This window comes from Euprymna scolopes, chromosome 10 (genome assembly GCF_053919585.1).
Source record: "Euprymna scolopes isolate OS-2025 chromosome 10, ASM5391958v1, whole genome shotgun sequence".
Classification (NCBI taxonomy): Eukaryota; Metazoa; Mollusca; class Cephalopoda; order Sepiida; family Sepiolidae; genus Euprymna; species Euprymna scolopes.
In genome coordinates this window covers 67,546,799-67,616,979 of record NC_136491.1, presented here as the reverse complement: position 1 = coordinate 67,616,979, position 70,181 = coordinate 67,546,799, and the positions used below count along the sequence as shown (strand labels likewise).

At 31.7% G+C, this 70,181-nt stretch overlaps 1 protein-coding gene across 3 annotated transcripts; it reads right to left on the bottom strand.

Annotated features, from left to right (window-relative positions):
- Window positions 1-11,692: 11,692 nt before the first annotated feature.
- LOC145286045 (phosphatidylinositol polyphosphate 5-phosphatase type IV-like) lies at window positions 11,693-67,876 on the bottom strand. 3 transcript variants are annotated; one of them, XM_080134677.1, is made up of 12 exons: window positions 67,300-67,876; window positions 62,757-63,753; window positions 60,740-60,863; window positions 56,513-56,613; window positions 54,117-54,241; window positions 50,609-50,728; window positions 42,839-42,934; window positions 41,634-41,789; window positions 41,371-41,477; window positions 40,236-40,372; window positions 23,788-23,834; window positions 11,693-11,789 (listed from the first exon to the last, which is right to left on the bottom strand). In XM_080134677.1, exons 2-12 carry the CDS (start codon window positions 63,629-63,631, stop codon window positions 11,713-11,715), a joined length of 1,965 nt encoding a protein of 654 aa, XP_079990803.1. In that variant the 5' UTR covers window positions 63,632-63,753; window positions 67,300-67,876; the 3' UTR covers window positions 11,693-11,712. The 3 variants fall into 3 exon arrangements, with proteins under 3 accessions (XP_079990803.1, XP_079990802.1, XP_079990801.1); XM_080134676.1 differs by having other exon boundaries at window positions 67,304-67,431; XM_080134675.1 differs by having other exon boundaries at window positions 67,206-67,349.
- Between the last annotated feature and the right edge of the window lie 2,305 nt (window positions 67,877-70,181).

Sequence of the window (70,181 nt, the reverse complement as noted above, 5' to 3'; positions counted from 1 at the left end):
CATTTATTTCATCTGTAATAAAATAGATTTAGCGATAACCGTAAAATTTTCATCATTACAAAAAGATATTGTGTCCAATTGTTGGCAAGCAAAATGGTGACAGAACTCTCCACATTTAATTGAAAAGAGTGGCTCAAAAGATTAAATGTATACTCCCTTGAGCAGCAGAGGATATGACAAGGAGGAGACTTGATTCTGGTGTATAGCGTCATTAATAGAAATTGAAATCTGATTTTTAAGTTTTTTACTCCAGTGCCAAGTTATGGTCTCTGCGGTTTAATATAAAGTGTTCTCTGTCAGTGATTTTGCTTCATAAAACAACCTACCAGAGGATGCCTACAATGTTGAAGTTCAAAGTAGCCTTGGACAAACATTCAGATTAAATGTGAATGTAAATAATTTCTACTTGTCTCTTTACAAGGCTTGTTGCACATTATTTTTTTGTTGCACATTATTTTTGTTGCATACTATTTTTGTTACATACTATTTTTGTTGCACATTATTTTTTTGTTGCGCATTATTTTTGTTACATACTATTTTTGTTGCACATTATTTTTGTTACATACTATTTTTGTTACATACTATTTTTGTTGCATACTATTTTTGTTGCACATAATTTTTGTTACATACTATTTTTGTTACATACTATTTTTGTTGCATACTATTTTTGTTGCATACTATTTTTGTTGCATATTATTTTTGTTACATATTATTTTTGTTGCATATTATTTTTGTTACATACTATTTTTGTTGCATACTATTTTTGTTGCATACTATTTTTGTTGCATGCTATTTTTGTTACATGCTATTTTTGTTACATACTATTTTTGTTGCATATTATTTTTGTTGCTTATTATTTTTGTTGCATACTATTTTTGTTGCACATTATTTTTGTTACATACTATTTTTGTTGCATACTATTTTTGTTACATACTATTTTTGTTGCATACTATTTTTGTTGCTTATTATTTTTTGTTGCACATTATTTTTGTTACAAACTATTTTTGTTACATACTAATTTTGTTGCACATTATTTTTTGTTGCACATTATTTTTGTTACATACTATTTTTGTTGCATACTATTTTTGTTGCTTATTATTTTTGTTACATACTATTTTTGTTACATACTATTTTTGTTGCACATTAGTTTTTGTTGCACATTATTTTTGTTGCATGCTATTTTTGTTGCATGCTATTTTTGTTGCATACTATTTTTGTTGCATACTATTTTTGTTGCATGCTATTTTTGTTGCATACTATTTTTGTTACATACTATTTTTGTTGCATACTATTTTTGGTGCATACTATTTTTGTTGCATGCTATTTTTGTTGCATGCTATTTTTGTTGCATGCTATTTTTGGTGCATACTATTTTTGTTACATACTATTTTTGTTGCATACTATTTTTGGTGCATACTATTTTTGTTGCATACTATTTTTGGTGCATACTATTTTTGTTACATACTATTTTTGTTGCATACTATTTTTGGTGCATACTATTTTTGTTACATACTATTTTTGTTGCATACTATTTTTGGTGCATATTATTTTTGTTGCACATTATTTTTGTTACATACTATTTTTGTTGCACATTATTTTTGTTACATACTATTTTTGTTACATACTATTTTTGTTGCACATTATTTTTTGTTGCACATTATTTTTTTGTTGCACATTATTTTTTGTTGCACATTATTTTTTGTTGCACATTATTTTTTGTTGCACATTATTTTTGTTACATACTATTTTTGTTACATACTATTTTTGTTGCATACTATTTTTGGTGCATATTATTTTTGTTGCACATTATTTTTGTTACATACTATTTTTGTTACATACTATTTTTGTTGCACATTATTTTTTGTTGCACATTATTTTTTTGTTGCACATTATTTTTTGTTGCACATTATTTTTTGTTGCACATTATTTTTTGTTGCACATTATTTGTGTTGTACATTATTTTTTGTTGCACACTATTTTTGTTGCACATTATTTTTGTTGCACACTATTTTTTGTTGCACATTATTTTTGTTGCACATTATTTTTGTTGCACATTATTTTTTGTTGCACATTATTTTTTGTTGCACATTATTTTTGTTGCACATTATTTTGTTTGCACATTATTTTTGTTGCACACTATTTTTGTTGCACATTATTTTTGTTGCACATTATTTTTTGCTGCGCACTATTTTTTGTTGCACACTATTTTTTGTTGCACATTATTTTTTGTTGCATACTATTTTTGATGCACACTATTTTTTTGTTGCACATTATTTTTGTTGCACATTATTTTTTGTTGCACATTATTTTTGTTGCACATTATTTTTTGTTGCACATTATTTTTTGTTGCACATTATTTTTGTTGCACATTATTTTTGTTGCACATTATTTTTTGTTGCACACTATTTTTTGTTGCACGTTATTTTTGTTGCACATTATTTTTTGTTGCACATTATTTTTTGTTGCACATTATTTTTGTTGCACATTATTTTTGTTGCACACTATTTTTTGTTGCACATTATTTTTTGTTGCACATTATTTTTGTTGCACATTATTTTTTGTTGCACATTTTGTTGCACGTTATTTTTTGTTGCACATTATTTTTTGTTGCACATTATTTTTTGTTGCACATTTTTTGTTGCACATTATTTTTGTTGCACATTATTTTTTGTTGCACATTATTTTTTGTTGCACACTATTTTTTGTTGCACGTTATTTTTGTTGCACATTATTTTTTGTTGCACATTATTTTTTGTTGCACATTATTTTTGTTGCACATTATTTTTGTTGCACACTATTTTGTGTTGCACATTATTTTTTGTTGCACACTATTTTTTGTTGCACATTATTTTTGTTGCGTCATTTGATTTGTATCACAAGATTTTCAAGTTTTCATGAAAGAAAAGACAAACATTTTGTGCTAAAAGATTCTTTTTTATTTCACGAATCAACTTTAAACAACATAAATCAATAAACTCGATTTTCGATGACCAGTAGTTTAAAAATCACTTTTTATTTCTTACAAAATAAAAGTAAAAATAATATTTTTAAAAAAGTAAAACAGACTAGAAAACAACAGTGAAGAAAATTGACATCGTGAATTAAAAGCATAAAAATCATACATTTTTTCTATTTAGATTTGTTTTTTGTTCTTAAGAATTCAAGAGAAATTCTTGTTCTTTTATGGCTATTTCCTCCATAACACTGTTACTACTCTTCCTCACGACATGCACAAAAGAAATAGTTATTTTGTGTTAGAAAATCCCAACACTCAAAGTTAATAAGTCATAATAATTTAAGATAGGAAAAAGACTGAAAATATCAAATTGAAATGAATAGAATTTAAATAACTTATTTATAGCTGTGTAATAAAACGTCAAAATTAAAATGCAAAAAATAAAGGTAAACTTTTCATGAATAAAATTCAATCTAATTAATAATACATCTAATTTTTTTTATAAATATACACAATTTTGTATTTTTCAAATAGTTTGAATGTTTTAAAGCTAAACATTTATTCTGGCTTGTTAAAATAAACAATAGATTATATATTTTTTTATTTTATCTGCACCTGTCTCTAACATTTCTGTCTTTTAAAATGTGCGTTCATCCTGCACATCTAGTAGAGGAAGACACAGAATTCACATTATTGGGAAAAGAATAATTCACAAGATATGAGATGTGAGGAAATAATTTAACAAATTATTTTTCTGTGATTATCAAATTAGAAAATAATATTGGAACTAAAACTGTTAAGAAGAGAAAGAAATAAAATATAAAAATAAATATTAGTTTTAAATTTTCTACAATCTGAAAGTATTTTTTCTATATCAATTTGTCCATATGAAAAATAAAAGATAAGATCATGTGTTTTCTCAATTATATTTTAATGAAAATCGCTCTAGACAAAGCATAAAGCCACCTTACATATATATATATATATATATATATATATATATATATATATATATATATATATATACCACTTCAAGTTCAAAAACTATCCAAGGCAAAAGAACTTGGTGAATTTCCTTCTCCCTAAATCTATCAATTAATCAGTACATTATAAAAGTAATTAGTAATACTTTGGTCCAATCAAATTATTTAATAACTGAACAATACAAAAATAATTAGGTTCAATAATCATCATAATTTAGTTCCATTCATATGAAATCGTTTTGGTATTTTTAGTTAAATCAAATTATTATAGTAGCTTTTAGTTATTACTAAAAGCTACTATAATAATTTGATTTAACTAAAAATACCAAAACGATTTCATAATAATTCCAATCAAATGATATTGATTAAAAGATACCATAATTTGGTCCAATTAATAATAATGAAAAGATACCATAATAATTTAGTTCAATTAATAATAACCACAAAAATACCAATAATTTTGTTCAATTAATAATTACTAAAATATATTACAATCATTAAATTCAATTAATAATAACTAAAAGATAATATAATATCTTGGTTCAATTAATAATAACTAAAACATACTATAATGATTTGGTTCAATTAATAATAACTAACACAAGCTGCGCATGCATGGCCCCCTCTTGTGCTGCATGTAAGATCATGCCACAAAATAGTGAAGAAATGATGAATGGGAGAAGTGTGAAGGGCCAACGTTGCCTTCGCATTTTCACGTTTCAGAAAAATCTAATGGATGGGGCAAAAATTATGGGGTAAAATGTGTCATTTTTTGCAATTTTGGGGCATTTGTGACCCCTTTTGAGCTTTTGGTAACGCCGAATCCTGGTGAAAATGGACAAACAATGCAGTTTCTCGCCTTAAGACATGTGTATTTGAATTCAGCACCATGAAAAATTACTATATAGACATAGATATCAAGTTCTTAAGTAATATGAAAAAAGAGCTCAAAAAAGACAAGAAAGTTCCAAAGGGATGCGAACCAGAATTTTGCCAGGGTTACCCATACTGAATTTATATAAGGAACAATGGCCTCCACATTTTGGCCAAGTTTCAGGAAAATCTAATGGATGGATCAAACGCTATGGGGAAAAAAGTGTCAATTTGGCCATTTTTAGGCATATTTGACCTCTTTTGAGCTCCTGGAGATGCCAAATCCCAGTGTAAACGAATAACGGTGCAGTTTCAGGTCTTAACACATGTATATTTGAGTTAACCATCATGAAAAACTACTAGTCAGACATATCAAGTTTTTGTTGAGAAATATGAAAAAAGAGCCACAAAAAGAGGCGTTTTTAGCACTGAAAGTTCCCGGGGACGCAAACCAGAATTTTGCCAGAGTCACCCATACTAGATTTATATTAAGAACAATGGGCTCCACAATTTGGCCAAGTTTTAAAAAAATCTAATGGATGGATCAAAAGTTATGGGGCAAAATGTCATTTTTGGCCTCTTTTGAGTCCCTGGAGGTGCAACAGGAATTTTTGTAAAAAGATCTTTTTTTACTGTGCACATCTACTTAATGAAATACAATTTGTGGCAAAATTTCAGGAAAAACTAATGGACGGTTATCTGGCAATAGTCCGGGCTAACAGACACACGGACGCCACGGAAAACATATGTCCCTTTCCAATAAATCGGGGGACCAATATATTACAATCATTAAATTCAATTAATAATAACCAAAAGATGCCATTATAATTTAGTTAAATTAATAATAACTAAAAAATACCATAATAATTTAGTTCAATTAATAATAACCAAAAAATACCATAATTATAATAACTAAAATATATTACAGTCATTAAATTTAATTAATAAGATACTATGATAATTTGGTTCAATTAATAACCCAGATTCCATAATAATTAAATTCAATTAATAATAATCAAAGATACCATAATCATTTACTTCAATTAACCAAAAGTTGAGTTTTTTCTTACTTTGACATTGATATTTAAAGCATATATCTTCTAGCTAAAAAGAATTTCAACTTAAAATTAAATTATTTTTTTGATATAGTCACTCATAGATATGCGAGTAACTACATAATGGTTATATAATTTGCATATTCTTTTAAAAAATGCATGTTAATTAATTACTTATTATTTGTTTTCTTATTAGACGATTGGTTTCATTTAACTATTATGCTGAATTCTATTTATGCATAGTTTCTATATTCTGCATAATTGTCTAGAATTTAAGATGAAAATGTTCTAGCACACACACACATACATACATACACACACACATACATACATATACACACAATCACAGTCTCCTTCCCCCTCTTTGCTAAAATCTTTGAGAATTTAATTAATCAAGCATTAATCCACCACCACACGAAAGCTAATCTTCTCTCTAGCAAACAGTATAGATTTAGCTAATGTTGCTCTATTGCAGATATTTTAACAGTCATCTCTGAACATATATACCATGCACTGGATAAGGCGGGTGAAGCCAGAGCTGTAGCCCTTCATATATCCAAGGCTTTTAATAAAGTCTAGCACAAAAGGCTGCTAATGAAAATTAAATTGTACGTTATAACTGGACGAATACTAAATATAATTAGATCCCTCTTAGACAATAGGACCATCCAGGTTGTTATTGATGGACTTAAATCTAAACAGCATAACATTAATGCAGGAGTGCCTCAGGGGTCAATCCTTGACCACTACTATTCTTGATATTCATTAACGACCTCTCTGATAATATTATGTCCAAGATGGGTATATTTGCTGATGATACAATGCTCTATAACAGGCCTGAGAGAAGAATGGATGTACACAAATCTAAGACAATGGCAGAATCGTTAGAAAATGACCTCCAGGCCATAGTGGAATGGAACAGTAAATGGATGGTAACATTTAATGCTAGGAAGACTAAGCTGCTCTCCTTTAACAATTACAAGATATCTCTCCAACCACCGACATCCATGACAAATAGCACCCTACCTGAGAATTCTTCCTTCAAACATCTCGGCTTAACATTCACAAGAACTATGGACTGGAACAAATACATTGAGGACATTACAAAGGCTGCTGCAAAGAAGATGAGTTCCCTCTATCATGTTAGAAGTCTACTCACACCTGATAGTATCCTGTACATCTACAAAGCTACCATTCACCAATGCATGGGGTATTGTTGTCACAGCTGGTGCATCTATCACTAGTCTCGCCCTCTTGGATAGGGTGCAAAAAAAGAGTTTTCAATCTAATCTTTGTCCAACTTTGTCAACCATCACCACAATGTTGTATCTCTGTTCATGTTTTACAAATATTTTAATGAAATGTGCTCTGACGAACTTGTTGCCCTTGTGCCCCCTTGACATACACATCCCTGACAAACCTGCTTAGCAAAAAAATTACACCCCTTCACTGTTGAGGTCTCTAAATGCCAGAGAGCTTCCTAATCTAACATTTTCTTCCCTTAAACAGCTAGACTTTGGAATTTTCTTCCTGCTACCTGTTATTCCACAACTGTGTGGAAATGGATAGGTTATTCCACAACTGTGTGGAAATGAGTAAACAACAAAACTATTTCTCTCTCCCTTCATTCTGTTTCAATAATATAAGAATATTTTTGTGCTTTTTTATAATTCTTTCCTTTTTATCAGATATTATTAAAATTAAGCTTCTCTTTGCTTAAAAATTTTAATTTGCATACTTGATTATTTTTTCCTTTCCTATTAATATCGGTTATTATTAAGATTAAGCTTTTGCTCATAAAAATAAAATTTGTATACATTATTACTGAAGCTAGTCAGACTTATGTTAACTTTTATTATCTAGATAACTAGCAACGTTACTCAGTTGCATCTGTATACATAATTAGTTCACTCTCAGGCATTAGAGTTTTTACACAGTAATGAAATTATGTAGAAATCTCCTTTTCTGCTTATTTCGTAAAAACAAATGGAAAAAAACTGAGACATGTGCATGTGAGTATTATGTTTTCCAACAGTTCATTTCTTGTGTAAGTAAAAAAAAAAATACTCGAGCTGAGATTGAAACCAAAACCTAAAGACAGGGAGTCAATTTGACTATAGTCATTAGGCCAGCTTGCCATGATCTTTAAAAAATGTTTTCAAATCTACTTATTCTTAACATAAGGAAGCTGTCATGTGAACGATTTGCACATGCACAGTAGTGAAATAGTTGACAAACAGAAAAAAATCTGATGACCTCCAAGTACCAATTTTGACTCCTTAGCAGCCCTTTTTTCTGGATGAAAACCAATTCAAAATTTTTTCACATGTTTGAATACCCTGTATACCAAATTTCAAGTCTGTAGATAAAAATGTTTTGAGTATATAGATTGAGAGTTGTCCTCACACACATTCTCACTTTTATAGATAATAGATTAAAGGGAATGATTGGGCACATATTAGTTAAAAGAGCTAGACTTAAAGGTTTCTGGTGGAGATTCAAATTCAAGACTTTTATAAGGCGAGGTGGAAAAAGCAGTAGTTAGATTACTGGAAAGAAAACATACTGAAAAAAAAAATCCAACTCATAAGTCCAGGGGTAAAATGAGTGTTAAAAATTTTTTTTAGATTAAACATGAATTTTGACTATGGATTTTTATTGGACAAAGTATGTTTGGATTATTTGGATTACCATTCTTATCTTATTCATTATATCATAGTGTTTTGGTGAATGTAACCTTTAATCTACATCAAGTGTAACTTTTCAAATTAACACATCTACCCTGAAGAATTAAAGACAGTTCAATTTGAAATTTTATATAGGTTCCCATGTTAAAAAAATTTTGCATGAAGGAGGTTAAGAGTTACATTAGACAAAACATTATGAATATAACAAACAATCCAAATTATCAATCCTTATCTAAAAAAATTTGAAACATAATGGACAAAGTGAATTCAGATGAGGCACACATCAAAACAAACAATTTATTTCAAGAACAAGGTCAATCTAAAGAGTAACAAATAAAAATGTCTAATTAATATGTAATAATAATTGATATGTAATAATAATTAATATGTAATAATAATTAATTAGTAACAAATAATAATAAATAAGTTGTAAAAATTAATCATTATTAATAAAAACAAAAAACTATTTAAAAAAAATATTAAATTTATCCATTTTAGTTTTAGTCAATATAAAAATAATTATTTAAAAAAATGAAAAATAAAGAAATTCTGTCTTCATCACAGACTTGTTTGTATTTGTTGTTTTTTTTTGCGTAGATATTTTTTGTTACAAAATAAAAACAGAACATTAAATAGCTAGAAAGAATTCATCATGTTTTGGTTCTTCAATTTAAGTGATGAAACTTTACACAACAACCAAAAAAGTATGTAAAGAAAATATCTGATATTACTTTAACAGTGAAAGCAAAGAAATTTCTTCTCTGAAAATATTGTAAACACTAAACAAAAAAGTAATGTTGAATAATCATAACATTATTTTTTTTCTTATTTTTGTCTTCGCAAAACTATTTCAAATGATACAACACAAAAAAATTTAGTGATTTTACCATTTGTCTTCGCAAAACTATTTCAAATGATACAACACAAAAAAATTTAGTGATTTTACCATTTGTTTTCGCAAAACTATTTCAAATGATACAACACAAAAAAATTTAGTGATTTTACCATTTGTCTTAGCAAAACTATTTCAAATGATACAACACAAAAAAATTTAGTGATTTTACCATTTGTCTTAGCAAAACTATTTCAAATGATACAACACAAAAAAATTTAGTGATTTTACCATTTGTCTTAGCAAAACTATTTCAAATGATACAACACAAAAAAATTTAGTGATTTTACCATTTGTCTTAGCAAAACTATTTCAAATGATACAACACAAAAAAATTTAGTGATTTTACCATTTGTCTTAGCAAAACTATTTCAAATGATACAACACAAAAAAATTTAGTGATTTTACCATTTGTCTTAGCAAAACTATTTCAAATGATACAACACAAAAAAATTTAGTGATTTTACCATTTGTCTTCGCAAAACTATTTCAAATGATACAACACAAAAAAATTTAGTGATTTTACCATTTGTCTTAGCAAAACTATTTCAAATGATACAACACAAAAAAATTTAGTGATTTTACCATTTGTCTTAGCAAAACTATTTCAAATGATACAACACAAAAAAATTTAGTGATTTTACCATTTGTCTTAGCAAAACTATTTCAAATGATACAACACAAAAAAATTTAGTGATTTTACCATTTGTCTTAGCAAAACTATTTCAAATGATACAACACAAAAAAATTTAGTGATTAAAAAGCAGCCAAGATTATCAAAACCAGGATGGAATTCGTGGGAAAAAAACCTGGAAGTGATAATTCTCTTAGTTATCTAAAAAGGGAGGAGATAAGATAAATTTTAATTTATATACATAAGTAACCTTTTCTGTCTGTGTGAAGAAACAGTCGCTACTAAAGTTCTGTTAATTTTTGGTCTACTGATTTAAAACTTGATAGATTTGGATCTGTGGAACAAATTCGATTTGATTTTTAGCTGATCAGATTAGCTGCTAAAAGGGCAAAATTGAAAAAAATTGGAACATGGCAGCTATAAATCAACTAAACATATAAGTTCAATACGTGCACAAATATATATTTATATCTTTAACAACATTATTTTTTTAAGTTTTTGTATATGTATGGATTTAGGTCAGACGATAACAAATAAGGCTGGAAGCCTATGTTTTGGTTTTGATTGTAGCTGATGATTCTTTAGTCATATATATATATATTTTAAACTTGTAATCACTACTATATATTGGGTACAATATAATAATCAATAGAGAATTGGTTCTATAACAATAAATCTGAAATCTGCATAAATCAAAATATCACATTGAAGTGTATTTTATGCCCAGGCAATGCCGGGCGGTCTACTAGTATATATATATACTAGCATGGGTACCCAGCGTTGCCTGGGTTGACATGAAGTTCCATTTGAAACACATCTGTATACTAATTATTTTCATCATGGGCAACGTGGATACCCTCACAACAAAAATAAAAGAATGGATGAAAACATGTAAATGTAATCGCCCAAAAAAGAAGAAGTATGTGATACCCTCTCCACTAGATATTTTGTCAGAAGGGCTACAAAGAGAAGAAGCTATTCTCCGGATATTGAGCACAGGAAAGACCCCCCCCCCCCAAAAAAAAATAGTTAAAAATATATCATTACAAATTTTGTATCAATAAAAATAGCAGCGAATGCCCGTGCGATTGCAAAAATAAAAGATCTACCAAAAATTAATTCCAAAAACAAATGAAATTTTTCGTTATTTTATATTTCTAATGTAATCCCCCTCCCCCTCCAAATGAATTTGTCATATTTTGGGGTTCGTTCTGTTTATAAACATATATAAAATAACTTCTCCACCTTGCTTTATAATTATATTAATCCAAAATAAAATATCGATTGTGTTAAATATAAAAATTGATTAGCTTTTTTCAGACTAATGTTTGCCATAACTGATTGATGAAACAGATTTATTTATGTCTCCTGTATTAAAAAAAAAAGGCTACTTTAAGTTACAAAATAACAGCTGAACACTTGACTATTTCATATATCAGTTTAGACATGAAAATAAATGAGCTTTTTAAGAGTAAAAATAAATAAAAATTTACAGGGACAAGTTAGTTTTACTATTTTTGGTGGAAAGATGTTTTTGAATTTCAAGGCGAAATGTATTTGTGGTAGCAGGCAACCAACTTTTTTTTTTTTAATTTAGCTTTAAAAGTGATGATTTTGTTTTTGGAGTTGTTTTTATTGGATATTACACATAGAACTGGATTTCTGATTGGCTGGCAGGTGCCACTGAACTTGTGCACGTCTCTTGTTGGCTAAAAGAAAAAGAAAATGAATGAAATTCAAATGGCAGAACCATTGGGAGGGGTGATTTTAGTTACAGTAATGAATAAATTCAGAGCTTTTTGTTGTTGATAAATAAAATAGAAAAATAATATTTCATCAAATGCACAGCAAACATGCGTAAAACTTCTGATAATATTTTTTGACCTAACACAATAATGGACACATATTGTCAATGCTCTCTGCAATTCATGCGAATGTATAAATAGCTTCGGCTTTCTTTTTCGTTTTTTCATACATACAAGGTGTTCAGAACAAATTCAACTCTTTTTGAAAAGAAAAGAAAATATGTAGATATTTAGATATTGGGTTGAAGAATAAGTTCATAACATTTTATATTTTCTTTTTTTAATGTCTTTTTGCTTTTCAACAAAATGTATATTTATTCGATAGATTTTTTCTTGCCGTACAAAACTGTGCTAATCATCTTTTTGGCTAATTTCAATTTTTATTACATTTTAGGCTTAGAAATGGAATATCCAAGAATGACTTGCCTCACAAAGGAAGACCTTCTAAAGTCAAAGGAAAGCATCTCAAAATACTTTTGAAGGATACAATCACCAAACAAGTTGTAAATTGGCTAAAAAAATCAACTGCAATCACAAAATAATTCTCAATCATCTTCATTCAAAAGCAAAACACAAAAAAGAAATATAAAAACACTACAAACTTATTCCCCAACCCAATATATTCTCAGAATTCAAAGTCCATTTCTTAAGGGATATTTTGCAAAATAAAGTTCACTTAAAGAAGCTTTCACTACGGTCTGTAGAGGGGATCTGAACTTGGAGCATGCAGCACTCATACTTTTAGATATGCTTGTACGGTTTGATCCTGACAATCAGCTTGTTCTTGGTGCTGCAGACGGTATGGTTGGCAGACGGGTTAGGGTTGGTGTCTTTCTCTGATCCACATGTAATAGTACATGGGGTTGCAATCAAACAAGTTGAGGAACTTGTGAAGTCATCGAAGTTCAAATTTGTTCTGAACATCCTGGTTATTGATTATTGATTTAAAAATCAATGCTTATTAGAACATTGTCTAAAAACTCAACCTTTTTATTTCATTCTTGTAACTACTTACATTATTCTCTTCTGGTCACATTGTTCATCACTAATAGATAAATATTTTCCATATAATCTCATCATTTATTATAATTATAGTTATACTCACCAACCATAAAAACACTTTGGATATTTCAAGATTTCAAGGTAGTTCTATTAAAATAGTCATATTTTAAAAACCAAAACACTTAAAAGTTCTCAAAATACCACCATTTTATTCAGAAATGAATATCATTTCACATGCTTTAATAAATAATAATCTAAATGATGATAAAAATGTTAACACTGTGATACTATAAAGTGGCCCTGGGGTGGATTTGAGCCACTAAGTGCTGAGAGGGGGGGGATTGACAAAGGAAGAGGAAATAGCTTAGAATAAACAAAGAAATCGGAAATATCCTACAATCAACAATAGATAGGAAATAGCAAACAATAACAATAGAAACCTACTGATAAAACAGGGAAGGGCAGCTTCCGGAAGCCAGGGTGGGGTGGGCGACCTGAGAGACCAAGACAGAGGAGACAGGCAGTTGAGATCTAGATGCGCTAGACGATGGATGGGAGTTGATAACGACTACAGTTGAACAGTTATAGAGTTGACGGTGAAATAGAGTCGTGGACAATTTTAGAGTTGACTGTGAAACAGAGATAGACAAATGTAACATGAATAGGACGGGGAGAAGACACACACACACACAAAAGTCCAACAGTCAATTTATATGTGAACATTGGCGTTTGTGTTTTTCCTTTCTTTGTTCATATTTGTATTTTGTGAACCGCGTGTGTTCTCATCGACAGTCGCCAACGGGAAAAGGACGATCCGGCTATAAGAGGAATAGTCGAACGAAAAATCCACGGTACACGACGTTGGGAGTCGGTGATCTGTCGTGGGGCACACATTGGGGTTACAAACACTATGAAACGGCCATTTTGTGTCAGTTTTTTTTATTCCCCGTGTTGCTTAGAAGCTCAGTACCAATCCCTGAAGAAATTCCTCATGAAATTTAGACAACAATTAGAAAAAAACATCAGTCTGACTTATTGTCAGAATATGAAATAAACTAGTCCATTCGTTACTTGTTGTCATAAAAATAAAACTTCAACATGACATATTTTGAACATTTTTTTTCTAAACATTTTTTATAACACAAGTACTAAGTACATTAATGTTTTTATCATTTTTATATGTTAAAAGTTTTATGTTGATTTTTCTTTTGGTACCGTCGGTTTTTACGTAGCCTCTCCCCTATAATATCAAACATTTTTCAGCAAAAGTAAACAATTTCACTTGAATTGATAGTTCAAGCTAGCAGTCGGCTATTAACCTTTTTTTTTTTTTTTTACATAGGGGTCACCACTTATCAAGACCGAAAGGCCACTCAAGGATAAGGGTTAAAGAGTGTAGAGTAGTTAAAAGGACAATATAGTAATCGATAGTAATGGAAGTTTGGTAAATTTGTTAACTTATATGGAACGGCTCATCAGAAACTTGTTCACGTTGGACTTGAAGACAACCATATTATAGACAGCTGGAAAGCAAGAAAACGGAAGACTATTCCACAGGTGTGCAGTTCTAAGAAAGAAGCTTTGATCATGGAATCTACGATTAGGTTTAGGCACAGATAAAGAGTGGGGGGAATTAGTGATAGTGTTTTCAGCTAGACGAGTGTTTCTTGTGAAAGTTTGGCAAGGGTGGGACCATAGATTGAAGCTCAGTCGAACACTTTCCATGAAAATAACGATAAAGCAGAGACAAACTCGCAACATCTCTTCTGTGAGATAGAGGTTGCAGCGAAGAGAAAAGGACATCTCCCACGAGGCCATGAAGTCTATTTTGAACCCTATCAAGGCAGGACAAGTCTTTTCTAGCAGCTCCTGCCCAGATGTGGCAACAGTATTCCATCCTTGGACGTACCTGTCTCTTATATAGATAGAGAATTGTATCAGCAGTGAGATATCTACTGGATCGATAGAAAGATCCCACCATTTTTCCAGCGGCCTTGGCAACAGATTTGATGTACTTATTCCATTTAAGATCAGGAGTAATGGTCAAGCCCAGAAGCCTGTCAAAACTTGAGGCCTCTCCAAGACAAGAGCCATTCATTTTAATTGATGCCAGATGTGGATCAGAATGTTGATGATGTAAAGAGAGAAGCTTGGTTTTAAATGCATTAAAAGTAACCAGCCACTCCTTTTCCCATTGTACCACATGATCAAGATCAGAGGAGAGAAAATCAGAGAGAACTTGGTCATTTACTGTCTTAAATGTGCTACCATAGATGGTAGTGTCATCAGCATAAATGTCTACAAATGATGTAAGGATGTGATTTGGAAGATCATTAATGTAGATCAGGAAAATGGTTGGGCCCAGGAGTTTTGTGACTAACGTTTATTTTGAGAAAAAAGCTTTTCTGTTTAAAATTAATGTAGTTTGTGATTCTTTAAAAAAAACAAAAACACTTCCTTCAAGTAAAATTGGTTTTCAAATATACTTAACTCTCAAACTTTAATTGTAGTAATAAATGACATAGTTACCAATTAAAAAACAAATAAATGGGATTCTATTCTTTTAGGTGATTATGTGTGAATATCCTAAAAAAAAAAACTTAAAAAAAAAAAAGAAAAAAAAAAACGACAACAAAAATAATGTAAAATTTAGAGTAGAGGGGGGGACCATTTTTGCATATAAATTTAATGTATAATGATCCCCATTTCCTGGTTATTATTGTCTTTTAGAGAAGTAGTACTCCAAATTCTCTTGATATTTTTTCAATTTGAGAAGTTAATGTATATATAAAAAATTATGCTACCACTAAATCTAGGTCAGAGTGACAAGCCCACCTCCTAAAAGTGCATCCCTTGAATTTGTTGTATCATTAATCTCGAATCTGAGTTACAAGTTCCACTTTGAAAAGTATTCCTTTAATCCTACCACTAACCCTAAGTCCAAATAGCACCCCTTTGAAAATAAAAACCCTTCCATAACTCTACCACTAAGTCCAAGTGGCTCATTTTGAGGAGCTTGTTCCTTCCAAAATAGAAGTCTGTGGACTGGAACAATGTCTGATTTATCAAGTTTTTCCTTATTTAAAAAAAAATTGCTTTATATAGTTTTATTAAGAAGTTTGATGACTATATATATATATATATATATGAAAAATAAATCTTGATCATGAAAATCAATGAAATAATTGCAAAAGTCCAAGCCAATTGGCCATTTTATATTTGTTTAGAGACCATATGTAAAGGTTAAACCAATGTCGGCTGAAATTTGGGGTCCTTATTCTCTTCTTGGTTCAAACCGTCTTAAAAACAACACATTATCATCTAAAAGAGAAAAAGGGCCCCCACCCCCTAAAAAAACGCACACCATTTGTCTCTCATAGAAAAATAAATTAACTGCTCTAAAACACTAGAATGGCTTGGTTTGTTTGTTTGTTTGTTCTGTTTTACGGCATATCAACCACTTTGGGGTCATTTAATGCCGAAAGGTTCGTTATGTTGTGTTAAATATTGGTTTGTTCTTAAGGTTTTTTTTTGGGGGGGGGGGTCTTTCCTTATATTTTTGAGTATATTTTAGTTTCTTTCAGAAAATTGATAATTTTTGGGGGATCATTCTTGTTTAATATTGTTTTCAGATTTTTTTCTTGGTAATACTTTGTTCGGATTTGTTCAAGGTCAATGCAGTTTGTCAGTATATGGTGTATTGTGTAGGGTTCTTGACACGTTATACAGTTTGGTGTCTCCTCCCCTTTTAGTAGATGTGAGTGAGTGATGTGAATGTGACCTATTCGCAGTCTGGTCATTACTACCTCTTCCTTTCTGGTTAACTTTTTGGTGTCTCTCGTTCCAATATTTGGTGTCATTTGGAATAATTTGTTTTTTGTACATGAGCTCCAGTTTTCTTGCTATTTTCTCTTCAAATATGTGTTTATTTTAGTCTTTAGGTCTGTATAGGGGATTTTTCCACTTATGTGGTTTTGTTGCAGAGTTTCCTTTGCTGCCTTATCTGCTTGTTCATTCATGTAGATGCCGATATGGCTTGGTATCCAGCAAAAGATAATGTTTTTTTTCATGGTTATGGCATCTATTTTGTTTAGCAATTTTGTAATAAGTGGGTTTGTCATTTTTTTTTCTTTTAGAGATATGAGTATTGAAAGTGAGTCAGTAAATATGATATATTTTTGATGGTCATCGTTGGTTATTATATTTAGTGCCAAATCTTTTGATTCGTCAGTGTAAATTTATGTATATTCTTTGTATGTATTCTGGATGGTAAGTAGTTCTTCATGGAAGGTTGATGAGTGGGTTTTCGTTTTGGGATATTTATTTAATTTTAATATTATGTGTGGTTGTTTGATCATCCAGGGTGGAGTTTTTGATTTGTTATATTTATGTATTTTTGTAGTGTCCATTTGGGCTTCTGTGAGAAGGTTTTTTATCCGGAGGCTGTAGGGCTTGATGATATTTTCTTTCTTGTTGAAGAGATGTGTGTATTGTGGGTGGAGGGTACATTGGTATGCAGGATTTGTTGGACATGATACCAGCTTTAGGTAATATTGTAGCGCTAACTTCTGTCGTCTTAGAATCAGTGGAGGCTCATGGGCCTCTATACAGCGGCTTTCTACTGGAGAGGTTCTAAATGCTCCCAAGGCCAATCTTAATCCTTGATGATGGATTGTATTTAGTTCTTTTATGTAGGACTTCCTTGCTGCTCCATAGATGAAGCATCCATAGTCCATTTTAGATCTGATTAGAGTTTGGTATAGTTTCAATAATGTGACTTTGTCTGCACCCCAATCGGTGTGTGCTAGGACTTTGATCAATTGCATTGTCTTTTGGCATTTTGCTTTTAAATATTTTATATGTGGTATGAAGTTTAATTTTTTATCGAATATAATACCTAAATATTTATGTTGGTCGGTGAGTGGGATGTTCTTGTTATCCAGTTTCAGGTTGGGGTCGTGGTGGAATTTTCGTAATTTGCAAAAGTGGATGCATTTAGTTTTTTCCTCTGAGAATGTAAATCCATTTTCTATGGCCCATTTGTTTATTTTATTCAGACAAAGTTGTAGTTTGCGTTCGGCTGTTTGTATGTATTTAGGTTGGTAGTATATAAGTAGGTCGTCCACGTATAGGGCGTTTTCAATTCCTGGGTCTATGTTTTTTATGATATTGTTTATTTTAATGTTGAAGAGGTTGACAGACAGGATACTGCCTTGGGGGACACCCATTTCTTGATCTTTTTGGACTGAATAAGTGTTGTCCATCCGTACTTGGAAGTTTCTATTTGTTAAGAAATTTCTGATAATTTCTGGCATTCTACCCCTAAGTCCTAGTTCATACAGGTCTTTTTGGATTCCGTATTTCCAAGCGGTGTCATACGCCTTTTGCATGTCAAAAAAAATTGCTATTAGATGTTCTTTTTTTGCAAATGCTTCTCTTATGCGTGTTTCCAGTTTTATTAAGTGATCGGTGGGGCTTCTATTTTTCCTGAAACCCGACTGGCTTTCTGTAATTAGATTTTTGCTTTCCAAGTACCAATTTAACCTTTCGTTAATCATTCTTTCAAAAGTTTTGCACAAACAACTAGTTAGTGCAATGGGTCGGTAGTTTGTTGGGTTTGTATGATCTTTTTTTGGTTTGGGTATTGGGATTACTGTTGCCTGCTTCCAGTTTTTTGGAATGTTGTTTGTTATCCATATCTCATTGTAAATTTGTAATAAGTAGTCCAGTGATGGTTTTGGTAGTTTTTTGAGGAATTGATAATGGATCTCGTCGGGGCCGACTGCTGTATCGGGAGATTTGTTTATTGCCTCCTCTAGTTCTGCACTATTGAATAATTGATTGTAGTTTTCTTCATTTTTTGATTTGAAGTTTATTTTTATTTTTTCTTCATTTTTCTTTATAGCTTGGAATTTTTTATTTTGGTTTTTTGATGAGGAGTTCATTGAGAATTGTTCTGCTAATTTATTTGCGATATTTTGTTTGTCGGTAATCTTCGTGTTGTCGCATATAAGGTGTTTAATAGGGTTCTTTGTATTTTTTCCTGCTATTTTTCTGACCATCTCCCATACTTTTTTGGGTTTTGTGTTTTGATTAATTTTTGTTACATAGTCTTTCCACGTGTTCCGTTTTGATTCTTTGATAGTTTTCCGTGCTTTGGCTTTGCTGTTTTTATAGGTGTCCAAATTTTCTTTCGTTGGACTGTTTTTGAATTTCCTTAGGTTTGCACGTCTGGCTCTTATAGCTTCTTTGCATTCTTTATTGTACCAGGGTTTGTTATATTTTGTAGTAGTGGAACTTTTTGGTACGTTCTCCTCGGCTATTGTGAGTAGGGTGTTGCTGAAATATGTGATGTGTTCTAAGTTAGGATTCGCTTCAGGTATTAATCTGTGTTGACATGTATTTTGGAATTTTTCCCAATTTGCCTTTTGTAAATTCCAGCGGGGTGTTTTGTCTTCTAGCTTGGGATTCTCGTTTTCTATTATGATTGGGAAGTGGTCACTTCCGCATGTATCCTTATGTGTTCTCCAGCTATAATCCATGTATATAGTTGGGTCACATAGTGTTATATCGATTGCTGATAGGATTCCCGTTGGTGGGTGCATATATGTATTCTCTTTGTTGTTGAGTAGGCATAGATCATTTTGGTTAATTATTTTTTCTATGGTTTGGCCTCTTTTGTTGTTTTTTTTACTGCCCCACCATATATTGTGACTATTGAAGTCTCCCAAGAGTAGAAAAGGTTTAGGTAGTTGTTTGATTATATTGTTTAATTCTGTTTCGTTTATTGTTTCGTTTGGTGGTATATAGAGTGAACACAGGGTTACTGTTTTGTGTAGTGTTGCAGTTATTGCAACAGCTTGCATATTTGTTTTTAAGTTCACTGTGCTGTGTGGAATGTTTTCGTTTATCAGTATTGATGATCCACCGGTGGCTTTGCATGATAATTTGTTTATGTGGTTGTATATTGAGTAGTGTTTTATGTTGATTTTGTCATTTTCTTTTAAGTGTGTTTCCTGTAGGCAAATTATTGCAGGACATAAGGATTTGATAAGTATTTGTATTTCTTCGATATTAATTTTTAATCCTCTTATGTTCCACTGTAGGATTTTGTTAGTCATGGTTTATATTTTCTTTCTTTTGTTTTGGGTTGTTGGATTCCTCAATCTCCATGACTTCATGGCTTTCGAGGGTTTTTTCTTTTTTTTGTTTGGATCTGGACGTTGATCTGGGTCTTGCTTGGGATGTTGCTGTTTTGGGTTCTTGCTCATTTTTTCCCTCTTGATTGTTTGTGTTTGGTTTCTTTTTTTTTTCCAGGGTGTTTTCGGTTTCCATTTTTCCTAGAATTTGGAATCTATTTTGAATGTCTACTGTTTGGTTTTCTTCTTTTCTGGTTCCTTTGCGGAGGGTACTAGGCGAGTGTTCTTTTGATTTTGGGATGTTTTCGGTTTGTGTGGGTTTTTTGTTAGAGGATTGTGTTTGGTTTTTTGGATCTGGTGAGATTTTACTCTCAATTGTTTGATAGTTATTTCCAAGTACAGCTGGAGTTGATGGCAGTTGCCGTAAGGTGGCCCTCAATGTCTCAACTAGTTCACAAAGTGATTTTATGAGGGTAGAGATTTCCTTTAGTTCAGTGTTTTCTATTGTTTTTAATTGATTTTTGGTTGCACCTGCGTATGATCTAGTTGGTTCTGTTGTGGTGGTCGTTTCAATAATTTTCCTGGCTTCAGGAAAACTTATGTTTTTGGTATATTTGAGTTCATTTATTTTTTTTTCTTTGATCCAGTTTTGGCAGAGCGATGAGTATGCTGGATGGTTCTCTCCACAGTTTGGGCATTTTATATTTCCTTGGCATTCTGTTTCCTGGTGTTCGTTACTGCTACACTTTGGACATACTGCTTTCCTGGTGCAGTATTCTTTGAAGTGGCCAAATTTTTGGCAGTTTAGGCAGCGAAGTGGTCTGGGGATATATGTTTCTACTTTAATATTAATATATCCAATCTTGAGTTCAGTTGGTGGAGTAGGAGTATTAAAAGTTAATATGTATGTGTTGGTATTAATTGTTTGTTCGTTTCTTTTTATTGTAATTCTTTTAGTATCTATGACATTTTGATTTTTTAGGTTTGTTTTTATTTCATCTAGAGAGCAGGTATTTAGTTCTGGACATCTGATGACTCCCTTTGAGGTGTTAAGGGTTTTGTGAGGGTAGGCATTGATGTTTATATCATGGAACTTTGTCCATGTTAAAATTTCTTCGGCACTACTTTTAGTAGTTACTTGTATAAGTAAGGTTCCATTTTTTAATTTTTTTATTTGTTTTGTGTTCAGATTTTTGTTGATAATTCTTTCGATTTTGAATGGGGACATTTTTGTTATTTGTGTGTTATCTTGCGATTCCAAGATTATATACTCTGGAAAGTGTGTGTTTTCATCTTCATCGCTTTCTGGATGGGGCCTTTTAATTTTTTTGGAAGCCATAGAATATTTTTTGTTTTTTCATCATCCTTGCTCCCCACCCTCCTCGGAGCCCTAAATTGGGAGATGGTTGGGGGGAAACCCATTCGCCCAAGCATCTCAGGGATACAATGATGATATACTCAAACAGTGAGTATAGCTGCTTATGACGATTTTTTTCCTTTCCTTGGACCCAGCAAGGTGTAGAAAGAGGTAGTTGTCAATAGCATCAGTTTTCACCATCTGATTGGCCCTTGCCATCGCCTTCTAATGATAGTATGTGTGTTTTTTTTTTTTTATATGAGTATGTGTTTGTGTTTCTCTTTATGGGGGTTTACTATTATTAGGGACTGTCATGACTAGCCGGTTGGTCGGGTCGAGCCTGCCCGACCGCCCGTCTAGCCGAAGTAAGGGCCAAAGTGGAGTGTTGCTAAATCACGGCCATTTGGTTCCAAGGTCGTGAGTTGCTCAGCCACCAGGATCCCGTTCTAAGGCATTACGGGTCGCCACCTACGGCCAACAGGTGGCCCCATTGAGGGACTTTTACTCTCTGCAGGGGGGCAGTCGGTGTATTCTGATACTCCACCAACAGGGTCTGGGAGGGGGGGGGAGATAAAAAAAGGGGGGAGGGAGGGGGGCTGTTGTTTTTGTTTTTGGTTTTGCAGAACAAAATTAAGTTTTACAAAAAAAGATCAGAAAACAAAAAACATCAATGTGGGTGCATTTCGTCTCAGGAAGCCAAAAGACAGCCTGATCTGGTAGCACCAGCTAGAATGGCTTGGAAATAGTGGATTATTTTACATAAAATTAATATGTGAAACTAATATTTAATCTTAAAATAATTGTTTTAGTTTTTCTTTCTTTCTGCCAAGTTTTCAATGTTCACATATAATTACCCCTAGCCCTACCACTAACTTGAAGTTTGAGTAGCAAGCCTCTTCCTACAAAGACCTTAAAAACACACATAATTGTTGAAAAAAAAAGCAAAAAAACTCACAGGATTTGTTTTCTATAAAAAAATAAATATGGTTATCTGCCTTAAAAGATTAGAATAGACCAAAAATCTAAGATTATTCTACATAAAATTTTTACATTTTTTTTTTGTTTATTTCTGCCAAGTTTTTCAGTGTGTTCATTATGTAATTGTCTAAAAAGTGAGAATCACATATTTTGGAGAGGCAGATGGGGGCGTTTTAGCAGGTGTTACTTTTCAATAATACCAAAGAAAGATATTCATTTTTAACAGTCATAATATTAGATTTCAATTTCTTATAAATAAAATGCATTACAATTCAACTTTACGTTTTCCAACTTCTTTTCATGGATACATTGCATTTTTAAAGAATTGCAGCATATTTATGTGCATTTACTGTGGATTATTTGGAAACCATTAATTTCTGGAGATTTTCGGATTCCTTGCACAAAATTACATTTATATAGCAAATTTCATTGCTTTATCTTGCATTTTAACAAAGATATAACATTTTTACTAAAAAGTAGTGTAAAAAAATGGGATAAAAGTTTTAAAGAGGAAAAAATATGCAAACATGCAAGGCACAAAAATAATCATAACTTGCGTGCCTGTGGAACTCTGTTCCGTTTTCCTGCTTTCCAACTGGCTACAATATGGCCGTCTTCAAGTCCAACGTGAACAAATTCTTATTGAACCATCCCCTTAAGTAATCCAATTCACCAAATTTCCACTACTAATGATTACGATGATATTGTCCCATTGACTACTGTGCACTCATTAACACTTATCCTCAAGTGACCCCCAGACTTTGATGTGGTGAATCCTTTGTAAAAAAAATGCCATAAAATTTAAGAGCAAAATTTGGTCACACTATGAACTTACTGATTTACCTTTACATATATATGTATAAGTGATAAGTGTCACAATACATCCGAATAAAGGGAACAGTATGAGATAAAATTTGATAAAAATATATATTTATAATTTATTCTTCTACAAACTTTCTTGGACATCAAATAAATTGATTAAATTATTTTAAATTTCACAATCATTGCAGAGATGGTAAATAGTAACAAAATGTACAACAGTGTCATGCTAAAAGATCTGAACTACGAAAAGCCATCACCCAATATGATAGAGTGTGACATGGTTGGGTTTCACAGAATTAACTGAACAAAGAGCAGTTGATTGTGATGACCAGTATTGCGGATATGGTAACCTTGTCCAATGAGGTGAAAAACGGATGTAATGATCACCTTGCATGAAGGATGACTGACCCATGCATGATGATGACTAGGTGGTTAACCATTCATCTCAAACATACACTCGGCCAATCAGCAACAAGATGGTATGATTTGTAATAAAGAGATTTGGGCTGAAATTGGATGGAGTTGGCATTAACCAAATGTTAACCAACAATAACAGATCAAGTAAAAATGTGAACGAATTTATAGGCTTGAATAAAATACTTACCTTCAATATAAACTTCTTTATTGAATCGACCGGCATCCATTGTTAATCTGTAATGAAAAACAATTTGTAAAGAGAGATTATTACAATGAATCAAGGAAAATATAATAGTTTTTACGTGAAAATAAACATTATAATAATTTAATCAATACAACGTTGAGCCTGGTCAGTACTAAAATGGATGACCATTTGGGAATTCCAGGTGCTATATGTGCCCTCTGCTTATCTCAGCATTGTTTCCAGTTGTCCTGGACTTCTCCTTGCCACTGGACTTAAGCAGTGTGGATTCAGAAGAGATGTGGTTGGAGATTGTGTAACCCTTGCCTCATAATTACATGCACAGCTACTCTTACAGAGGGTATCCATTGTTTTTCGAGACTGAACGGAGGCTTCCTTTCTTTTTTCCTTTCCTATGCTTGATGAATACTCGGTGGATGGTGGCGATCAGTCTGGCTTTGGTGTTGGTGATGTTCCCAACATGTGACCAAATGAAGTAGTCCAACGGTTCCAGGTTGGGGGAGGAGGGGGGCAGTGAGAGAAGGGTACAAAGTGGTAACACTCCTTCTGAAGCCAAGCCTGTGTCTTTTTGAACTTGTGAGCCAGTGCAGAGTCCTGCTGCCACACCCATTGTCTGCCAGCGGCCACCTGATTGCACCAGGGAATCACCACACTCTTCAGCACATCCAGGTACACTTTGGTGTTGACTTTCAAGCTGACTTCGAAGATGTAAGGTGGCATAATGTGGCCCTCACTTGAAACCATACCAAAAACCTGTGGCCAGAAATTGGGTTGAGCTTTGCCCTTAAGCATTGAACTGTCTGGATTTGCATCTTGAGGGTGCTGGAAATGGTCTTGTTGTCATAACTTGGATTGGTAGAAACCATGAGTTGTACAGTAGCACATCTCTGCCCTCACCTGTTGAACATTGTGCCACTTTTAGACATGATAGAAGGCTTCTATTGCTTTTGGGATTTGTGCACAACTAGCCAACTAGTAGATGGTCTGCAACAAAAAAGAAAACTGGTTTTCCTCAAATGGAAATGGAATCATATCATCTTTTCTAGAGCAACAATTTCATCGTTCGATCCTATTCTTAATGCATAGAAAATGAATTTATATATTAATACAATAGCATCTATGTTATTTTGTGTGTCACTCTTACAGCTTTTTTTCTGAGTGACTGGCATTTAATTGTTATGATGTTCCATATCGGGTCATAAATAATTTTACCAAGAATTCTTCACAAGTTTTGGTTTCGACTATAGCTGGAGGAACTCAAATTATATCTTTTTTCTTCATAAGTTTTGGTTTCAGTTTCGATTAACACTGATGTATCCAAGTCATATGGTTATATTTTTAAAATTACAACTTTATAATATGTAAGAATCGATAAAGAATTGACTCTATAATAATATATATGAAGTCTATATAAATTAAAATGTCATATTTAAGCGTATTTGATGCCAGGCATCTCTGCTAGCTTAGATAAATACTTTTGTAGTTTAAACAAAAAAGCTACAATAATATCAGGGCATCTTCATTTACGCTGAACATCCACAGAACGCAAACATCACTATATTATATATAAAAGAGTCCTCTATGGAATTTCCACAGGTCCCGCTAATGCCTATTATTATAATTTAACATATACATTACTTAAACCATAGAAAATAAATACCTATTATTATAATAATTTAATGTATACATTACTTAGCACATAGAAAATAAATACCTATTGTTATAGTAATTTAATCAATACATTTTACTTAATACATAGAAAATTAATACCTATAATTATAATTTAACCAATACATTACTTAATGCATATAAAATAAATACCTATTATTATAATTATTTAATCAAAACAATAATTCACACATAAAATAAATACCTATTATTATAATTATTTAATCAATACAATAATTCACACATAAAAATAAATACCTATTATTATAATTATTTAATCAATACAATAATTCACACATAAAATAAATACCTATTATTATAATTATTTAATCAATACAATAATTCACACATAAAAATAAATACCTATTATTATAATTATTTAATCAATACAATAATTCACACATAAAATAAATACCTATTATTATAATTATTTAATGAAAACAATAATTCACACATAAAATAAATACCTATTATTATAATTATTTAATCAATACAATAATTCACACAAAATAAATACCTATTATTATAATTATTTAATCAATACAATAATTCACACATAAAATAAATACCTATAATTATAATTATTTAATCAATACAATAATTCACACATAAAATAAATACCTATTATTATAATTATTTAATCAATGCAATAATTCACACATAAAATAAATACCTATTATTATAATTATTTAATCAATACAATAATTCACACATAAAATAAATACCTATTATTATAATTATTTAATCAATACAATAATTCACACATAAAAATAAATACCTATTATTATAATTATTTAATCAATACAATAATTCACACATAAAATAAATACCTATTATTATAGTTATTTAATCAATACAATAATTCACACATAAAATAAATACCTATTATTATAATTATTTAATCAATACAATAATTCACACATAAAATAAATACCTATTATTATAATTATTTAATCAATGCAATAATTCACACATAAAAATGAATACCATATTTTATAATAATTTAATCAATACATTACTTATCACATAGAAAATAAACACTTATTAGTATAATATTAAAAATTAAAAAAATCAATACATTATATAATGCATAAAAAGCTAAAATCATTAAAATTCTGTAGCTAATTTTGGACCCTAGTTGTACAAAACCTTTATTCCAACAAAACAAAACTTTACTTCCACTGATATCAGCCAATGGAAATGAAAGGAGAATGATATTTTTCAGTGTTAAGTTGTTGAAAACATTTTGGATGTTTACACTAAACCCACCATTAAATGCATAGGGCATTAAAACATTATTTTTTTTCTTTATTTTAAATCTTTAAAATTCATAAATAATTTCAGTTTTTAAAATATTCTCTTTCCTTTAAAGACACAATGTTATTGATGTATTTAGTTTGACAAAAACATTACAAAAAAAGGTGCACAATCATTTGGGGGTTATACCAATTATATTAAAAATATAAGAAATATATTAATATTGTTACATGATAAGGGCTGTCCACTTTTTATGTAAGTAAAAAAAATAGGGAATTAGTTCAATGTAAATATGAAATCGGATAGTCAAGAATTTGAACTTGCGAAGTTAGATTTGGAATTGAAAATTCCAATCATAAGTTAAAATAAATACAGAATGTTATTGAAATAAAGAATGTGGAATTGCAATTGTTTAGCTTACATATCTGTATATAGAAAAGGAATGTAATAATGAAATTTGTTTTTGTGAAAATTAAAATAAGGAATTTAATCGTCAATTGAAATTGTAAACATATTTTGTAAAGAGGTTATTTGAAAAATAGGTTACTGAACTCGGGGTCATGTACAGTTTGGCAACGTGACGCATGTCATCCAACATGCTTTATGAGCACATGTTTAATCATGCAATGACGTGACGAGTTCTCAATACAGGTAGAGTTTTTAGATGCAGTCTGAGAGAAGAGGAGAAGAGTCGGAGAGAAGCAGAGAGGTTCAGACCGATTCTCCGTTAGAATCAAGGCACCCTCTAGAAGTGAGAGGGTTTTAGAAATAACCATGTAACAACTTTGAATCCCTGAGATAATATCATGTCTGACCGGTCGAAGATGAAATAAAGGACGTCAACATGTGTTTTTGTATCTGCGTCTCCGTGTTGTGATTCAACAGAAAAGGTATTGTCCATTTATGTTATAAGAACTTTGTGAAAATCATCATCTCAAAAATAGGTAAGAAATATATGTGTCATTGGTTATAGAAACACTCCCGTTCATACAGAACTGTCTCTCTTTATATATACCTGTTTATGTCTCCAATATGCTATCGCTTACAGCATGAACATCTTAAGACATAGGAACGCTCAACACATGAACACTCCTAAGACTGTCTCTATCACTCTAAAACTCTTACAAACAAGAACACTAAATAAGAACACGTAACATACGCACATATTTAGTACTTACTAAAATAACACCAATTACATAATATCTCCTGCTTCATTAACAACATTTTAGTTGTGCATATTGGTCGAGTAGCTTTTGCAACATCCTGTTAACCAACCAACATATAAACTAACAAACACAATCCCTTTGTAAATTAACAGAAGTAAATGTCAATTTTGGTTGGTTGTGTTTTTTTAGGCCATATCAAGCCTTTCTGAGTCATTTATTGCTGGATCTAGTTATTTGGATGAACGATTGAAGCATAAATGCTTCAAGTTCTTTTCAAATATTTATTCAAGGTATAAATTTCTGTGCAATTTTCAGACATCAACTTTTAATCGTGATTCATTTGTCATATCTTTAAATGTGTTCATATCGACCCATTGGTTTTAAGAAGGATATTTTAACAATCTGTTTTAGATATACATAAAAAAATTCATATTTCTCATGTTGTGAAGTGGTTGTCTTATAAGAGAGCTAGATCAGTGAGAACATGAATTATTTTGTATGCAGACATGCAACCATTGGTTGGTCATCTCCTTTAAACAAATAGGACTGCATAAGTCTTGTATGACCAATACAAAGTTTGGATAGTACTACTTTTTTTAGTTTTTTTCTGGAACTTTGCTTCTGATTCCCTTAAAGTAGTTTTAATTATTAGGTGTTTATGTTTATTGCTGTTGCAGCAATGTTGTTGTTGTATATTTTTGTTTTCATTTAAACATTTTTTTTCAAGAATTTGACTGTTTTATCACTTTGGTTACTTCCACTGATTCTTGTGCATATTAGAATTATCATTTGACATCATTTCTAATTTGCATAAAAGTTTTGTGATTGTGAAATTTCCTGTTTTGTAGCAATTCAAATACCAACAGTGAATGAGAAGAAATACATTTTTTATTTTTGCATTTTAAAATAAGATTGAACAGCATGTATTGCTGTGCATGATTCTGCATTAAAAATGAAACTATGATTTAGGACATCTCTTTTAATTATGTTTTTTATTATATATATTGCAACTTTTTTTCTGCTTGAATTCATGCAAGATTATATGCAAATATCTGCAATGTTTATTTATTATTGCCCTAATTTTTCTTGGAAAATCAGAGAATATAGTATGGCTTTGTTGAATGTGCAAAGGTTTTAGATTACTTTTGGCTCAAAGTGGGATTAATGGTATCATGAATTTTTGAAAAGTTTAATCTTGTTTCTTAATATACTGCTTCCATCCAAATAAGTCCCTATATTTTGGATGGAAAATACTTTTATATACATGTTTTTTTTAACATAATTTTAATCTATCTATATAAGTGAAAGTGTCTGTGCGTGTGTGTGTGTGTGTGTGTGTCTGTCTGTCTGTGTACATTTCCCTACACAATATCTCTGTCAATTTTCAGTCTACAGACTCGAAATTTGATATACAGGGCACTGAGATTTGGGAAAATCTTTGTAATCGGTTTTCGGACAGAAATTTGGCTGTTAAGGGGTCATGGTTCAACGATTTGACCTTTGAAAACTCTATCAAACTGATATGTTGTGTTTTGGAATAGGGATAATAGTGGCCTGTTTCCAGAGTGTAGGAATGTTGCTAGTTATCCATAGATTATTGTATATAAGTAGGTATGTAAGAGAAATTTTTGGCAATTGTTTTATAAATTCATAGGGAATTTCATCTGGGTCAGCAGCTGTGCTATGGGTTTTGGCTAGTGAGTCTTGGAGTTCTGTAATTGAAAAAGGCAGGTTATAGTTTTCCGTATTTTCTGATTGAAAGTTGATATTTTTCTTTTCTTCTTCTTGTTTAATATTTTGGAAAGTTCTTTCTAAATTTTTTTTTTTGGGGGGGTGAAATTTGTGAGAAGGTTTCTGCTATGTGGTTTGCAATGTCCTTTTTATTCGTGAGTTGTTGGTGAGGTGTTTTATTGGATTACTGTCATATTTTCCTGATATCTTTCTGATCATGTCCCATATTGTTTTAGTTTTAGTGTTTGAATTTAATTTTGAAATATAATTTTTCCAAGTAGTTTTTTTGGATTCTTTGATAATTTGTCTGGTTTTGGCTCTACAGTTTTTGAAGAAATATAAATTTTCTTTCGTTGGGTGAGAGTTGAATTTTCTTCGAGCAGCACGCCGTACTCTTATAGCTTCTTTACATTGGTCATTAAACCAGGGTTTGTTAAATTTTGTTGAGGGAGAAGATTTAGGTATGCATTCTTCTGCTATAGATGTTCAGGTTTTAGTGAAATAGAGAAGATGGTCTTCATTACTGGGATTAGATTCGGGTTTAGTTTTGATGAGCATAATTTAAAAAATTTTTCCCAGTTAGCTTTATGGATATTCCAGCGTGTTTTTTTTTTTTTGGAATGAGGATTTGAGTTTTTGAGGATAATAGGGAAATGATCACTTCCACAAGTATCCTCATAGACTCTCCAGTTAAAATCTAAGAAGATGGATGGGTCGCATATAGTGAGGTCGATGGCAGAGGATGTTTCAGTGTTTGCTCCATTATTGAGGAGGCATAGATGGTTTTCATCTAAGAAATTTTCAATAATTTGGCCTCTTCTGTTTGTTTTTTCATTCCCCCATAGTTCAGTGTGGCTGTTGAAATCGCCCATGAGAATGAATGGCTTGGGTAGCTGTTGAATTAGTTTATTTAAGTCTGTTTTATTTAGGTTTTCATTTGGTGGTAGATATAGGGAGCAGATTGTTAATGTTTTTTTTTTAGGTTGATGGTAACTGCAACTGCTTGGAGAGATGTATTCAACTTGGTTTCACTTTGAGTTATATTGTTGTTTATTAAGATGGATACTCCACTGGATGCTCTATTTCCTTGTTTATGTATGTAGTCATATAAGGTATATTGTTTTATGCAAAGTGTTTTCTGGGATTTTTTGTAGGTTTCTTGGAGAGATATAACTGCTGGGTGATAAGATGCAATGAGAAGGTGTAGTTCATCAACGTTCACCTTTTTACCTCTTATATTCCATTGGATGAAGATTGGTTTATGGGTCATTTATGTTGAGGTTTTGGTTATCTGTGATCATTTTTTCTGTTGCTTCGACTTGGTTTTGGGTTTTAGCCTTTTGGGTTGGTGAAAGTTGAGAACTATGTGCAGGTTGTTGAGGGTTTCCGTTTGGCTCTAATTTTTTGTTTTTTTCTGTTTTTGATTTATCTTCTGTGTGGTCTTTCATTTTAGCTTTATTATTTGTGGTTCTGGATTTGGAATTTGAATGGGACCTGTTGTCTATTTTGTTTTTGCTTTTGTTTGGGCAGTGATTGATGAGGGGTTTCTTGTTTTGTGATTTCTGTTTGTTTTGTTTCTTCCATTTTGTCTTCCTGTTCAGTTTGATTTTTTGGGGGTATTTCGGTTCTTTGATTTGGTGGTTTGTTTTTTGGTTTTGGGAAGGTTTGTTCTTTGAAGTTTGGGTTTTGAAGAGGGGTGGTTTGCGTTTGGGTGGAAATAAGTATTTTATTGTTTTCTTTTTTTTGTTTCTGGTTTAGTTTTTTTCTATTTTTTGGGAGTGAATTATTTTTAGTTTCTTTTGGAAATTAGGCAATTCGTTAGGTTCTAGGTTTATAAGTTTTTCAATAAGTTCAAGGTATTTGTCAGGTTGATTGGTGGTGTTTGATTTTGCAGTAATTTTTGCATAGGTTTGGTTTTTGATGAGTGCTTTTACTATTTGTTTTGCCTCTGGATAGGAGATGTTACATTTGTATTTAGTGGCTAGAAATTTCTTTTTCTTTCTCATTTTTTTTGAAAAAGCGGGGTGTTCACCTTGGCAGTTAATGCATTTTGTCTCCTGTCATTCCTGTTCGTTATGATTTCTTTGGTGCCACATTTTGCAGATGTGGGATGTCCCCTACATACATCCCTATGATGCCCAAACTTCTAGCATTTGTAGCATCTCAGAGGGTCAGGTATGCAGATTTCCACTGGTTCGATGGTATAACCAATTTTGATTTTTTGGGGGTATTTTAGGAGTATTGAATGTAAATATGTATGTGTTAGTTGCTATCTTTTCATTGTCTTTTTTAATAGTTATTCTTTTGTAACTGATAACTCCTTGGTTATTTAGCTCCTTTTGTATTTCTTCAGGGGAGGCAAGTGCTAATTCTCCGCTGCGAACTATTCCTTTAGATTGGTTAAGATTTTTGTGCGGGGATGATTTTACGTTGATATCTTGGAATGATTTTTGGTTTCTATTTCAATCAACAGGTTCCCATCTTTCAGTTTTTTAACTGATTTAGACTTAATTTTATTTGATAATACTCTTTCTATTAGAAAGAGGGAGAGTTTAGCCATCGGGGTTTCCTCTAGTGATTCTATAACGTAGAATCTGGGGAATTCTGGGCTTTCTTCTTCTTCTGAATCAGATAAGGCACGTTTGGGTTTTTTGTTTGTTTGGACATTGACTTAAGTGGAAATTTTCTTTGTCTGTGTTCCCCACCCACCTCGGAGCCCGATATTGGGACCTGTCAAGGGGGAAACCCATTCGCCTTGACAATGTCAGGGCTACACAAGACAGTATACTTGGTCAAGTGGGAAATCCTGAGCACCTGTTGCCAGATTTATTACACTACCCAAATCATTAGTGCATAAATGTTGTGGTTATCAGCCATGTCTGGATTTGGGTTCCTCACTTACCAATTGACCCTTAGCCAGCGCCTTCTAACGTCTATTATAGAAACGATGTTTGATTGTTTCTCTGTCTTGTATTTGATAAGAGGAGATTATTATTCAGTATTTTAGGTTTATTTTGATTGGGCCTTTAATGATAGACGCTAGGGCTTGACCTGACCAGCTGAGTGATCGGATCGGGCCTTTCCGACCGCCCATCTAGCCCAGTACAAGGCCAAAGTGGAGTGTTGCAACTGATACCTTTATTTTTTCTAGGTATCAGTTGCTCAGCCACCAGGATCATTTTCCTAGGCATCACGGGTTGCCACCCATGGCCAACAGGTGGCCCCATTGAAGGACTTTTACTCTCTGCAGGGGGGCAGACGGCGTATTCTAATGCCCCACTGACAGGGCTAGAAGAGTTGAAAAGAAGAGAAAGACTTGAACAAGAAACAGAAACAACTAGAACTTAAGCTGGTGAGTTGGTGGTGTATTCTGAAAGCCGTTCTTAACTTGGGGAGTTTGAAATATCTATTCCAAAAGCCGATCTTAACATGAAAATACTCAAAGAAGATAGGTTAAAAAAAGTTGTAATTGTTTTGTTTTACATTTTAAAAAAAGACAACATAAAACTGGAATTTATTTTAATACTATTGGTGAAAAAGTTGAAAAGAAGAGAAAGGCTTGAACAACAAACAGAAACAGCTAGAACTGCTACCACTGATTTCGATCACCCTAAACAGTTCATATACAGTGAGAATCCTTAACTTCTAAAACTTCTGTTTTTACTTTCCATTATCATTCTAATGGACCATTTTTCATAATTTTATTAATTCATACTGATTCACACATTCCCTTAACTGCTTTTTTTTTAAATTCAAACAGTACCTGCATGTTATCGCACCAAAACCAGCACTAATTACCAGTGAAAGCCAGATTATTTCATTTTGGCCATGGCCGCCAGTGTCCGCAATTGTTCAGGGACGGAAGTGGCCACTAACAACAACTGTAGTTTACTTTTTTGCGAAGGGGAGGGAAGGCTAGTAATTATTAAAGGAAAGAAGTTTTGAATGCAATCATCATTATATCCATGTATTAAGGTTTACATGTGTGTATATTTGGTGGATTACTTTTGTACACAAAATAAATTTATAAGTAAAAGTTTTAGTTCTGTTTTGTTTATCTCTTTTATTTATGCCTAAGAATAATTAAGAAGCAGATAAAGATTTGTAATATTTTGTTTAAAATTGTAAATTGTTTTAGAAAATTTTGATGAATATTGTAATTTATATAAATTATAATAAATGCAACTTGTGTGTGTTTTTTTGTGATAATATTATAAATCTCTACAATTATATAAATGCAATTCTGTGTGTGTGTGTTAGTTTCTTATAGATTCTGAAATGGCTGAACAGATTTTCTTTAAAATTTACAGAACTTTAGTGTATAAGTCTGGGAGTTTCAGAATACCCCCGATAATTACTAGTAATCAAAACCGTTATTTTACTTTATCTATCATCGGTAAAGCTATTTTTTCCATGTCATCACTTAGCAATAATGATAGAACAACGGGGTGTGAAAATTCTGCTGTGGGTAAGTTCATAGCATGTTTTTATTTTTTGCATGATGTGGTCTGTAGGTTCAAACTCCACATGTAAATTTCTTAATGTTTTTTTTTTTTGTTAACTGGAAAGAAGTTTATTTCTAAGATTGGAAAATTTACATGTATGTGTATATTTTTAAAATATCTATTATTTTCACAATATAAAACTAGAATATTATGGTACTTTAATTAAACTTTTTAATTGATTATAGAAAAAACACAATCGTAAACTAAGCAAAGATGATTTCTTTGTCAAAATAAAAAAAATACATTTGAATTTCACTCAAGTCACTTAAAATAATAAAACTTCAAATAAAATTTTTTATTTTTAAACTAAGTTTGCTGTAAACTAAATGTTTGGTATAAAATGATTATTTTCTTTATTCCAAAAATTCACAGATAGTAATTTCTTTTTTTTTTTTCATTAATTGCAAAGAATTTTATAAGATTTGAAAATTAATGTGTTTTTTTTTTTTTTTGCAAGATGTGGTCCAAACCCCGCACATAAATTTCTTAATATTTTTTTTTTAACTGGAAAGAAGTTTATTTCTAAGATTGGAAAATTTATGTGTGTGTATATTTTTAAAATATCTTATTTTTACAAGATAAAACTGGAATATTATGGTACTTTAATTAAACTTTATAATTGATTATAGAAAAAACACAATCGTAAACTAAGCAAAGATGATTTCTTTGTCGAAATAAAAAAAATACATTTGAATTTCACTCAAATCACTTAAAATAATAAAACTTCAATAGAACTTTTTTGGATCAAGTAAAGATTAGATATCCCGTAACAGAAGATGAAAACTAGCGCAGATTTTAAGTTACACCGGTTGTTCAACCTTGACATTGCCGTTGGTTGTTTGTAAACACGTCAAATAGCAGATATGGTCAAATGTTCGCGAGCAAGATTTAAAAAAAATATATTTACAAAACATTTTAAGATTTAAAAGAAAAAATATATATTTACAAAACCTGTTTTTTAATATTAAATATTTACAAAACTTTTAAGAATAAAAAAAAACAACTTTTTTCTATTTACACAATTTTAATGTAAGTAATAAAACGAATGTATTTAAACAAAATATATTTAAATAAATGGGTGTCTTTCTGAGTGCGGTTTTTAATATATTTACAGAACATTTTAATAAAACTAATAATAATAATAATAATAAATAAATAAATGGTAAATTTTTACGACGTACCCCAGCGTATTATAAACATCCCAACCTCCCTATGTTAAGAAAAGCTTTCAGAATAAACACCCCAACCTCAAAAGTCGTTCTTAACATAGGGTGGTTGGGGGTGTTTATACTACGCTGGGGCAGGTTGTAAAATAATACCCAATAAATAAACCGACGTTATAACTGAGAATTTCGGATGATGTCAATTAAAAAATACATAATTTAAAAAAAAAATTAAATAAAATTATTATAACCAAACTTTTTAATGGCAGAAACAAATATAAAATGACTGACTTGTTCGGATTTTTACGACCAAGATTAATTTTTATGTACAGTGTTTTTTTTTTTATCTTTCTTTGTGCGTTTTTAATACAATTCAATATTTATTTAAAGTGCGATGTATGTAGGCGGTTAGTGAAGGAGAAATCCTTCTAGACTGAGGCAATTTTTATGCATAATAAAATCACAAGTATAAGCAACAAGTATAAACAACCGAGATTTAAAAAATATATTTTATTCACATATCTTTTATAACTTTATTTTTTATAAAGAAGTGTAGTATCACAAGATACGAATCTTTTTATAATTTTTATTTTTATTTAAAAAAAGAAAAACAAAAAACTTGCTATTTGCTTACTTCTCCACAAGGGCAAATTAAATACAAGTAAGTTTAGCATCCGAAATTCTCAGTTTCTAATGTTTTGTAATTAATATAGTTGATACTTTTTATTTTTTAAATTTATTTTTATTATAATTATTATTATTATTATTAGTTTTATTAAAAAGTTCTGTAAATATATAAAAAAACGACTCAGAAAAACACCCATTTATTTAAATATATTTTTTTAAAAATCTTGCTCACGAACATTCGACCATGTCTGCTATTTGACGTCTTTACAAACAACCAACGGCAATGTCAAGGTCAAACAACCGGTGTCACTTAAAAATGTGCGCCAGTATTTGTCTTCTGCTACGGGATAGCTAATCTTTACTTGATCCACTTTTTTTTTTTTTAACTAAGTTTGCTTTAAACTAAGTGTTTGGTATAAATTGGTCATTTTCTTTAATCAAAAATTCACAGACAGTAACATCTCAAGCAATTACAGTACAAACACAACTTAACATGTTTTTATATTAAAAAAAAAGTTCTTAAATTAAACACCTCCCACCTGCCTAATGTTGTTTAGATCCCCCCCCCCTACTATTACTTTTTTTTTTAACACCTCTCTGCACCCGGGCTGAACTGTTTTGATTTCCCACCCACATCTCCACGACCAGGCAATGCCAGGTATCCCCGCTAGTATGTTAGAAATACATTTAATATAGGGTGTTTTGTTTTTAGAGGGGGCAAGCTTTAAATTGAAATAAATCACAGAAAAATATATTCTTATATAACTATATAATTTATTCCAAAGATTAATTTTTGGCATTTATAATTTACATACAATTTTGGGAATATGGCTCACACGTATATGGTGTAATCTAGAGGTTCAATTTTTAAAAATATCTATGCATTGAATTAGACTATATTTCAGCAATAACACATCAAATGTTGTGTTCCAAGTGATCTATTGTGTCTGGTTTATCAGCATAGACATGACACTTTACATATCCCCAAAGAAAATAATCTAATGGGGTCAAATCACACAAATGAAGTGTCTAGTTGACAGATCCATTATTTGTTCATAAAATGCTTTTCTGTGTAAATTGATCATATCATTTGCAAATGCTACTTGGGGTGTCAGTCTCTTCATGATGAATTGACAAACCAAGCTGAACTCAAAATAACCAATAGTTGTCAAATCTATTAATCAATTAAGTAAATTTTTTTTTTTTTTTTACATAGGGGTCACCACTTATCAAGGCCGATCGGCCACTCAAGGATAAGGGTTAAAGAGTGTAGAGTAGTCAAAAGGACAATATAGTAATCGATAGTAATGGAAGTTCGGTAAATTTGTTAACTTAAGTGGAACGGCTCATCAGAAACTTGTTCACGTTGGACTTGAAGACAACCATATTATAGACAGCTGGAAAGCAGGAAAACGGAAGACAATTCCACAGGCGTGTAGTTCTAAGAAAGAAGCTTTGATCATGGAATCTATGTTTAGGTTTAGGCACAGATAAAGAGTGTGGAAAATTATTGATAATTTTTTCAGCTAGTCTAGTGTTTCTTGTGAAAGTTTGGCAAGGGGGGACCATAGATTGAAGCTCAGTCAAACACTTTCCATGAAAGTAACGATAAAGCAGAGACAAACTCGCAACATCTCTTCTGTGAGATAGAGGTTGCAGCGAAGAGAAAAGGACATCTCCCACCAGGCCATGAAGTCTATTTTGAACTCTATCAAGGCAGGATAAGTCTTTTCTAGCAGCTCCTGCCCATATGTGGCAACAATATTCCATCCTTGGACGTATCTGGCTCTTATATAGATAGAGAATTGTATCAGCAGTGAGATATCTACTGGATCGATAGAAGGATCCCACCATTTTTCCAGCGGCCTTGGCAACAGATTTGATGTACGTATTCCATTTAAGATCAGGAGTAAAGGTCAAGCCCAGAAGCCTGTCAAAACTTGAGGCCTCCCCAAGATGAGAGCCATTCATTTTAATTGATGCCAGATGTGGATCAGAACGTTGATGATGTAAAGATAGAAGCTTGGTTTTAGATGCATTAAAAGTAACCAGCCACCTCTTTCCCCATCGTACAACGTGATCAAGATCAGAGGAGAGAGAATCGGAGAGAACTTGGTCGTTTACTGTCTTAGATGTGCTACCATAGATGGTAGTGTCATCAGCAAAAATATCTACGAATGATGTAAGGATGTGATTTGGAAGATCATTAATGTAGATCAGGAAAAGAGTTGGGTCCAGGATGGACCCCTGAGGGACTCCAGCATTTATACTGTGAGCTTCTGATTTTTGCCCATCAACTACTACTCTTATGAACCTATAAGAGAGAAATGATTTAATAATTGAGAAGACATTTCCAGCTATACCATAGCTGGAGATCTTGTGAAGTAAACCTTTATGCACTACCCAACAATATTCCATCCTTGGACGTATCTGGCTCTTATATAGATAGAGAATTGTATCAGCAGTGAGATATCTACTGGATCGATAGAAGGATCCCACCATTTTTCCAGCGGCCTTGGCAACAGATTTGATGTACGTATTCCATTTAAGATCAGGAGTAAAGGTCAAGCCCAGAAGCCTGTCAAAACTTGAGGCCTCCCCAAGATGAGAGCCATTCATTTTAATTGATGCCAGATGTGGATCAGAACGTTGATGATGTAAAGATAGAAGCTTGGTTTTAGATGCATTAAAAGTAACCAGCCACCTCTTTCCCCATCGTACAACGTGATCAAGATCAGAGGAGAGAGAATCGGAGAGAACTTGGTCGTTTACTGTCTTAGATGTGCTACCATAGATGGTAGTGTCATCAGCAAAAATATCTACGAATGATGTAAGGATGTGATTTGGAAGATCATTAATGTAGATCAGGAAAAGAGTTGGGCCCAGGATGGACCCCTGAGAGACTCCAGCATTTATACTGTGAGCTTCTGATTTTTGCCCATCAACTACTACTCTTATGAACCTATAAGAGAGAAATGATTTAATAATTGAGAAGACATTTCCAGCTATACCATAGCTGGAGATCTTGTGAAGTAAACCTTTATGCACTACCCTATCAAAGGCCTTTGATATGTCAAGAGCAATTGCCCTAGAAAGGTTGCCTCTGTCGAGAGATTCGCTAATCCTATGAGATATAACTGTAAGCACATCTGCTGTAGATCTAGTAGAACGGAAACCATATTGTGCATCACTAAGAAAGTTATTTTTGCTGAGATGGTTGATTACTTCTCTATTTAACACAGATTCCAGCAACTTACTCATGACGCACAGGAGACTTATTGGCCTGTACTGAGAGGGGGATGAACGATCACCTGAATTCTTAAATACAGGGCATACTGATGAGATTTTCCAGGGTGATGGGAAGCAATTTTCCTTAAGACAACGTTTAAACAGTTTTGTAAGTATGGGTGCTAGTTCTGGTTGAAGTTTTTTGAGTACTATAATTGGAATACTGTCAGGGCCGGTTGCTTTACTGGAATCAAGGTTTTTGATTAGCTTGGCAACATCACATACAGATATTTGTATATCACATAGTGTGTTTTCTGATACAGGAGGAAATATTGGGGGTTGGCGGCCTTGGTCACAAAGGGTAGAATTGGCTGCAAAGTTCTTGGCAAAGAGTTTGGCTTTGTTTGATGCTGACGAGATTAACTCAGGTCTATTGATGATAGTTTGGATAGAGCACACGCTTCTGTTCAGGATTCTGTTTGCAATTTGCCAAAACTGGTGGGAACCAAGCCGCTGCTCAGCTACTTTGGACTTGACGGACTGAGCATACAACTCTCTTGCATTCTTTATTACTTTCTTACAATGGTTGCTGGCAGTCCTGAAAGCGGCTTTAGTTTCCATACATCTATTACGTTGGAAGCAGTGGAAAAAGTGATTTCTGTGTGCAATAGCAGCAGCACATTCTGGAGAAAACCATGGCTGGCTGTTAGGTTTTTGCTGGAACTTTTTCGAGGGTATGAAATTGTCTATACCTACAATTAACCATTCTGTCAGGTCTGATACTATAGACGACACATCCTTTTTAAACATGGAACGCAGAGGAAGATCCGATATAAATGTACGGAAACTATCCCAGTCAGCCATAGTGTATCGATATACTGTACGATGGAGAGGTACGTCTGAGGACTTATTACATTTCATTTTTATCTTAATTGATACAACACTGTATATTTGCATTCTAACAATCTATTTTTTCTACTCTATTTAAAAGTTCATGAGTTTTCATTTTTATAATGAATTTTCAAAATAGTGAAAAATAAACTAAAATAGATTTATGGCATCCATTTTTATAAAATCAAATGACATACGTGTCTCGTCCTGGACGGACTGCAACTTCATAAATGCCAAAGACTGGTTTGTGATCAGATACATTGACCTTCGAGACACAATTGTAGTAGGTACAGGTAATGCAATTCTTCCGTTTGGACCGGAAAAGTATGCGATCCTGCAAAACATAAAAAGTAAACAAGAAAAACCTTTTTTTAAAAGCATTCAGTGAAATATGTAAAAGCTATAAAGGCAAACTTAATAAAACGTCTGCAAAAGAGTGACAAACTTATATCCAAAATGATACTTCATGATAAGTATCAGTTTGCTCATATTTTCTGTGTGTTTGGCTAAAAATCACATAATACAAAAGATACTCTTGCAAAACTAACATGATTCAGTAATGGCTCTGATAGTAAAAATGAAATATTGGAATAGGGGTCATTAGAGATCAAAATAGTGCAAATATGGGGCTAACTCCTAGCTAATCAAAGTTAACCCTATTAGTACAGGATGTTGGTTTGATGTAAAGATCAGTAATGAGTAGTTATTTCCATATACTATTGTTGGATTTGAGAGGTGGCGACCATGTATATTAAAAAATGTTTATGAAACAAAAATAAAAAAAATAATTTTATGTTAAAGAAATCTGTAAATATCCAAGATGAAGAAACATAACTTTGTTTTTATGGTCATATGTGAAAAAAGGAAAGCTAAAGAAATAAAATTCAAGTTTTTTCTAATTGTAACAAGCTGACTTAAAATTGATTTTTGAAAAGAAAGTAAATACAATTTTGCAATTTTGACAAATTATGAAGTTTTTTTCCCCCAATAAGTTCATTGTTAAATCAAACTGAATCTGCCATGAAAATATTCTCAAACTGTCAATTGCATTTTTAAAAAAAAATTTTGAAATGTGCCCTTGCACATCTCATTTTGATTCTTTTTCCCTCATTGAAGTCATGAGATTTTTTTGTAGCATTTAAATCTGAACAATAATGCACAATTTGAATGGACAAATTTTGTGAATGGGTCTGTTCTTATTAACTGACAAACAGATTTGATAGTGCACAATACTAAGAAATGTTGGATTCACATCAATAAGAAATTAAAAATAATTTTCTTCCTTATAGGAAAGTATAGAGTGTTTCTATTTGAAACAAAACCAATGCTTACTGTGTATGAAGGAGTTCGTAGTTTGTTGTATGAATTATTTTTTACATCAAATTTGTATGTTGGTGGAAAGACAATTCTTCCTTCTTGAAATCCTCTGAAAATTTTATCTGATAAAAAAAATATTTTCAATTTAAGATGAAACAATTGACTAAAAAGAGTTACACAACATTCAAAACAAAATATAATATTTCAAGAACTGTTTCGATTATTAAACTCATAAAAATTAAATTTAGAACTAAAATAAATTGTGTTGCAAAATTTACCCTCATCGATCAGCTGTAAGAGTTGGTCACAGCGAAGAATCTTTTCCAAATAAGAATTTTGAAATTCAAGCATGTTCTCAACTAGCAATACATCTCCATCAACACGGAAGTTGAAATCACCCATCCAGAACACAGAATCATATCTGCTACTGGCATCTGAAATTATGCATTTAGAAAGAAAAACTTGGATGAATTATATTGAAAATAAATGTATAAACAACAAAATGTATTCAATTTATAAGAATTGTCATATGAAAGTTAGTTATCACAGTTGGGTTTGATAAACCTAATGCTTTTAATTGATTGCCAAACCATAGATATATATGAGACATTGACATAAACATGCAGTCAATATTTGATTAAGTTTTTCTCATTTATGTACACATAGTTCTTAAGTTTCACTCATCTTTATGAATACAAATATGATGTCATATTTATGTATCCCTATCATTTTTCAGGTGAGCAGCTAAGAGGTAAAAATTTGATTCACATATGCATAAACCTTGATACAACATAAACTAATTTAGGTGGAGACATCAGTTATGATTATAGTGTAGTTCAAGAAGAGCATATAATTTATTCTGTCCAGTTCTATTCAAGTCACTTGAACCAATTTCACAGAATCCAAAGTTTATTATAGCAAACAAACTGTTTTGATGTTTGTGACTTTATTTTGTGTTTTTTGAGGCTCCACTACTGATGATATGATTAACTTCATGTAGCATTGGTGCCGAGTGGTGGATGTGATTATTCACTTCAGGTTAAAATTCTGACCATTTACTGTATTAACTTAATGTTGTGATCACATTGGTCTAAAGTAGTGAAATTAAAACGAAATATGCAGCCTGGTCAACGCTAGCCATATCTAGTAGTATCTTATATTTGAGAAGTTTTAGAACATTCAAAGAAATGTTAGAATAGCAATAAAACAAGTATTGACTATTCAAGGGGAAGATTGATTGCACACGAGTTAAACACTACAACCATGAGAAATCTGGTAAACTGTTACACTTTTAGAAGTTAGGACTATTAGATCAGAATAATTTGGAATAACATTTGGTTAAAATTATTAGCTTCTTGTGAAAACACATTCGATTATCAATGGTTGATATGGATTCATATGATTAATATTAAAGTTCATTTCAACAAAAGAGATTTGTTAGTGAATAGGAAGAAGTTTAACAAAATTTCTCTCAAAATGTTACCTTTGTTAGAATTTGTTGATGGCCCTTTTATCAACCGCAAATCTTGAATGGTCTTTTTATAATCATTTACACGATTTGATAACTTGTCATAGGATGCTGGAAAAGAGTATACTCCATTATGTAACATTTCAATTCCACAATATCACAAAAGATATTTACAGTATCAATATTGATCTAGGAATATTGAAAACAAAATATAAAAGTCATAATATTTTCAATTCAACTTGCCAAAAACAGAGTTTTGAGACATATATATGATTTACAAGTTTTGATTCAATATGTACAGAGGCAAATACAAGTGGAAATAAAAATCTGGATATTTAGTGTGTGCGAGTATATATATATATATATATATATATATATATATATATATATATATATATATATATATAGATATATAGATGTACCAGCAATTATTTTCGTTCTCTTAATAACTTAGCTGCAAAAATATATTGTTAAAATTATTTCTTATGGAAATATTTCTGCACTTTTGTGGAGTTATTACTTTTCTAGAAAATGAAAATGGGGACTTGTTTAAAAAAATATCCAGTTCCTGAGTCCTTTTGAAGAAATCACCAAAGAAGCAAATCACAGAACATCAACCATATCAATGATACTTACAAATTTAGTCCTGAGATTATTTCTATCAAAAGCTGTCCAATCTAATTCTAGTATTTCTGACTTTAGTGGAATCCTTCTTACCATTGTTGAACAATTCAGGTTATCAATAGAAACAAGATTTTGATCTTATCTAAATGATAAAAAATTGTATTTGTCCTAGATCCATGATGCAAATTTAAAAGATTGGCATAGAAAACATATTTAGAATTGGATTCTACATCTATTTTTTTACTGATGATCAGCAGTATACACTACCTTGTTGAGGGTGAAGAAGCACAAACGTGTGTAAATTATAACATGACAACTTTGAAACAAACTCACACAAAAAAATAACCACTAAAAATGTCACAAAAGATGCTTTCATCATTCCAATTTAAGAAAACAATATGAAATAAAAGTACAATTATTTCTAATTCAATTACAACATTCATACCCTCATCACTCCTATTATAAGAAGACAATAGGAAGTAAAGTACAATTATTTCTAATTAAATTTGGGTCTTCATTTTGTGAAAAGTAAACATTGCATAATTTATAATAGCAAAATTGCATTGATGGACAATTTTTTTTAAATAAAATTGAAACTGTCATTTAAGACAGTAAATATGAACATTTAATATAATTCTATACATAATGATTATTATGCCTATTTTTTTAAACAATTCCAGCTGCAACTTACTTCATTATAAGTTGATGAAAATGCTGATATGTTCAATTTTGGTGGCAGTAATAAAGTACCAAATGTCATAAACATGTATTCATTTCAAAATCACATATCACAAAAACTATTAAAAATATACAGATCTGGAATATTGCATGCCTAATCAATACATATTGTAGAATGCTATATCCAAATGTCAGCTCTTTACACCATGTACTTCTTAAATAGCATCCTCAAGAAAATGTAACAATTTTATGTAGATGATATTTAGTAAACATACATGTTCAACATCAATTTAATTTTAATAAAAGACAGAGCTGCATGTTATCAATGATAGAGTTCTTTATACAATTGGTATTTCTTTGAAATTTTGTTGAATTCTTCGCTTGGTACTGATCACATTCATCCATTTGATGTGGTTCCCTCAACTCCTTCCCCAGTCAAAGACATATAGATAAAATTTTCAGTTGTCCTTCAATATTTGTGGCACAAATCACTTGTTTTCATTGTTTATTGAATTGTTAGGTGAAAGTACAGACTAGTTATAAAAACACCCTCTCCTCCACATGTTAGAAATGGGTTTCTAAAAAGTTCTCTGCATAAGTATTATTGGTTTTTATTGTTTAAACATCTTTATTTTATTTTTGTATTGGCTTTGTTCAAGTTAACAATGTGATTGTTTAAAATGATTTATTTCTGGTTTGTGTGGACCGTTCTGCTTTACGCTGAATGCCGAGAAAAGTCCCTTCTGATTAATGTTTACCAGTTTTAAAATAAGCAAACAAACTTGGTTGTTTTTCAGAATAACAGAATATTTTTTAACTGGTAAACATCAGAAAGGACTTTTTCATGGCATATATGTGAAGCTGAATGATTTGCATAAATTGGAATTTTTTAATAAAAGATTGGTTCATTTTTTTCATATGAGAATTTGTGATGCTATAAAATTCCTACCATAACATAAATGGGGACTTATTCAAAAAATTGTCCAGTTACTGAGTTTATTTGAAAAAATCATCAAAGAAGCAAGTTACAGAACTTCAATCTTATTGATAATAATACCTACAATTTTATTTTTGAGGTTATTTCTTTCAAAAGCTATCCAATCTAATTCTGATATTTCTGACTTGAGTGGAATCCTTACCATTGTTGAACAATTCAATGAATCAATGGAAACCAGATTTTCATCCTATCTAAATGATAAAAACTTGTGTTTACTTTCCTAGATCCAAGATTCAAATTTCAAAAGAATGACATGGAAAACACTAAGAATTGGATTCTACATCTTCTACTTTCTACTGATGATAATGAAGCAGAATCAACAGGATACACTTCTTCAAGCTTTGTTGAGGGCCAAGAAGATCAAAGTGAAAGTAAAACTGTATCTCTTTCAAGCCTGTTTGATAAATTAGCTTCAAATAAGCCTACAGTAACAAATCAAAACTTAGAGCAGGTAGAAATATAAAATCACAATCTAAATTCAAAAGGAGTAAATATGGTTATGTGCACAAAGAACTTGACCATTACATAGCTTTACAACTACTCGCAAGAGGTGATGATTCATTTCAGTGGTGGAAGAAGACACAGTTACCACTGCTGAGTAAACTGGCTTCAAAATATTTAAGTGCATCACCTTCATTTGTGGAGAGTGAGAGGCTCTTTAGTACAGGTGGTAATGTGTATGAACCTATAAGGAACAGGCTGTGTCCTGAGAATAGAGAAACTAATGTTTCTACATTACAACTTAAAGGTATTCAATTTTAAATACTGAGGAGACCATGAGAACAGAGGAGGCATACAGTAAGAATAGAAGAGGAAGTAGAGCAGCAGCAGGTGCGGAACTTCAACTTATAGTTATTCACTTAAAGAATTACAATTTGTACTTTGTAGTTGGTTTGTAATTTCTTTTTTCTGATTTAACTGTTTAATTATATTTCAGAATTAGAAATTGTACTTTATCTTTGTAATTTTTGTTAATAAAGGCAAAAAGCCATAATAGTGGTCAAACACTTAATTAAATGTTAAGTTAAATTATCAGTTACTATGTTAATGTGTCAAAGCTATCAGATGAGTCACTTGGCAGTGATGAAATGATTTAAATTTAATAGAAAAGAGAAAAGTAATAAAGTAGCCAATTAGGCTGATTACTGATTACCTGTTGATTAATCGGTATACCCCTATTAAGAACCCTTCAGCTTAAGCTTTAGATTTTAGACATTTTCGAGAATTCAAATTATGCAATTGTTTTTTTTTTTTTATTACATTTTCACCCCAAACAAGGCACATTTTTTTTTTATTACATTTTCACCCCAAACAAGGCACATTGCCACTTTGGTGTAGGGGGCTACTATCAGGGGAGACAGCTACTGGGGCACTATGTAGGGATTTGGGCAGCAAGATGTTAGTTCACGTTGCACTTGAACTTCTGCATGTCAGTACAGTTGGGGAAGCAGTGACCTGGAATGGAATTCCAAAGTCTAGCGGTTCTGGGGAAGAAACTACTGGAGTAGAAAGATCTTTTACATCTAGGGATCTCTACAGTGTGGGGGTGGGATTTTGCAGCTTGTCGGGTCTGTCAAGGGTGTTCACGTCGTGGGGGCACAAGTGCTTGCAGTTCATCAGAGCATTCACCATTAAAATACTTGCAGAACAGGCAGAGGGATGCAACGTTTCGTCGATGGGACAGAGGCTGAAGCTTAGATGCCAGTTTAGGGCCTATCAGATTTGCGACTCTCTTTTGAACCCTGTCAAGGAGCGAGAGACTAGTAGCCGATGCACCAGCCCAAATATGACAGCAATACTCCATACATGGGCGAATGGTTGCCTTATAGAGGTACAGGATACTTTCAGGTGTTAGTAGTTTTCTAGCACGGTAGAGAGAGCCCACCTTCCTTGCAGCGGCCCTGGCAATGCCCTCAATGTAATTGTTCCAACTCATGTTTCCTGTAAACGTTAGGCCAAGGAGCTTGAAAGACGTACTCTCAGATAAAGAGTCATTGGCCATTGCTATAGGTGGTAGAGAAGGTTTCTTTTAATTATTGAATGAAACCAGTTTAGTCTTGGCGGCATTGAATGTGACCATCCATTTTTGTCCCCATTCCACTACTAATTGGAGGTCATCTTCTAGTGTTTCTGCCATTACTTTAGATATATGTTCATTTGTTTTCCTGTCGTGCCTGCTATAGAGCGTGGTGTCATCAGCATATATACCCATCTCAGAGGCAATTTTGTCGGGGAGGTCATAAGGATTTGAGACATAAGTTTCATTATATCTTGATAAGGAAATATAAAGTCATGCAAAAGTGTTCTGTTTGGGGGAATTAATTTTATCCCTTCAGGGATGGATATTCTTTGAGTAAAACTATAATCTTGTTTGTGTCTGTGTTTACTTTAGACTTTTACTATTAATCAAATATTTATTAAAAAATAAACTAATAGAACAGTACAATGATTTTTTTTTATATTGTAAATATCAATAATTTCTTATATAAATTCTACATAGGCTTTTTATTCATTTCAGCTGAACTTTTAATGGTAATTTCAAGAAATATCATTATCTATATTAATAAAACAATATGATATGATATTATGTGTCTGAGTATTATAATAAGGTTCAAATATAAAATAGTAAACTACAAAATGTAATTAGAATAATGAACCAAATTGGATGCAATAATTAATTGGATTAATAAATTAAATGCGATGATTTTTATTTTTATTTCGGACTATTAGTCTCATCTTATCTTTTTATTGGTGCACAACGTTTCGGCCAACTTCCTCTGGCCTTCGTCAGGTGGTAACCGCGACGGATAGGAACTTCGAATCTCCTAACTGCATTCTCAGCCATCACTGCCATCCGTAGTTGTTGTCGTCTCACCACATTTTTGACCAATTACCTCTGGCACGCTTTTGGGTGGGATTGAAACCGCTATCTTCACACAATGTTCATCCGGAACCGTAGAGATTCAACGTCTCTATCAACTGCGCCACGGGCCCCGAAGGGCGATCAAGGTTGGATTCTTTGATCTTATAAATCCACATTTATTTATTATCTGATCTTCCATAGTCGGGTCCGTACCGATTGGTATATATATATATTATTCCTTATTGGAATTTTTTTTTTATTGTTGAGATGAGCATTGTATGTTGATTTTTTTTTTTTTTTTTTTTTTCCGGATGAACATTGTCTGAAGATAGCGGTTTCAATCCCACCCAAAAGCGTGCCAGAGGTAATTGGTCAAAAATGTGGTGAGACGACAACAACTACGGATGGCAGTGATGGCTGAGAATGCAGTTAGGAGATTCGAAGTTCCTATCCGTCGCGGTTACCATCTGACGAAGGCCAGAGGAAGTTGGCCGAAACGTTGTGCACCAATAAAAAGATAAGATGAGACTAATAGTCCGAAATAAAAATAAAAATCAACATACAATGCTCATCTCAACAATAAAAAAAAATTCCAATAAGGAATAATATAAATTAAATGCGATCTTATATATAAAATTAAGTTGATCTATTTCTTGGAGTTAGATAATATTGACACATTAATACTTGATTCTGCATAGCCAATTTTATTGGGGGGGGTAATTCATGTCACTAGGTTCTTTAGAATAATACATTGTAATTCACTTGTATTTCTTTCAGAAGTGACTTTTTCCAACTCAGAGTATTTTTCAAACTGAAACAATATTTCTTATCTGCAGTAAAAATGTAAATTGAAATGAATGCCATTTTCCCTTTCAGCAATTCTATTACTAATACATTCTTTTGTTTATTACTAATAAATTATGTATAAACAATATATTATATTTATTCATGTAGAAATTGAGATATAAACAAATAAGAATTCTTATAAAACTTTGAAATTTTGCCCTCATACCATGTCATCTACCAAATACATAACATCTGACAATATTGCTTTTTTTATAACTATTATTAACTTATTACTGTATTAACTCTATCAACCCAACAGATTAATTTTGGGTAAAACATTAACTAAAATAAAAATTCTACTTTTTATATATTTATTTTACCGATTGTGTGACATATGTCCAATCAGTTTAATTACTGATTATATTTCTAATTATTTCTTTAAAAATAAGATAAAAAAGAAAATTCTTACTATTGCAGTAGGCACATTGATAACATTTAAATTACAAAGTGTTTCTTTTTCCTGTTGAAACACCACTCCTATTTCTTTTAAGACATTTCTTTGGGTTTAAAAAAACTGCTTTTAAAATTATGATAACCAACAATTTAAAGTTTTATAGAAATTGTCCATGTTTCTTAAACAACTTTGAGTCATTCTTTTTGTGCCATGAATTTTAAACCATAACAAACAAAGCAACTTTCATTCTTTTCAAAATACACAAAAACAATCATTTCTGATTTCAATTAAACAAACACGTTTTTCCTTTTAGAATTTAAAAACAATAAACAAAACACAACTGTTGATGAGTTGAAATCATTATAAACACTTTTGTTTATGTCTACAACCATATAAATGTTAATATTAAAATTAAAAGACTTTCCTCATAATATTTTTAATATTTATTTTGGAGGGGATTTTTCATAAGACCACCACATCATAAATGTTTTTTATAATTCCAATTTGTCTAGACAAACACTGGACTACAACAGTAGATTAATAAAGATGTCAGAAAACATGTTCATTTTTTATTTTAATTACTGTAAAACCCCGGGATATGGCATTAAAAATTAGTAACAAAATACAGTACAGTATACAATACACATGTATATAATCAAATAACATTATAAAGAACACTGTAAGGCGGGGCAAATATCATAGCCAGGGGCCGGAAAAGCATTGTATTCCACATCATAACCTGAAAAAAACGTATTCTAGGGCCATCGTATCCCGGGGTTCTACTATATTGTATTACGATGCTTCATTATTTGGAGTGTATTTTGGCTGATTGTGACATTATCTTGTTAGTTTATTATTATTGTTATTTAATTTTATTTTAATGTTTGTATCGGCATGTTTTATGCTTCTGGAATCTTAACAAGATACTATTTTTTTCCAACTGTATTCTTCTAAACAATCAGTTACTTATTATATGTAGAAATGATCAAGTATTAAAACGCATTTTCTCTTGATCAGATCTTTTGACATTCAAATAATTGAAAAACTGCTTAGTGATTATATCAGAACGAGGTTTATTTTATGCAAGGTTTACTAAAACAGTAAAAAAATAACATTCAAATGATCAGTGTAGCAATAAAGGTGACAGAATCATGGAAAAACAAAGTGAGAAACGAATGGTTCACGCAATTATTCTTTGCACAAACATATATTAGATTCTAAAATTGTAGGTTATAGCAATTTTTTCATAACTAAATAATATACATTGTCTATAATTTGTGTCTTATAAGCTTTGTCTTTTTGTATGTTGTGTATTGAGATAAAGGTAGTTAGTTCTGGTGGCATTTTGAACTGAAACAATGAAATAAAATCTTGGAAACTTACCTGTGAAGTGAGAATTAATAAACAACATGGAAGTTCCAAAGAAAGAAAAGGCAAGTACAACTGAACCTTTTGTCTTGATCATTGTCATTGCTCGTGTGGCAATGTTGCTTTCTTCAAGATCTATCAATAAAATGAAAGCATTTAGACATCAGGGTATAAACAAATTTCATAACTACACTAATTTGGATGATGACCTGTCAAGTGTCAATCATCTGATATCCCTAGGATTTAAAAATAATGATTGCTTTCTTAGTATGACACAAAAAAGAAAAAATGAAAATTAGGTTTCCCTTTCAGACCTCAGTCATAACTCAGAAAGGCAATGAGGCAATATAAGTAACACTGATTTTGTAGTGAAAATTGAATGTGACTGCAGTCACGGAGGTGGGCTGCATGTGCGAACTCAAAACTTGAGCGATGGGAAACGAGAAGGCGATGAATCAGCAGATTCGAATGCGCATTAATTTGCATAAATGAGATAATATAAGGCTGGGAGTTAAGATGTTTGGGAAAGTCACGCCATTCAGTTCTCGAGAACTGGATGGAACATGGCTAGAGCGGAGAGTGTCGCCGAGAATTGAGTCCAGGTTTTTTTTTTCGATTAGGAGCTATTTCGGCGTTAAATATGGAATCAATGCGGCCAAGATGAAATGGGAAATTTTAAATGATTCGTGTCAAACCTGGGAAATTAAAAGTTGCGTTGAAAATTGAAAAGCGTTGTCAAAGAGAGAATTGAACGTGTTGTGTCAAACTGTGAAGGTTGAAGACATGAAATGAGTCAGACTTTTTTTGTCTTTTTGTTTGTTAATCGTCGTCAAAGGAACGTGGAATTTGGAATGAAATTCGCTTATATTTGTTGGAAAAAAAAAAAAGTCGTCGCTGTTAACAGAACTTAAAATGTGATTTGGACAACTTGTGCATTTAAATTCGTTTTTCACCGAGGAATTTAAAATTTAATTTCATCTTGGCCGCATTGATTCCATTGTGTTAAAATGAAAAAAGTTGTTGTTTTTTTTTTAAACGAAAATGATTTTATAAAAGTACAATTTGATTAGGATTTTATTGTGTTTGAAAAAAGTCATCGTTGTTAAAAGAACTTGAAATGCGATTCAGATAACTTGTATGTATAGAAATCCTATTTCAATGCGGAATTTAAAATGAAATCCTGTTGTGCTGACAAGGGAGAAGGGTGTCGTTTTTAATGGATTTATTTTATAAAAGTACAGTTCTAGTCGGATTGTATTGTTTGAAAAAATGTCATCGCTGTAAAAAGAACTTAAAATGCGGTTCGAATGGCTTGCATGCATTGAATTCGCTTTCCAACGAGGAATTTAAAATGAAGTCCTGTTGTGTTAAAAAGAAAAGGTGTCGTTTTTAAACGACTTTCATTTTTAATGAAAATACAATTCGAGTTAGATTTTATTCTGTTTGAAAAGTCCTCGTTGTTCAAAGAACTTAAAATGTGATTCGGACGACTTGTATGTATAGAAGTCATATTTCAATGCGGAATTTAAAATGAAATCTTGTTGTGCTGACAAGGAAAAATGGTGTCGTTTTTAAATGATAGTTTTATTTTATAAAAGTACAATTCGAATCGGATTTTATTGCATTTGAAAAAAGTCGTCGCTGTTAAAAGAACTTAAAATGCAATTCGAATGACTTGTATACATTGAATTCGCTTTTCAACAAAGAATTTAAAATGCTGTTGTGCTAAAAAAAAAAGAAAAGGTGTCGTTTTTAAATGACTTTCATTTTGAATGAAAATACAATTCGAGTCGGATTTTATTGCATTTGAAAAAAGTCATCGCTGTTAAAAGAACTTAAAATGTGATTTGGACGACTTGTATGTATTTAAAAGTTATTTTTAAATACGGACTTTAACATGAAATCGTATCGTACTGAAAAGGAGAAAAAAGGTGTCTTTTTGAACGATAGTTATTTTGGTGAAAATACAATTAAAGCTGTTTTTGAATGAGAAATTTAAAAATTAATTTCTGTGTTTAGCAGGAGTGTAGAGCACTAGCTGTATCTAGCAAAGACGGATACTATTTCACTACCCAGTTTATGATAATGAGATCAGGGGGGCGTGTAGTGAAAATTGAATGTGACTGCAGTCACGGAGGTGGGCTGCATGTGTGAACTCGAAACCCGAGCGATGGGAGACGAGAAGGTGACGAATCAGCAGGTTCGAATGCGCATTAATTTGCATAAATAAGATAATATAAGGCCGGGAGTTAAGATGTTTGGGAGAGTCGAGCCGTTGAGTTCTCGAGAACCGGATGGAACATGGCTAGAGCAGAGAGTGTCGCCGAGAATCGAGTTGAGGTTTTTTTTTCAATTAAGGATTTGGCATAGGATAAACATTTATTTACAGAAATAAAGAATCAGACATATGCAACAATATGCATAACTGAATTAAAAAGTTTTGGGAAGGATTCAAAATAAACGATACTGTTTTCACATAAGAAACACAGTGAAAAGAGTAAAAGTTTGAAAATACTTGAAATGGCTTTTACATGTTTTGTAAAGATTAGAAAATGTATATCTTTTCTGCTTGTTTTCTATTTGTGAAATATGTTTGTGTGTGGAAATTTCAAAGCAAGAAAATAACTCGGTTACTTTTGGTATGATAATCTTTTTGTATCACAAAACCAATTAATATGTTGTCCTTGCAATATTTCCATGTTATCTTCAGTACATTTAATTCTCCACATAGTTCATAATAAAACTTCTCTCTCAGTCAAATCAAGAATCCAGTGTTGGATGAACAAATTCCCTCTTTCTGCTGGCCACCTCTAACTCGGTGTCAAGGTAAACAAAATCAACCTTTATTGTCATCGATTCATTTTCAAAAATATTTCGGTTCAAACTCCATTAATTATCCGTAAAGTTTTAAAATATTCAGGCACTTGATCGTTTTCACTGCTAATGCATAAATATGATGTTAAGGTAGCAAAACCTCCCATCACAGAGCATATCTGCCTCTCCTGACAGCTATGCTATAAACCAATTTCATGAAGAGTATTATTCTGGAACACAAATTAACATAACAATATTGGTAAAACCTAAATAAAAAGTAAAGTTAAATGACATTTTTTAGAATATGATTGATTTTATTTATTTTAAATTTTGTAATGTCTTAAAACCAGGCTAAAACATATGGGAGGTGATATAATGTGAGTTTTACAGACAGACTTAGATCTGATGACTGGATAGTATAGAGAGATAGTTGTAGAACTGGAGACCTCATTGCTATGGTCACATAAAAAATGGATGGGAGTACTTGAGTTATTAGATGTAGAAGTAAATATGGATTCGAGAGAAATGGGGGATAAATAAAGACCTGACTAAAGATAGGTTAGTTTGGAAGTTAATCTCTAAAAAAACATCTAATATGTGCCAATAGGTAAAACAAATGTTAAACTGATGATGATCTTTAATGCTTAAAAAATCTTTAATACATCTGTGCTCAATTCAAAACAGGATGAAATAATAAGTAAATACTTACTGGAACAGAACCAAATCAAGTCTCGTCTCATAAACACTGCTAAATGCAAAGAGCCAAGAGATGTTGAATGAAACAAAACATAGGAAGGCCCAAGATTCTCTTGTAATGTAATCTCCCATTCTTTTCTAAAAAAATAAATAAATAAATAAACAGGAAAACAAATTCTGAAATGCAAATATCGAAAAAATCACTAAAAAAATGAATGAAAGGGAAAATACTTAAGCAAACAGTTCAATAACATTAGCTTTCCCTACTCAACATTGTCTGGGAGTGTTTTTTTTTCATTTTGTTTTATTTCTTTTGTTTTTAAATATACCATTTTTTTTTTTCTTCCTAAATATGTTTTAAAATATAATTTAAAAAATTTATTTTACTGAGTGTGCTGCTGCCATATCACATGAAAATCACTATTTTAATCATTACCAACAGAATAGATGCCCTGAAACCAAAGCTACCTTTAAAATGGCTTGTAACCACTGTAAATAGGTTATAGAAAATATGAAAAATTCATATGTCCAATCTGTTAAAGCCAGAATTCTTGAACAGAAACTTGATTCTTGCAAGTTTTGGAAAATAACAAACACATTACTAAACAATGTAAGACATCTATTCTAACCATCAATAATGGTTCTGAGATGATCTCAGCATCTGATGAAATAAAAATTACAAATTCTATTCTTTAGAGTTAGGCCCATCAACTTGTGAAATTTCCCCTATACAAGCAAAGCATCTTGTTCAGACAACACTCCAGTCATCGTGTTTAAAATACAGCTATCTTGCTCCTCTAACAAAATTATATAACTATTACTTGAAGGTACTTAAAAATACTGGTGATCAGTCTTCTGCATTTCCGTATAAACCAATCAGTCTCCTATGCATCATGAGTAAGCTGCTTGAATCTGTGATGTCAAGCAATTGTTAAACACCTCAGCAAAAACAATCTGACAAATTGTCAGTGGCTTTGTTTCTAGAGCAATAATGCTGGACATATTAAAGGTCTTTGATAGAGTTTGATACAAAGGTTTGCTTGACAAACTTACTGACAAAATCTTCATAACCATCAAATCCTTTCTCTCACATAAATTTATGAAAGTAATGGAATACACAAGAGTAAATAATTGGGCAGACAAAAGACAATGATTAAAAAATAAACAGCTAAATTTTATATCAGAATGAATACGTAAAAAAAATAAATGTAAACAAAAGTAATGAATGTTATCTCTTTTCAAAGAGATTTCACTCGAAAAACGTTAAACACGTTCACATACTGATCACTAGTCTTTAAAGTCCACTTACTGAATATACACATTTTTTTCTCTTTTGTGATGAATACCTCTTTGTTTGTTTTTTTCTATCATTTCTTCTATCCCATGGTTCCTCAATTCAACATATCAACATAACTACCTACATCTAATTCCTTGCAATTCAAAAGCTTAACTCTGTAAACTTCCTGCCCCAAAACTAAATATTGATATTTTTTTATGGACATCGCTCCAGACAATTTATGAAGCCGCTTAATGTAAAGAGTTAAAAAAAAAAAAAATTGACTGAAAATTCTTCATTCAATCCCAAAGCTTGTTAAGGTAAAATAAATTCTAATATTCTTTCACATGAGGTAATCATGCACCAAATTATTACAGTCTTTCATACTTACGAATAAATATTTGATAAAAAAAAAACAAGAAAAAAAAAACACTGAAACTAGAGCTAACAGTCAGCTGCTGATTTTTTCTATTATATTTAAGTAGTTGCAAAAGTTTGCGTGTGAATTAAAAAGGTAATTAGGAGGAGAGGTGTGTTCAAAAACATGAGAAAGGACAAAAAAAAAAAAAAAAAATAGATGTTACACACATTTTTCTAAACTATTCTATTGTTTTCTCTGAAAACCCGGGCAAATCCAGGTAGTCACAATAATAAAATAAATACGAATTGAATCCATAGACTTATCCTTTTTTTCTCACAATAACAAAATCAATAATTTGTACTAAAAGGATATATGTATATAATTATGCCACACCCAATTTTGCTCTTCAAAAGAGCTTTAATAGTCCAACTAGAATTTGGAATGTTAATTGGTTCTTCTGATTGAGTTGATAGATATTCATATTTAGGAGCATTTAATTAGATACAAAAACCCTTCTGAAAGGGTTGATACATATTCATGAGCATGCAATTAGACACATAAACCCTTCTAAAGGGTAATACATATTCATATTTGGGAATATGTAATTAAGTAATTAAGCACACACAGGAACCCTTTGAAAGGGACTCATATTTAGATGTAATACAGAAATAATTTTCTTAATAGAAAAAAAAAAATTCTGAAAAATATACAATTCATTTATATCATGTTTTATTCTTTTTTAAAATTATTTTATTAGTTTAAATTCACTTACTTTTGCATGGAATTTTCCTGAGTGCCAATTGCATAAATGTCTTGTACGTGTTCACACGTCTCTGGTAAGATAAAGTCGACAATTTGTTGTGAAATCATGTCCTGATGAATAAAGAAGGTTACCATTTGTGCTAAATAACCTTTTCATATCATTTATAAAAGATAAAATAAGATTTGAAGATGGAAACTTATAGAAATATTCTTTGATATTTTAATATCAAATAAAAATGTGATTGAATATTTGACAAACAAAAATATATAATCACAATAAAATTCAATAAAAAAAAATCTTAGAGATAAAACATTAAATTCAGATATCAACACTAATTTTTTAAGAAAATATATTTGCAAAAAATTACAAATTATAATTATTATAACAATAAACTTTCATACATATAGATAGTTGTTCAAAGAGAGCGCTCTCTTAAATCAGAGATCCTTAACCTGCAGTCAATGGATAGGTTTCAGGGTATTTGTGAAGGTGAAATTAAAAACTAACATATTCACTATATTTCGGAACAATATGAAGTTATATGTCTTTTAATATATAATAGACATTACATCATTTGTCTGCCATGAGTTACTATTTTCAATGTACATATTTTAATTCGAGAATTAGAAACAACAACAATCTTCTCATTGAAATTATCTTTTGAGCAAAATTAAAATTTTTGCTTTGCTTAATTGGCACAAGATGATCTTATTTGAGATTTCCTTAGTGCGGCTACCAACTTCTGCATAAAAAAACAGCATTCTTTGATTCATACTATATGCCATATACAACATGAGAGAATAAACTGTGAATAAAATTAAGTTCATGTGCGTGTCTCAATCGTGGAACCTCAAAACTTTAAATATTGTAAAAATTGAATTTAACTTGAAAATACTATTAAAAAAGCACAGTAACATAGATGCATAAGCACCTTTTAATCATATAAAATCAATCAAATGTATTGGCAAAACACAGTAAAGTGCAACAAGCCATGTAAAAAGACAGAAGATGTGTACATTTAAATACTGCTTGAATGTTTTATCAAAATCAACTTTAAACTTTGATATGGTAGGCATCATCACTACCTCCTTTGCTTGGTTATTCCATTATCTCTTCTGATGAGGCCATGATGAAAAGAGATTAAAAAAACCTTCTCTAAGTAGATTAACCAATGAGAAGAGAACTCATTTATACAAAAAAAAAGCAAAAAAAAAAAAAAAAAACGTAATCAAACTGAATAAAGCTAAACTTGATGCTAATTATGAATCTTTTTATAAAGTTATTAATAATAGATTTAAATATAGATTTGATTGTTTGATTTGACTTCAGATATTTTTTTTTATCACATTTTCACCCCAAACAAGCCATATTACCACTTCGTTGTAGGGGGTTACTACCAGGGACATGGGTATCAGGGGTACTGTGTAGGGAGTTGGGCAGGAAGATGTCGGTTCACGTTGCACTTGAACTTCTGCATGTCAGTACAGTTGGGGAACCAGGACCCGGCAGGGAATTCCAAAGTCGAGCTATCCTGGGGAAGAAACTACTGGAGTAGAATGCTCTCTTGCATCTAGGGATCTCTACTGTGAAGGGGTGGGATTTAGCTGCTTGTCGGGTTTGTCAAGGTATTTACGTTGAGGGGCACAAGTGCTTGCAGTTCGTCAGAGCATTCACCGTTAAAGTACTTGTAGAAAAGGCAGAGGGATGCAACATTTCGTCGATGGGACAGGGACTGAAGTTTAGATGACAGTTCAGGACCTATCAGATTGGCGACTCTCTTTTGAACCTTGTCTAGAAGCGAGAGACTAGTGGTAGATGCACCAGCCCAAATATGACAACAATACTCCATATATGGGCGAATGGTGGCCTTATAGAGGTATAGGATACTTTCGGGCGTTAGTATCTTTCTAGCACGGTAGAGAGAACCTACCTTCTTCGCAGCGGTCCTGGCGATACTCTCAATGTAATTGTTCCAACTCATGTTTCCTGAGAGCATTAGGCCGAGGAGTTTAAAGGATGTACTTTCAGATAAAGAGTCAGTGGCCATTGCTATTGGTGGTAGAGAAGGTTTCTTGTAATTATTGAAGGAAACGAATTTAGTCTTGGCAGCATTGAATGTGACCATCCATTTATGTCCCCATTCCACTACAGATCGGAGGTCATCCTCTAGTGCATCTGCCATTTCTTTAGATATGTGTTCATTTGTTTTCCTGTCGAGTCTGTTATAGAGTGTAGTGTCGTCAGCATATATACCCATCTCACAGGCAATTTTGTCAGGGAGATCATTTATGAATATTAAGAATAACAGAGGATTTGTGTCTCTTGCGTTGTTTCTAAATGACAGTTGGGAAGAATTTGTAAGCAAGGAGGAACAGCATTCTGTATCTGGATAACAAGATTTGAATTCATCTCAAAATGTATTGGTGAGTATATGCATCGGGAATTAAGCCTCCATGAATAGATTGTATTATTGGATGTTGATAAACAGATGAATTGAGAGAGAAGTAATAGTGAAAACAAAATGAACAAACTTTCTCTCTCACATTATATAAAAGCGATTTTTGGGAAGCTGAAAGATATCTATATTACGACCTATGTATTTATCAAATTATTATATTATCTGTTGTATTAAAACAGAGTTGATATTGTTAAGGCCTTTTTCCTATATATTTTAATCACTCAAAATACATATTAAAATATTCCTTAGTTTTATAATTGAACTATATTAAAAAAAAAAATTTTTTTTAATCAGCCATATTTTGCAATTTACTCACTAAGTCACATGTCTTTTACTTTGGTTCTATCACTCTTAACCTTTCTCTCTGTATGTTAATGAATCCGTTCCTCTTATTTCATACAGTCTCTATTACTCTCACTTCCATCTCTCTCCTGCTTTCTCTTTCCCTCTTGAAAACGAGACAAACTTCATTGGTAGAGTTGTACACAAAAGTTAAAAGTTGGAGTTTAAATATTTCAAGTCTGAAGAGTTTAACACTTTCATGGTTAGATCAAGAAGTTCAGTAGACAAAAATGTACCCCTAACTTGACTTCTTTATCGGAATTCTCAGAATACAGTCTATAATCACCAGCCAGTATTTTGTTAACATAAATCACCAGAGAAATGGTCCGACTGCCTGTTATGTTTGTTGCATTTGTATATTGATACTGATCATCAACTTGCAAGACGTAACATGGCCAAACATGCTAACAATATAGAAGTTGTGATGGAGGAGTTAAAAACAAAATGTTCTTCTATTTCATTGTTAAGAACGAATCTATTTTTACATAAATCTCTGTTATAGTCAAGCACTTTTTTTGTGCTACCCAGACATACGGTTAGTGTAGGAGAAAAAGGTTTGACCAAACACTATTATTCCATATTGCTAACAAATGACATGAAATGCTGCACTCAAGATTTGAAAGGTTTCATTTTTATTTCATTTACGAAATAAACAAAGAAAACAATGTTTATGTTTAGTTAAGTATATTTACATATTTCTTTGTATAGGATTCACTCCCAGATTAATTAATCAATTATTATGAGGTTAAAAACGAGGTGGAATCCTTTCTTCAAAATTCAGATACCTCTGATCTTTTTAAAAATTTTAACAATAGGTATTAAACATCAATCAATATTTTTAGTATTTCAATTTTGTTGGAGTATGTCAAAGGGTTTTTAGGAGGCATAATAAAAGAAAATTCAAATATTTCAGATTTGCATTAAATTTGATCCATACTCAGTAGAGAATCAATTAAGCAAGATTCCCTAAATTTGAATTTCTTAAGACCTCTTTTGTTTTTGCTGTTTTTTACGATGTGTTTAGTGTTTGTGTTTATTTTTAATTCATGCTGATCCCTGAGAAGGAAAACCATTTATTTTTTTTCTGTGAATCTAGAGATTCAGTGTATATTGCACAGATTTGTACATGGCAGAGACATCACACATTTAGATGACTCAAACCTGTGGTATATTACAATACACACACATACATATATAAATAAATAAATAAACATTAAGAACAGTCTACGCAAATCAACCAGATCATAACTTTACAGTGCCGTCATGAGGTGTTAACATCAAATAATCAATCCGTGCAGATTGTTTATAATGTTTATGTAGTTTTATTTATAAAAGCTTTACTTTGTAGTGAGGACTTTAAAAATAAATATTGGTTTTAAGTTCATTTTTGATTATAAGTTTATTCTTTAAAAAAAACCAAAAACATGATTACTGACCTTGCATCCCTCCATATTCCAAGTTCCTGCAAAAATCTTTACTTTTCGATCAGGGAAATATCGTTGAAGTTCTTCACTGCCCAGCAGAGAAATACCTGAATTAATGTTACCAAATAGGTAACTCCTGGTATTCAAAAATAAAATTATTATTTTATTATTATGGTGTCACAGTATTTTATCATTAATAATAATTGAAGATGACTTTCAATAAAATATATTTACCTATGTATACAACTAACATATAATGTGAAAATAAAGAATGATAGTTAACAACAAAAAAATGGAAAAGTAAATCAAAATTTAATTTAAAAAAATAATAATAATACAAGAATCTTTTATATTTTTTACATCAAAATTTTATTATTTTTATTCACCTTTACGTCTTCAATATTATTGCAAACTTTTAGTTCCTGCCTGTTCTTTCATTATTTATTACTCATACTCTTAGAGTTTTGGAGATAGATCTTCATAACCATATTTTGAAACTTGGATAAGTATATTTCATTTTGATCAATAACATTGTGAGGTCTTTTTTATGCTGGACATTCACAAAAAGGAAATACAAGTTTTAGAAATGAAAAAAATAAGAATAAAAATAGTGATATGAGGGTTCAGAATTTAGAGTATAAGTACACAGGAGCTTTCAATCATTCCTGAGAAATACCAGGTGTGTCTTCAGGGAGTTAAATATTATAAATTTCCCAACAATTATTTCAATCAATATGACTTTACTTACATCGTTTTTCATATATAATTAACACAGACTTGAACACCTTCTCAAAAATTGATCATACATAAAATCAAAAAGGTAATATAACCTTCAACGGACTTTATGCAAAAGGACGACACAGGTTTCCTTATTAAATCCCAAGCAACACCGGGTCTTCCTGCTCATAGTTGATGAAAAGAAAAGCTATATTTGAATAGTAAAAAGTTGTTGCACTTATTGTCATCCTTAATCGTTATCAATTTTTCAAACATTTTGTTGGAATAATAAAGAAATAAAAAAATCTTTTTATTTATAACCATATCTGTAATAAATGAAACAAACACTTAACTAAACAAAAAATTTGCTTGATGAACAATATTTTATTTTTGTGTTTTTAAATTTCCAAAAGCAAAGGGTCTATTAAACTAAAAGCTGATTTAAAAAAAAACAAAATGAAATATTAAGCTACATGGAATTCACTTTTAAAATGATTAATTTAAACATGCATTTGATGCTTTAAAAAAATTTGGCAACATCAATCATTAGGGTGGAAAGTCATAAAAAATATAACACCTCCACAAAAATAGATCATCTTCAAAATTTCAAGTCTGTAATTTTTTAAGAGAAAGATTATCTCTTAGTGCTACTAATACTGAAAGTATTATCAAAATTCAGATTTGAAAAAATTGCATTTTTACACCATTAGAGCAGGTGCTTGTTTTTCTTCAGCCAATTGAAATGAATAAATTCAATTTAAAATGATATTTGTGTAAACTTTAATAATCACCAAAAAAAAAAAAATACAATTTATTTTCTCTTGTTTTTTTTGGATAATTTTAAAATCAAAAAATTTTTATATATTTTAATTAGTTAATCACATTTCTTCTGCCTTATTTTCAGTAAAGAAAATTTTGAATAAATATTGTTATCTCTTGTGTTATCATTAAAATGTTAAAATCATTTAAAATATTGGATGACATTTTGAAACGAATGAATGAACGTCTTTCTAAAAAGTATGGCCTCAAATCTTAATAGTGTAATCAATAAATATACTTTGAAAACAAAAAATAAATACGTCTCTTTTTTTTTTTTTTACATTTTATCATTTTCAAAAATTTTGACATTTTTAGCATTCGACTTCTATTAGCATTCGACTTCTAAATATATATGTCTTTTTATTAAGTATGTTTTTTAGCTAACAAAGAATTTTTTATGAGTTTTTTTGGATTGTATTTATTTTAGTCATGAAATGGATAAAGATGATGATGAGAATGTAGAAATAAAGCAAAAAGGAAGATGCTGCCTTACCGAGATCGGGCTTCTTTGGTTGTAATTGCAGGGAGAGCACTAGCAGAAGAAAACGTGCATGAGCCGCGTGAGAATGTCTCCAGACTGCCACCATTAAGACGGCGAGTATTGAACAAGGGTTCTGATTTGTAAGAAGTCTGTTGAGTTTTCCATGAAAGGTTCTGATTAAAAGGTGGCAGAGAAATGGGTGATGTAATTGGACACAGGGGAGGTAAGGTCGATGTAGGAAGTGACTTTATGGAAAGTGTGCTGCCCTGACGATCAATTAAGCAAAGAGCTGAATTATCAGAGTCACAATGGTAATTGAACAAGTCAGAGGAAGATGCATGTTCAACATGACTATTTTTTCTTAATGATTTGCTCTCCTTGGTCACATTTTGAAATCGGTGAAGGCTATTATCAGAGTTGGATCGCCAGAGAAATCTAGGCTCAGTAGAATCAATATCCATTTTAGTCAATATCTCTCTGCTGGCTTTTTTACCACCAACTATCTTCTTCGGGGATTGTTCAATAGTTTTGGATGCCAAAACTGCAGATATGTCTTGCTTACTAAATTGATTTGTTGAATTGTTTAAACAAAATGTTGTTGCATTTTGTAAATTAGATTCTGATTCTGCTTTGAGAGAAAGTGGCTCAAGGTTTACATTAGATGAAAGGGCATTCTTCTTATCTCTTCTTGATAATAGTTTATTGGTGTTGGTCTTTTTCAGTCGAGCTATAGAACCTGAGAAAGTTGCCACATCTTTTGAATCATTAACACTATTTATATCAGGTAATGAATCTCTCTGATTCTGTTCTGTAGGTTTGTTCTGGAATACTTTCCCCCTAGGCTGGGCGCCATCTATAAAGTAGTGAGGTGAGACAGACATATCCATGCACAAGCAGACTTCTCATTAATCACTTCAGAACGTCATACTGCTTTTACAAATTGAAAAACAAAAGCATAACAAGTAGATACTCCTTACAAGGGATCTTCATTGGAATCTTGGTTAAGTAGCTGAAAAAAAAAAAAAAAAAAAAAAAATAGAATTCAAAACCAGGAAAGTTTAAAAAACTAAATGGTAACTTTATGCATTGGTTTTTGTTAGTCTTTGTAGTTGAAAGTAAAGAAAGGTTTGAAATTAAGATGAAGCAAAGATTAAAAAAAAATGTAAAAATCCTAAAAAAATGTTCAGCATGAGCAATATTTTGAATGACATCTCCAGAGAGAAACATCATAAATTAAGATTACAGTTTTGGAAAATTCCTTTGTTCAGTTTGTGAAAAGAAAGTGCAAAACAATTTTGGTGCTAATGCACTTACTGATCCGCGCTATTTTTTGAATCGTATTTCCACATTTAATTACAGTTTTATTATGTTTTTTTATTCAATTGTAAGGTTAAAGTACAGAATAGGTACAAAACACCCTCCCCTCCCCATGTTAAGAATGGCTTTTTAAATAATAACGTTATTACTTCAGCATGGATCAATAAGTGCATGAGTACCACAACTTTTTGTGATACTTATAAGCATTGGGTGTACAAGAAATGCAGTGGAATCAGGGTTGAGAGATGATAAGTCATATGTGTGCAAGAAATGTAAGACAATGGTTATGGATGAGAACTCAAATGTGGAGAAAGTATGGCGAAACTATTGAGGTTGTTCATAAGTTTTATTACTTTGGTTATATCATTGGATTGTGATCGCACAAGTTAGGACTGGATAGATAAGTTGAGGGAAATTCTGCCTTTACTAACCAGTAGGGCAGTATGAATGTCGATCAAAGAATCTATTAGGTATATGTACACAGTGTCAAGATGTATGGAAGTGAAATCTAGCCAGTAAAGGTTGAGGACATGTGTTGCATGAATAGAAATGATATGAGAATATGATATGATAAAATGTATAATGTAAGTCTTAGACTGGTTTAGATCTGATAATTTCAGAGGAAGATTAAAATTATTCATTGATAAGACATTGATTTCAAATTTGAAGACAATGAAAATGTGCTACCTCAAACCTGCACTTCCCTACAAGAAAGAACTTAGTGGCCCTAAAAAAATGAAGTTTAGACCTGCATTTCGTTTTAAAATACAGGGTGGAATGATAAAATTATCACCCTAGAAAAGACATGATTCCATTTCCGTTTGATGAAAACTGGTTTTCTTTTTTTTGTTACAGACTATCTACTAGTTGGCCAGTTGTGTACAAATCCCAAGAGCCTTCTATCATGTCTGAAAGTGATACAATATTTAATGAGCGAGATAAAAGATGCACTGCTATACAACTCATGCTCTCTACCGATCAAAGTTATGACAATAGGATGATTGCCAGTTCTCTCAAAATGCAAATCCAAATGGTTTAACACTTGAGGGCATAGTTCAATGAAGTTTCCAGCCACGGTTATGATCTTTGGTGTGGTTTCAAGTGAGGGCCACATCATATTTACGAAGTTGGCTTAAAAGTCAACACCAAAGTGTACCTGGATGTGCTGAAGAGTGTGGTGATCACTTCGTGCAATCAGGTGGCCGCAGGACTCGGTGCCTGCCCACAACTTCAAAGAGATCGAGGCTGGACTTCAGAAGGAGTGCTACGACTTTGTATCCTTCTTTCACTGCCCCACCCTCAACCTGAACCTGCTGGTCATATGTCAAGAACATCACCAAAGCCAGCCTGATCGCTGCCGTCTGCCAAGCTCCCCCTGGCACTTGTAGAAAAGGCAAGCTCACAGTTTTGGACACATGTCGAGGCAGTGATTGAGACTACACAGCTCTACTACATAAGAAAGTTACCTGAATTGATTTTTTCAATAAAAGTTTAAAAATAAAACTTTAGTATTTAGGGTGACAAATTTATTGTTCCACCCTGTAAACAAACTTATTACTCATGAGTTTTCCTAGTTTTTGTTTTTGGAGTGGGTACAAGTTAAAATAATCATTTGATCAAAATACTTTTTTTTACATGATAAAAGACTAAGAAATGTAATTATCCTCTTTAAGTTGATTTCTTTTCAGTATAAAAAATTGTCAAAGATGTGTTACGCCTCCCTTCATACACTATTTGGTCTCAAAGTGAGTGATCATTATTGCCTGGTGGTCCAGAAGTAAGTGACCATTCTATGTTAAATTTATATGCAAAAGTGATCCCCAACTCTAAAATGTTTTTTTACCATGTTATTTCTTTCTAATGCCAATCTTTTTCAGGCAGTGTATATGTAATCTTATTTATAAAACCCACTATGCCTGCTTCCATTTTTTTCAAAATGCATCTCCTCCGAGATGCGAGGTCGCAGAGCAGCTAGCTGAGGCAGGTGAAATTATTGTATTTTTTATTGGCCGTTGTTTTTAATCTATAAAAGCGACCTGGTCTGTTAAGAGTTAAAATTGAAAAAAAAAAAAAAAAAAAATTGGAACTTGGCAGGCGTAAATCGACTTAAAATACACAAAAATAGATATTCACATAAAAAAGTATAATCTCATGTTCTTTTTTATGTGTGAATTTGAATTGGCAAAGGTGAAGAAGGACTGCCCGACTGCAGTTTTTACAGTTTATTGGCACTCTGGTAAAATTGTGGTACCAAATTGCTAGGCATTTTTTTTTAATGCTAGGCTACGTGATGCAATGTTCGCCGAAAGGGATACCGTCTTAAGAAAGAAAAAAAATTAATTTAGTGGGTGGGTGGGGGGTTCAATTTCATATATAAATTTAATGGGTGATGCATTCAAGGCATAAGAATAGGCGACACGAAGTCCGCAGCTAACAATGTTAGATAAAAAAATATTTTATTTTTCTAAAATATTTTCATATACGAAAATAGTCGCTCACACTAAGTTCTAAAATGTACATATTTCTTTCCATCAAGTTTTTCAGCGTGTAATTGCCTAAAAAAGGGTAGGGTTAAATTTAACCAAATAATAGAATCGGCGAAATCGCATCTTTAAGAGGGATGATGTATTGATGTACCTATTTATTATTCCTCCCCACGGGACAGAGTTAGACATCAGGGTCGTTTTTTAACGTGGAGAAAAGGTACAAAAATAAAAATTGTCTCAGTCGTGAAGGATTTCTCCTCCACCGAAAGAGAACAAAAAAAATGAAGTGCAGCAACAGATACTACACTTTGATCTTGACCAAGATGTAAATTTATCAAATATAATTTTATATCAACAATCGACTGAAGTGAAACTTATTTCAATACCGATTTGCATTTTTTTAAAAAACAGATTTCAGTATTTAGGACATTAATTTCACGTGTATTTTTTTTCTCACAAAATGTTCGAAACATGAATTTAAAAAAAATGAAGTAACTTTCGAAAGTTTTTTAAATGATTATAAAAAACGAAAACATTCAAAAGCGATGGAAGATTGCTGAAGCAAAAACAAAACTTTTTTTTACTTTTTATAAAAAGTAGAAAAAATGTTGATGTGAAAAAAAAGTGTTTTGTTTTAAGACAAACTTAATGAACTTACAATCTCTTTCCTTAAATTTTTTTTTTTAATATTTTTTTATATTTTAGTTATTTCTGAAATCAATTGAAACTTTTGCGACCTGTTAGACACTTACAGACATAGAAAAGACTAGAGAAGGGCAATGATAACTTTTTTCATCTTTCTTTACTCCCCGTTACTCTGAACTTGTAGTGACGACAGAAACAAACAATTGATAAACATCCGTTTCCAACAACGCTAAAACTGGACGCCATATTTGATTAGAAAACATGCGCAGTTGAAACTTCCGGGATAGAGATATTACGCATGTGTTATTTTTACGGGGCGTGGGGGGGGGGGAGCAGGCACTGTGAAAGTAGGCAAAAATAAAATTTCCTAATTATAGAAGGGTTCGGGACAAGATCAAAGTGTAGTATCTGTTCTTCAGATGCTGCACTTCAATTTCTTGTTCTCTGTTAGTGGAGGAGAAATCCTTCACGACTGAGACAATTTTTATTTTTTTTCCTTTTCTCCACATTAAAAAACGACCCTGGCGTCTAACTCTGTCCTGTGGGGAGGCATTGTAAATAGGAACTATAGAAGGGTTCCCCCCTCTATTGACTAAGGACAAATTAACTTGAGTGTAGCATCAGAACAGATACTACACTGTGATTCTGACCTGTAAGTGTTTTATAGGAACTCCTTACTCTTTTAACTCTCAATGTTTCGTCTGCTAAAATTTTAATCACGTGATTACGGTGCAGCATCAATAAAATAAAAATGGATTTAGCTGAATACGATATTAAAAAATTACTTTATTGGTACTTATGCACTTATGTTACCGGGCTGGCGGGTGTATTGTAACTATTCTGTACTTATACCTAGCAATTTAATAAACAAAAAGATATCGTAAAACTTGAAGGACCGTTTGAATACATTGATTTAAAGGCACTTGCACTTGTACAGTTTAATCAAGACATTAAAAAAATGAAAATATCGAAAAAAGTATCCGTTTGAACTGAGGATCGAGGATCACCGAAAAAAAAATTCACTTAATTTGATCGAGTTTTTTTTTTTTTTTTTTTTTTTTTTTTTTTACAGCGGAAAAACACGTTTTTATGACAGCACGTTGAAAGCAGACATCTTTGAATTTTTAAAATTTTTGTTTGGATTTTTAGAACACGCCACGGGGAGATAACTCCATGTAAAGCGCCGTAACCCCCTCCCCATCTTTAATACTAGCTTTTCTTCCTAAAAAATCGAACCTTTTGCTCGGTATCATAACAAATTGTTTTTTTGCTGTAAAAAAAAAACTACTTCATGAAATTAAGTGAAAAAATTTTTCAGAGAACTTCATTCCATAACGGATACGTACAATTAAACTTTTTTTTCGATATTTTCATTTTTAATGTCTTGATTAAACTGTACAAGTACCGATTTGTTGTGTTAAAAAAAATCAGTTGCGTTTGTGCTTTATTTCTTCGATTTTGAATAATTTCACAATTATGAATGAATTCGCGTGTACTTTTAAAAAAATTATTTTAATCAGATTATTATCGATTAGACACTAAGCTGAAACGGGAAAAGGGATCGGAAAGGCGATGGAAAGGCAAAGAATTAGTAATTCAGAATTCGGTACTTATGCACTTATGTTACCGGACTGACGCGCAGTGCAGTGGCGTAGCTAGACCTTTTGCCGCCCGAGGCGGTAGTAAAATTTGCCAGGAAAATTCGTCCATGGAAAATTCGTCCATTTTTTGCTAGGTAGGAAAACTGGTCCATTATTATTAACTTAACATTTATTCTGTAGTTGCTTAATATTCATACCTTGCAAAAATTAGTTCTACGGTATCTAATTTTCCTAAATTCAATTAAATTAAAATTAAAATATGAAAAATGATTTTTAATATTTTTTATTCATTTGAGATTTTATCTGTTTTCCTTTTGTTTTAAGTAGATGGTGGGGTTGCCCGGGTGATTTTGTCCGATCCCCCAGCTAGCAATTGTAAAGTTTACAAGGAGTTATAAAAAGTATGCTGCAAAAACAAACGTTTGATACTTTCAAAGTCTTAGCCTCATGAATTGGACAGTAATAAAATTAATGAATTCAAACTTTCGCATCTAATGTTATTTCATCTTTGATGTCGGTGTATATACACCCAAATATCCAACTTTCTTTTCGCACCTATTCGATAAAAATTTATATGAAAGTTCCCCTTTAAGTATGAAATCTTTCTGAGGTCATTTTGTTTTTTTGGTGCTTGGCCGAAGCCTGGGCTTGGCCCTATCCTGTTAGGTCAGCCGGTCACTGAGTATATCTCCAGAAATAATTAATGCTTGCATTTTTTAAACTTAGTGATTGAAATGAATTAAAGCAATTTATTCTCAATTAATGGAAATTTTGAAAACTCCAAACTGTTAAACTATTTATTAAGTAATAATTTACAATTGCGTTTGGAGTTTTCAAAATTTCCATTAATTGAGAATAAATTGCTTTAATTCATTTCAAGATCGGTTTTTAATGTAGAGAAAGTTCAACCTAGATTAAAACAAAAAAATTGCCTCAATCTTGAAGGATATATTATATATATTTGTTTATATATATATGTATATGTATGTATCTACATGTATGTATGTATATATGTATGTATATATTTATATTATATATATATATATACATATATGTATATATGCATATATGTATATATATACATATATATGTATGTATATATGCGTATTTATATGTGTATGTGTGTGTATATATGTATATATGTATATATGCACATGTATGTATAAATATATGTGTATATACACATATATATGTATATATGCACATATATAGTTATAAAATAAATACGTATTTATTATAATGCTCCCATAATGTTGAGCATAATGAGAGCCGAAAATGGCAAACGGCCGTAAGCGAATATAGCAATGGTCTTGTTTAAAATTAGATCTTGTGTACAATTAGAGCTGAGGTCGGTTTGGCAACGACTGCCGATTGTTCCCATTTACTTG

Bases quoted from the DNA above. Each gene is read 5' to 3' on its own strand.
- LOC145286045 (XM_080134677.1), bottom strand. From the start codon at position 63,631: ATGGATATGTCTGTCTCACCTCACTACTTTATAGATGGCGCCCAGCCT. The intron at 60,864-62,756 runs GTAAGGCAGCAT...TTTGAATACCAG, and splicing joins ACCAAAGAAGCCCGATCTCG to GAGTTACCTATTTGGTAACA. The intron at 41,790-42,838 runs GTAACATTTTGA...GCATAATTTCAG, and splicing joins ATCAACAAATTCTAACAAAG to ATGCCAGTAGCAGATATGAT.